The sequence below is a fragment of the Gossypium hirsutum genome, chromosome D10 (genome assembly GCF_007990345.1).
Source record: "Gossypium hirsutum isolate 1008001.06 chromosome D10, Gossypium_hirsutum_v2.1, whole genome shotgun sequence".
Taxonomy (NCBI): domain Eukaryota; kingdom Viridiplantae; phylum Streptophyta; class Magnoliopsida; order Malvales; family Malvaceae; genus Gossypium; species Gossypium hirsutum.
This window is the reverse complement of record NC_053446.1, coordinates 35497152-35569240: the sequence shown is the minus strand read 5'-3', so window position 1 is coordinate 35569240 and position 72089 is coordinate 35497152. Positions and strand designations below refer to the sequence as shown.

General features: G+C 34.3%; 3 protein-coding genes and 1 long non-coding RNA gene across 4 annotated transcripts; 3 read left to right on the top strand and 1 right to left on the bottom strand.

The window, feature by feature from the left end:
* The first annotated feature begins 3577 nt into the window (after window positions 1-3577).
* On the top strand, window positions 3578-7733 carry LOC107914859 (uncharacterized). Its single transcript, XR_001689037.2, has 2 exons — window positions 3578-4484; window positions 5911-7733. It is a non-coding gene; the product is annotated as an uncharacterized lncRNA (long non-coding RNA).
* Window positions 7734-14004: 6271 nt separating this feature from the next.
* On the top strand, window positions 14005-14940 carry LOC107915470 (nucleolar protein 58-like). The gene is made up of 3 exons (XM_016844628.1): window positions 14005-14139; window positions 14411-14691; window positions 14742-14940. The coding sequence occupies exons 1-3, from the start codon at window positions 14005-14007 to the stop codon at window positions 14938-14940; spliced, it is 615 nt and encodes a 204-aa protein (XP_016700117.1).
* Window positions 14941-26541: 11601 nt separating this feature from the next.
* Window positions 26542-27957, bottom strand: LOC107915937 (signal peptide peptidase 1). Its single transcript, XM_016845119.2, has 3 exons — window positions 27870-27957; window positions 26849-26964; window positions 26542-26754 (listed from the first exon to the last, which is right to left on the bottom strand). Exons 1-3 carry the CDS (start codon window positions 27907-27909, stop codon window positions 26560-26562), a joined length of 351 nt encoding a protein of 116 aa, XP_016700608.1. The 5' UTR covers window positions 27910-27957; the 3' UTR covers window positions 26542-26559.
* A 12618-nt stretch (window positions 27958-40575) lies between these two features.
* On the top strand, window positions 40576-42268 carry LOC107915815 (uncharacterized). The gene is made up of 4 exons (XM_041102576.1): window positions 40576-40699; window positions 41120-41155; window positions 41282-41655; window positions 41740-42268. The coding sequence occupies exons 3-4, from the start codon at window positions 41284-41286 to the stop codon at window positions 41947-41949; spliced, it is 582 nt and encodes a 193-aa protein (XP_040958510.1). The 5' UTR covers window positions 40576-40699; window positions 41120-41155; window positions 41282-41283; the 3' UTR covers window positions 41950-42268.
* Window positions 42269-72089: the final 29821 nt, after the last annotated feature.

The following is a 72089-nucleotide window of genomic DNA, read 5'->3' as shown; positions in this document are numbered from 1 at the left end:
GCTCCCGTTGGGTTCTTGCTCGATGGCTCCGTTCTTCAACATGAACCAATCGTTCTTGGAGGGGTTTTAATTTCTTATCATACAAGCGATCCATTTCTTTCATGAAGTCTTGAAGTTCAAATTCTAAAAATTCTCCTTGAGACATAATTTATAGCTGAAAAGAAGGAAATGTTAAAATAAAGACAAAATGAATTCCTCACCACAAAACCTCACTAATCACTCACAAGAAAATTTGAATGACCCTCACACTCGAGTTTGCACTCGAGATCAGCTTTTTCAACTCTAATGCTCTCACAACACTCGTGCCTTTCACTGCTCTTTCTTCTATAGTGACTTTGTAAGTAGACTTGCCAAGGCTTAATCGTAGGCTTAAGGGTCGGTCACAAATTTGGGAAACAAAGAAAATAATGAAGAGGAATAGGGTAGGCTGAACAAAAACATAAAATCGGATTGGGTGTGGCGTTGGGGTAGACGAAATGGGGGTAGAAAAATCAATCTTTAAGGATCGGGAATAGAAAAGATGATTACTAAAAAAAATTTCCAACACTTTTTTTTTCAATTTTCGTTTTTTTTCAATACTTCAAATTTCAATGAGAAACTTACGAATACAACTTGAATTTTTTTCGAATTTTTTTTGCACTTCACGAACCCATTTCGGCTTGTCTTCGTAAGTCCATACTTTTCGTTTTAATAGCTCTGATACCAAATAATACGATCTACCTCGGTGTTGAGTCGAGTCGTTTTTGTGTTGCCTGATCGTCTACGATGAAGTAAGGAACAAATCTATAGCTAACAAATAAAATTGATAAAATAGGCTCAATATTGTTTTATAACAACAAAGGTTCAGGAAAAATGGCTAAGAATGGATGTGTTCGGTTATGATAAAATGAAGGAAAGAAAAAAAACGGCTCAAGAAACAAGTAAGAACCAACACTAGTAAGTGTCGTCCCGACACTTATACGTTTAATGAGATGGACAGAAAATTCAATCAAAACCTCGACCCGCTATCTAGAAAGATAGGAACGTCGGTATAGGGTTCGAACGCCACACTTGCTAAAGTGATAAGTTCGGGATAAAACAAAGAATGGGTTGACGCCACTAGCTTTGTAGATAAGCCAACAAGTCTTTATACAAAATCGGAGAAAAGTAATTCTCACCAAATGAACAGAGTTTCATTTAAAATGATCAAAAGTTCCTTACAAAATCTAATTTCACCTATTTATAGTGCTAAAATAGGGTAGCCAAATAGTCACAAGCATTCATCTTAATGGACTAATTAAAAGCTGAATTAAGTTCAAGTCTCTTGGCATTCTTGAAACAAATAACTCCTTCATTGAATTCTCTTCAATTCAGCTGAATGAATGTCCATGAAGGCTTGAAAAATGACTCTTGAACTATCCCTTGGCTAGTCGAATAGACATCAGCTCGTTAATGATGATTTGAATGCTTAATTTATTCTTTTTGAAGAACAGAAACAGCTGGTAGTTGAAAAGGGTTGCTGTCAAAATTTAAAGAGAATATAATGCTCTTTAAAACTTCCTTAAATGATTTATTAAACCCCATTTGTAACAGCTCCTTCTTTTGTATTCAAATAGCACTTGAAAGGTCACATCAATTAAGCTGTACCAACTTTGAAATGTAATGGTTGTGAGCTGAAGAAACTCCTGCAATAAACACATTAAAATAACTTATTAAGCATATTAAACACTAATTAAACATATCAAGAATAAATACTAAACTTAAGTAAATAAACTAAACATATGCATTAACTATTCCAACAACTAGTTAATTAAAGATGCAAAAATAAATAAACTTTAAACTCATCCATCAATAAATAATCCTGGTAACTAGATTAATTAAGAGCAACACTTATTAAATAAAGTTTAACAAAAACACTTATTAATTAAACTAAGATGAGTTGAATAAATGTCCAACAACTCATTTATTAAACTAAGATGCTTAAATGCATGGTTTGAAATGCAAACTAAATGAACAAAAGAGTTACCTAATGCAAGACTTAATTAAATGTAAAACACACAAAGTGCAAGTCTAAAATTAAAAATATGTAAACTTATTAATTTAAATAAAATTATATTGCATTAAAAAGTCCTTAAAAACATTGGCCCAATAATCAATCAAGGCTAAGAGATGTTTCATCTTGCACTTGGGCCCTTCAAGTTTAGGCCAATTCTGATGTCGGCGAGTTGTGTCAAAACATGATGCGGCCACCCCAAAATAAAAAATTTTCATTTAAGCCCTTTATAATTTATAAAATTTTAAATTAGTAATGATAAAATTGCACTTTGTTCCCCAAAAACGATAAATATTTAATTTAATCATCTAAAAATTATAAATATATAAGCTATTAAAATGGTGAAATTATATTTTTACTATCATAAAAATATATAATTTAATTTTTCTCACCCCCCAAAAAATAATTTTCTGACTTTGCCTCTGCCTCCTAAGTCATATTTCTGGATCCGCCACTGGAAAAGGCCCTTTGACCATTACCGCCCTTAATTTTTTTCAATTAAAGCCATCACGTGGCACAACCACGGCGTGACATGTGACAAAAAATGATAAAAATAAAAATCAATGAAAGTTTTAAAAATTATTAAATTTTAATAAAAATATTTAAAGTTTATTAAAAATTAGAAAAAATTATAAAAATCGTAAAAAAATTATAAAATATATAGAAATATAGAAATAAATTATAAAATTTTATATAATCGTAAGAAAATTATAAAAAATATAAAGAAATATAAAATTCATAAAAAAATTATAAAAATTATGGTACCAAAAGAAGTATTTTATAATTTTTTTTAACTTTAATGTTCAACCGTTAAAGTTAACGGTCAAAAGGCATTTTTTAGTGGCAGATCCAGAAATATGATTTAGGGGGGCAGGGACAAAGTTGGAAATTTTTTTGGGAGTCGGAATTAAATTATATATTTTTATATAGTAAAAATATAATTTCGCCATTTTAATAACCTATAACTTTATAATTATTAGAGGATTAAATCAAATTTTTATCAATTTTGGAGGGGCCAAAGTGTAATTTTACTATTATTAATTTAAAATTTTATAAATTATAAAGGGCCTAAATGGAAAAGTTTTCATTTTAGGGGGGGTCGTGCCTCTGTCAGCACCCTTAGATCTGCCTTTGAACTTTGTGATGTGACAATTCAAGTATTCAATTGAATGAAAAAAAAGTAAGAACTTAATTGTTTTTTTGAAAAAATTTGAGAGTTTTTTTTTATACATTTTAACCGTTCAAATATGCAACGGAGTGCAAAAAAAATAGAAGCTTAATTGTTTTTTTTTTGAAAAAAAATTTAGAGTTTTTTACACCCATTTTTATGTCCTAAATCTTCAATTGTCAAATGGTGAGTTTGGATGGACGATTGGATGCGGTGTGGTGCGTTTAGCTTACTTTTATCTCACGCTACAGTATTGTTATAATATCTAATCTCACTGCCACTGCTGTTTTTACACAAACTGCAGATAAACTTACCGCCTATCCACACTCACCTAAAATCTTAAATAACCTTGCGGTACTACCTACTATGAAAAGTTTAACATCAAGTTTTCAATAATTGCCCCATCCCATAGCCTGCGGTGGAGATTGGGAGTAGGAAAGGCGACGACTTTGGGTTCTATTTTATGGAAATTAGGATGATTATAGAATAATCAAACCCGTTAGTTTGAAAGAGGATGAAGAGAGAAACATTTTGACGGTGAGATTGATTTGAGATAATGTCAGACAGCGGCAATGAAGGAGTACGATAATGTTTGGTATTTATTTAAAGAGAAAAATAAGTTTTATGTTTAAGAATAAATCCCTGAAGAAAAAAAAGGGAAAGAGAGAAAAAAAAAAGTAAAAAGTAAATTTAAATTTTAGTGATATTATTATATTTGTTATATAATTATAATTAAAATGGCTCGACCCGAAATTTAATTTGGGATCTGATCTTATATAATAAAATTCTACAGTCATCCAGGATTAGATCTTCTTCTTTCTTAACTGTTAGACCCAAGTTCTCTCTCCTGAATCTTCACATCCATTGATCCAAAGTATCAACAATGGTTTAGTGAGCGTGAATCGAACTCGCCAAAGGTTTTTCCATTCTCTGTGATGCTGAGGTTCCTATCATCATTTTCTCCAATACTGGCAAACTCTTTGGGTTCTCCAATTCTGGTTCAAAAGTAGCAGTACTCAATAGCGATGGGGGATGTTGAGAGGAAGTGAACGGCACCAACGGAAGAGACATGCACCCATTTCAGTTTCACGGTTTTATGGTTTTCTATTTCTAATCCCTTTGAAGCTCTCACATCCCTAATATATTTGTTTCCTTTTTGGTCACTCTATCGGTGGAGCTGTGGTTTTGAAGGCAGCTTCACATCCTTGTATTGAAGGAATCCTGGAGGGAGTTGTGCTGACCTCTCCAGCTTTGCGTGTTAAACCAGCCCATACAATTGTTGGGGTAAGTTGCTGCTTCTTATTCTACATTTGTACTGTGCTAAATCATGCTGTAGTTGCCTTCGAATTTTTTTTCTTTAAGTGTTAAAAGTTAAATGTGCTTCGATTAACTAATCACCCATTATTGGTTTAATAATTTAACTAAGGAATATTTTTAATTTCACTTTTATTTATGCGGGTTTCTTCTTGTGATCGATTTCTTAGTTATTTTTCAAACGTTTATATTCTGTCAAGCGAAAGATCTGTGCAGATAAAAGTATTTAGGAGGTGTTAATTCCTTTTAGAGACAGATCTTCTGGTCTTAATATAAATATTGTTTTCATGGTTTTGCCCTATAATGCCATCTAACTATTGTGGTTAAGTTACTTTGGTTTTGTATAACCATTTTTTCTTTTGTGTAATACCAATTACATATTATAAAGAATAAAATGGGTTGTGGTTTAACTCAATATTCATATGTATCCTCCTTGTATCCCGTCAAATTGGAATTTTAGTACTGGTTGAAACAGTAATGAATTGCCACTATTTCTACTGTGCTCATGATTTGTTCGATGATATGCCAAAGAAGGATGCTTAAGGGCGAGCCTCTAGTATTTTCCTTGGAAATATTGAGAAGCTATACAAAAATACATTTAGAATCAAGCCTGGTCTTGCCCAGTTGCATAGAAGTGCCCCCAAACCTTTTTCCTGCCATTAAACTTAGCTTTATGATTCGAAAGTAGGGAGTGATATTTTGGATATGATTCTTACAAAGGTATCCCCATGCTTCTTTCTCATTTATTTTTAAAAATAATCTAGACGTATTTAGGTGTTTATTTCTAGTTGTCTTAACATAACATAGCATCTCCATTTGGTTTCCTTCCAAGGTGTCAATATTTATTGTGCAAAATATAACTAGAATTGCTGATAAAAAATAATTACATGTGCTATCATTAAATGGTTTCCTTAGTTTATGTATTTAACAGGGCATATTTTGATGTATGACGTGCATATTATTTGCCTATTTTTGTTGTGTAGTTGAACCATCAATCATTTCAATCATATCATCTTTGTTATGTCCACATTAAGCAAGATGACACACATTTATACGGTGCTTGAAATAATTGGGAGGCAGATTTGTTATGCCCACCTATTCTATGTTTACAGCTCATAAGCTCAGCTGGATATCTCTTACTGTAATCTAAATTTCATTTATGGAGATTGTATGAGACTTGAGGAATCAATGTAGTAATGAATAAAGGTCTCTGTTTGCATTAAGAAATTGAAAGAAAAAAGGTGCTACCTTAGAGGCTCAACCTCACCGAGCTCTATCAACAAGCCAGTCTTTGTAAAGAAATAAACTCTTAGTCCATCATATTAAACAATGCCGGACTTTATTTGAGTCGCTGAATTCTGTTCTACTTCTTTGTTTGTACTTTGATTGAATGCAGGTTTCAACTCCACCCAAACATTGAGTTGCTAATAATACTAGAAACAACGTATGTTTTCTTCCTATTTATTTGTTAATTTGTTCCCTTTTAGTTATCTTAGCATATATTTTAGTATTTTCAATTCAGTAATTTATATTTTATGACTCAGTGGGTCTTAGTTTATTTACCTTCAATTTTATCATATTTTGGTACTAATGTCGCTGCATGAGCAATTTCAGATTGCACCTAGAATTGTTACCGCACTTGACAGCTGTCCGGATAGGAACAAAAATACGTGAGCTGTCCAGTCTGGTACAACTAACTTGTACATACAGAGGTAGCATGATTCTGATTAAAATGACACTTGAGCTATTTGGGAAAAATATATAAATATTCACATGAAAAGAAAAAAAGAGAGCTTTTTTGGATCATCTTTTTTAACTTATCCCTTGAAGCTTTCGGCTACGGCGGATTAAGCTCCGACAAGTGAACCGACGTGAAAAGGATGCAAACCAGCTCTTGACGTGAAGCCTTGAGTGCGACACACAGAGGAATAGACAGATTCAAGTCGAGTTGTCTAGGAATAGTAATCTCCACTTATTTCTTTTATTTTTCTTTTTTAAACGATGGTGATTACTTCCTATTTCATGTTAGTACGGAAATACATATGATTTCTAGGTTAAATGTTATTTTATTCAATCTTACTTTTACTGTCTAATCTTTGAGTTTGAATGTTTTTAGCATGGAAGTGTTATTGCGGTCACTGACATTGAAAGGTGCAGTGATAGTTCAAGCTAACAAGTATGACAACAGAAGTTGCTTGATGATTAAAGAAATTTAATCCACTTGTTTTTAATAGTGTTCCATTGCCATCATCAGAAGGCGTGGCTAATGTGCATGTTTAAGTTTTTGATTAAATATAGAAGTTAAGCTTGGTAAGATATTCATTGCAATTTAATGCATCGACAATCACCTATCCTTTTACAACTTTTGAGCACTTAGCATTTTGTTGAATATTCGCGTTGGGAATTCCAGTTTATCAGTATCATATTTTATCTTACTGTTTTCAAGTTATTACTTCGACAACTACATTCACAATTTATCTCTCTTATCTAATTATTGTTGTGATGTTAAACAGCTGATCAAGTTTTGGCGCCGTTACCGGGGATAGCGTTTGTTTGATATTTATTTTTGTTTGTTTTTATTTCATAATATTTAGTTGCTACTAACTTGTTTTCTTTTTATCGTTATTTTCACATTTTATTTTAGGTGTTGTATGACCTGAAGCAATTCAGAGTTTATTGTCGATTTTGATTCAGAAATTGAAAGAATTGTCCGGAGGAGACTTCGAGAACAAAAGAATATGGCTTTGCCAATAAACAATGCAATTATATCCCTGATACAGAACTAAAATGCTAATGACCCACCGTTGCATCAAGACGGTCAAATACAAAACAGGACTATACAAGATTTTGTAGTACTTGTCTTGGATGACTTACAACTGGGAGTTGTTAGGCCAGCAATCGAAGCTGGAAATTTTGAACTCATGCCATTAATGCTCCAAATGTTGAATTCTAATGGGAAATATGCTGGGCTGCCACATGAAGATGCACAAGAACATCTAAAATCATTTTTATTGATTTGTACTTCCTTTAGTCAACAAAGCGTTCCTGATGATACTTTGAAGATGCAGTTATTTTCTTATTCCTTGTAGGGAAGAGCTCGTACATGGTTTTTTGGGTTACCTGCCGGATCAATTACTTTTTAGAATGCACTAGCAACATAGTTTGTTTTGCAATTTAACCTGCCGACAATGAATGCTCGTCTCTGAAATGATATTACAACTTATCATTAGTTGGGCGATGAGAATTTAATGCACGACATTCAACAGGAAACACACTGATGATAAGTTGTCCCATGCACGACATTCAACAGGAAACACAAATTGAGACTTTTTATAATGGGTTAAATTCACACACGAGGAATCTTGTCGACGCATTAGCCAATAGACCTTTACTGGATTGTACTTATAATGATGGGATTCAAATTCTTGAGAGAATTGCTCAGAATGATTATCAATAACATATCTTTAGAGCTGCACAAGCAAAAACTACTCCGGGAGTTATTGAATTGGATGCAATATTTGCACTTAGTGCTCAAGTTTCTTCTCTTACAAATATGACAAAAAATTATGTAAGGGACTAGTGACGTTGCACCTATACAAGTCACCCAACAAGTTTATGTTCTTACCTTTTGTTGTGAGATTTGCAGTGACAACCACGGCTATGAAGATTGTCCACAACATGCAGAGAATGCCTTTTATGTCAGTAACATCCGCAACAATTCTTATGGCACCTCTTACAATAATTCTGCACGCAATCAATAGCCTTGGGGAACTCAAAATGCTAGACAAAAAATACTGCGACATTTCGATATGGGAATATATCCACTCAAGGCAATTATAATTCAAGACAAGGGAACTATAATTAGGAATAGTAGAACTACAATTAGCACACTCAAATGCATCTAGATGCATCCACACCAAACCTAGACGCAGCCACAACATTTTTCAATACCGAATCAGCATGGTCAAGAACATCGACGACAACAGTACAATTAGGCTTCTCCTTGTGACTCGTTAACAGATCTTGAAGCATTAATGCGGGAGCATATGAATCGCACAGAAACTATTGTGCAAGGGAATTCATCTTCCATTTGGGCGTTGGAGGCACAATTAGGACAACTTGCTTCGAATCTGAATACTCGGCCATCAAGCACACTGCCTAGTGGCACAGAAAATCCCAGCCTAAAGGGGAAGGAACACTGCAAGGCTATCATTCTCAAGAGTGGTAAACAGATTGTCAAGCCAACTACAGACTCTACTGTATCACCTCAAGATACTGTTGAAGTGATCCCTAGTGGGAAGGTTGAATCTGAATAGCCTGTCGATGTACTAGACAAAGACGTCCCATAAATTGTCACTCATATGCCGAATGTCTGACCCTCGAAACTATTGATGCAACCAAGGGTGTCGACACAATTAGACGTCTATCCACCCTTACCTTTTCCAAAAATATTCAAGGAGAATGAGAAAGATAAGCAGTACCAACAGTTCCTAAACACACTAAAGCAACTTGAGGTCAATATTCCTTTAGTAGACGCTCTTGTGCAAATTCTAAATTATGGGAATTTTATGAAGGAGCTCTTGTGTCTAAGAAGAAGAAACTTAGTGATATGGAAACTATTGCAGTCATAGAGGGTTGTAGTGCTCTTTTGACAAATAAGTTGCCCCCTAAAATGAAAGATCCTTGGAGCTTTACTTTATCTCATGTTCAATTGACAACCATTATTTGTGCAAGGCTTTATGCGACTTGGAAGCTAACATCAACCTAATGTCGCTATCAACTTTAAGAAAGTTTGGATTGGTCACATAAAACCTACTGCAGTGATATTGCAACTAGCTGATCGATCTTTGGCTCAACTTGAAGGGTAAATTAAAGATATCTTAGTTCGTGTGGATAAATTCATTTTTTGGCTAATTTTATCATACTTGACTGTGAGGCAGACAATGAGGTTCCCATAATCTTGGGACGACCATTTTTAGCCACTGGACGAACTCTTATTGATGTATACAAAAGTGAACTAACTGTGCGACTTAATGATGAACACATTACCTTTAGTGTTTTCGAATCTATTCGAGGCAATGAAAAAGAAGAATGGCATACTATCGATGTGCTAGATGATCTAATCGAAGCAGAATTCAATGACCAACACACAATACTTTCTGAAGAGTTTGCAGTGACATCTGACGATGAATTTGTATCTAATTATGACAGCATGGTTGAAGCTAATAATTTGAACTCAGGCATGGATGACAGATCGAATCCTTAAACTTAGCCAACAAAACAACTTCAATTTTCAAGCCATCTATTGACGAAGCTCCTACTTTGGAATTGGAACCATTACCTATTCACCTTAAATACGTCTGTCTTAGTGATAACAATACTCTCCCAATAATAGTCTACGCAACACTAGATGTAACTCTAGAAGATAAATTGATCCATATTTTTAAGCAACACAAACAAGCTATTGCTTGGAGTATTGCCAATATCTGAGACATTAGTCTATCTTTTTGCATACACAAGATCAAGTTGAAAGATGAAGACAAGCAATCGATTGAGCAACAAAGAAGATTAAATGATAAGATAAAGGAAGTTGTTAAGAAAGAAATTATAAAATGGCTTGATGTTGGAATTATTTATCCTATTACTGATAGCACTTGGGTAAGTCCAGTGCAATGTGTTCCTAAGAAGAGTGGCATCGCTGTGTTTAGCAATGACAAAGATGAATTAATTCCTACACGCATTCCTACGGGATGACGAGTCTGTATGGATTATCACAAACTAAATGCAGCCACAAGGAAGGACCACTTTCCACTTCCTTTCATTGGCCAAATATTGGATAGGCTTGCTGGAAAAGCCTATTACTGCTTCTTAGACGGCTATTTTGGATACAATCAGATTGCTATTGCATCGGAGGATCAAGAAAAAACTACCTTCACTTGTCCTTTCGGTACTTTTGCTATTCGTCGAATGTCTTTCGGTCTTTGCAACGTACCAACGACATTTCAAAGGTGCATGATGATAATATTCTCAGATATGATTGAATACTCTTTAGAGGTGTTTATGGATGATTTCTCAGTCTATAGGAATAAATTTAATCATTGCACTGACAATTTAGATAAAGTATTGTAGCGATATGAAAACTCACATCTTTTTTTAAATTGAGGAAAATGTCATTTCACGGCAACAGAAGGCATTGTGTTAGGCCATCGTATCTCTCGTCAAGGAATTGAAGTCAACAAAACTAAAGTGGAAATTATTGAAAAATTACCTCCAACAACAAATGTGAAAGGTATTCGCAGTTTTCTTGGGTATGCAGGGTTCTACCGAAGATTTATTAGAGATTTCTCGAAAATTGCAAAACTCTTATGCTCATTGCTGGAACAGAATCGAAAATTCTTCTTTGACAATGCATGTCTAGATGTATTCATTCAATTGAAGATGCAGCTAGTAAATGCACCCATTGTTGTTGCACCCGATTGGTCTCAACCTTTTGAAGTTATGTGTGATGCAAGCGACTTTGTTGTGGGTGCTGTTCTAGGACAACGTAAGGGAAAAATATTTCACACCATCTATTATACTAGCAAAATTCTTACAGATGCTCAAATCAACTATACCACTATAGAGAAAGAATGGTTGGCTATAGTTTTTGCTTTCGACAAGTTTCGTTCTTATCTTGTCGGCGCAAAGGTTACATAATTTACTGATCACTCGGTATTGAGATATCTTTTTACGAAGAAGGATACAAACCAAGATTGATAGCTGGATTTTACTGTTGCAAGAATTCGACATTGAGATAGAAGACCGTAAGGGTTCAGAAAATCAAGTTGCAGACCATCTATCTCGATTGGAAGTTGGGCAGCAAAGATGAAAACATACTTCAAATTGTCGACTCATTCCTAGATGAGAAGTTATTTGCTATAGATGCAACCCCTTGGTATGTAGATTTAGTTAATTATTTAGTATGTGGAAAACTCCCATTGGGTGTCACAGGCCATAAAAAAGAAAGATTTCTTCGTGAAGTAATGAAGTATCATTGGAACGAACCGTATTTATTCAAGGTATGCAATGACAACATTATTCAAAGATGCCCAAAATTCAATCCTGAAGCACAACCATGATACTCCTTATAGAGGTCATTTCGGTGGCATGCAAACTGCTGTTAAAGTTCTCCAATTAGGATTATGTTGGCCTTCATTATTCAAAGACGCTCAAAATTTTGTGAATCAATACGATAGGTGTCAACGTACTAGTTCTCTATCCCGATGTAATGAAATGTTACAGTAGCCTATTATGGAGGTTAAATTATTTGATGTTTGGGGTTTAGATTTTATGGGACCATTTCCAAGTTCATTTGGAAATCTTTATATATTAGTAGTTGTTGACTATGTCTCAAAGTGGGTTGAAGCTGTTGCAGTCCCAAAGAATGATGCAAAGACAGTGCTTAAATTTTTTCACAAGTATATACTCACCCGCTTTGGCACACCAAAGGCATTGATTAGTGATTAGGGTACACACCTTCATTGCAACTAAGTGGCAGATGGAGTCAATCATAGAATAATTACTACTTATCATCCGCAAACTAATGTACAAGCCAAAGTGTCGAATCAACAACTTAAAAACATTCTTGAGAAGGTTGTGAACCCTTTGAGGAAAGATTGCTCTTCTAGACTGGATGACACTTTATGGGATTTGCGCACAGCATACAAAACTCCATTAGGGATGTCGCCATATCAATTGGTTTTTTGGAAAGGCATGTCACTTGCCAGTTGAAATGGAACACAAAGAAATGTGGGCAATTAAACAAGTGAACATGAACTATGAAGTTGTTGGAAAGAAAAGGTTGTTGGATATCACTGAACTAGAGGAGATTAGGTGAAATGCCTATAAAAATGCTGCAATTTACAAGGAAAAGGCCAAACAATGGCATGACAGAATATTTTGAAGCGACAATTTATTGCGGGTCAACAAGTTTTATTATTCAATTCTAGACTGAAATTGCACTCGTGTAAATTGTGCTCTCGTTGATCTGGACTGTCCGAAGTTGTTGAAGTATTTTCTCATGGTGCAGTCACAATCAGAGATTTAAATGATGGACACTAATTCAAAGTGAATGACCAACGATTGAAACATTATCATCGGAATGTTGATCACAAGCAGGCAGAGACCATTAAATTGGTTGAAAAATTTTAATTCTTATGAAATTTATTATGTAATTTTATTTTTATTTTATTTTTGTTTCTATTCAAGTTTTTTTTTTCTATTTTTTTAGAATAATTAGGTACCATTTTCGACGCACTTGGGCTCTATTGTTAACACAGTTCATACTATTGTACTGTCACTTCTAACTCAGCACGAATGAAGGCAAATAAAAAATTCCAAATCCCACTATTTGATCAAAAGTCACCTAGAGGTCTGATCTGTCTGAGCGGGCACAATTCTCATTGGACGTAATTATTCCCGCCAGCTTTATTTCCTTTCAAAAAAATCAGTCTTTCCATCTTCTTCTTTCACTCACTATAAACCCCTTTTCACTGTACCGACTATGAAACACCCAAGCAATAATTTTTATTCACTTTTTCTTCCCCAAGTTCATACATTTACACTTTTAAACCATCTTCACTCCATAAAACAAGCAAAATATGGCAAGAATGAGAAGATCAGTCAAGAAAGCGACCAAGCCTGTTGAAGAACACTCATCCTCTGCAACTGCAATTCGTGAGTCGGAATCCTCCATGCCAACGAAGAAAAAGGAGTTGATGATCTTTTTAACGAAAGTGGCCAAATTCCAATTTCAAAACAACTTCTTAAAGCAAAACTTCCACCCAAAACAGGGTATTCTCTTTTTGCAACAACAAGATTTGGGCAAACAAGTCTCCAAAACCATCTCTAAGTTGAAATGGGTGACTTTCTGCATGCATCCTGAAAGCTATTCTCCTTCATTGGTACATGAGTTTAACGCTAACGTTTATGACCATGAGTTGGAGTTTATCTTTGTTCGAGAAGGTTTAATCCCATGGGATGCTACAAAAATCAATGAGCTGTACAACACTAAGGTGGATGTCAATAAACACTCCAAGTTTATTGAAGATATCACGGACTAAAAAAGGGACCTGTTGGTGAAGGATTTATATGTCGAAGGAGCATTGTGGACGGGTTCACATCAAAAGAATTATATGATGCACCTCTTCTTTATGACAATACAAAGCAAAATTTGGTTTCATTTTGTCAACTACAAGTTACTACCTTCTACTCACAGCACCACAGTCAACCTTGATAGAATTTACCTAATATATTCAATTATTAAGGGCAGAAAGATTGATGCCGGTGCAATACTCCGCCAGGAAATTGCTGACTACGCTGCAAGACAAAATGGAATTTTGGTTTTCTCATCATTGGTGATGCTACTGTGCCAGCAGAAAGGGATCGTGCCCCGTGATGATGAAGAGATCTTGGAAAATGAGGGCCCGATCAATGAATGTTTATTGAAAGAATGACTCGTGGTAAAGATACACTGACAATGAAGGAGGCAGAGACCAGGAAGATAAGGAAGGGCCAAAGTAGAAAGCCAGGGAACAAACTTAACTACAGAGACATCATTGTTGTGCAAAATGAAGGATATCGAGAAGTTGGCCAATTACATTAGCAATAAGCAGATCAGGCTTGTCACTATAATAGATGATATGGACAGGTCACAAAATTTGTTCTATGCTTATACCAAGGCCTATAACAACTATATTGTAGCCACATTACGTTAGTTAAGCCCGATCCCACTCCTAGAATTTCTAGTGTTCCCACCGATTATCTGAGAGTATGAACCCTCCTCCGAGGAAGATGATCTAGAGGATTGAGACAGATCGGTGGAATCCTCTCCTATTATGCACGTCTTTGATGTTCAGAAAGAAGAGGAATCAGGGGACATTGAGGAGTGCATGCGAAGGATTGATAGCCTGGTCGAGGGTGAAGTCATTGCTGGTAAAGAAGCGCCTACTGTTGAGGAAAAAGTTGCTATGAAAGAGGAGGACGTCGTCCATGTTGATGTTGTGAACGAGATGGCCGAGGAAAAAAATACTAAGATAGAAGCTACTGAGAAAGAATCTGTTGAGGATATTGTCAATGCATTCGAGCTTATGGATACAACTAAAGATGATTTGGAGTTAGACCGGAGGAAGCTGCAGAGGTAACAAGTGAAGAGCACCACAATTCGTTGGCTATAGTGGTCTATATTAGACCACTCAAGGTGACCCCTCCTACACAAAAAGTAGTCGATGATACCGAGGCAGAAGAACTTGAGGAGGAATCTGAGGACCGTGCAAATCCTAAAGAAAGGAAGAGAAATCACTTTAAAGATAAAAAGCGCAAGAAGGACGAGAAAAAGAGGAGGAAGAAGAAACATCGTGCAGCCACATTGATGGCCGAGGAAAACTGAGTTAACTTATTTTAAGTTTTAGTTGTAGTATTCATGCATTGCATGTAGCTGTAATTTTCATTTTTGTTAGTGAACATTGCCGTTGCATTGTTCTTGTCATCACATTTAAATCTTAGTGCATTGAGGACAATGTGAACTTTAAGTTTGGGAGAATGCATATGGAGATTGGAAATACACCCACATTTTAATTTTTTTTAATGAAGCATACAAGGTTTATTTGTGGTTAATACAAATGTGTTGAAAGCTTTTTTTGTTACATTCGATGTTTAATTCTTGAGTCAAGTCAACTATCAATGAATGAGTTGGATAAATTTGACTGAATGTTGTATCTTCAATTCTTGGATGAATGATTTAGGCTGCATTAGTAATGGATGACTAGTAGCATTCCTTGAATCTTGAATGAATCTACCTTTTACATCTACTCATATGTATATATAGTTATAAATAAGTGACACTCCAAAGTGGATGTATTGTGAAATGTTAAACAGGGAACACTCCAATGCAAGCGTTAGAAAAATGAATCTAGCCAAAGGTTGTCACTGCATGAGTGTGTGTCGAGCAATTATGTACTTTCTAGGGGTTTGTTGCTCTCCATCGTTACTTCTCAGGAAAAAGGGTGCAGTAATTAAATGATATCCCTTATTCACACACAAAAATATATATACAATAAATGTTGTATTGGTATATAGAATTTAAGATTTGAAGCATGAGGCTAGTTTTGATGAAGATGCAATCTTAGTCATTCATACTTATGTTTTGTCGATGCAATATTCTGTCATCTAAATGTGAATCATTCATTGGAATTTTAGGTGATTAAAGTTGCTAGAATGATCATTTACCTTAGTGAAATCTTGTATAGCCTTGTCAGTTTCTGTTTTACTTGAGGACAAGTAAAAACTCAAGTTTAGGGGTGTGATAGTACTAAAAAGAACAAATGTTTTCTCCCTACTTATTGGTTAATTTGTTCCATTTTAGTTATCTTTAGGAAATATTTTAGTATTTTCCGTTTAGTAATTTACATTTTATGACTCAGTGGACCTTGGCCTATTTACCCTCAATTTTATCATATTTTGGTATTGATGTCGCTGCATGAGCAATTTCAAATTGAGCCTAGAATTGTTGTTGCACCTGACAACTGTTCGGATAGGAACAAAAATGAGTGAGCTGTCCAGCCTGGTACAACTAACTTGTACGTATAGAGGTAGCATGATTCTGATGAAAATAACACCTGGCCTATTTGGGAAAAATATATAAATATTCACATAAAAAAAGAGCTTTTTTGGATCATCTTCTTCAACTTATCCCTTTAAGCTTTCGGTTATGGCGGCTTAAGCTCCGATGGGTGAACCGATGTTAAAAGGATGCAAACTAGCTCTTGACGAGAAGCCTTGAGTGTGACACAAGGAGGAATAGACAGATTCAAGTCGAGTTGTCCCGGAATAGTATTATCTAGTTGTTTCTTTTATTTTTCTTTTTTAAACGCTGGTGATTACTTCCTATATCATGTTAGTACGAAAGTAGACATGATTTCTATGTTAAATGTTATTTTATTCAATCCTACTTCTGCTGTTTAATCTTTGGGTTTGAATGTTTTTAGCATGGAAGTGTTATTGCGGTCACTGACACTGAGAGGTGCAGTGACAGTTCAAGCTAACAAGCATGACAACGAAAGTTGCTTGAGGATTAGAGGAATTTAATCCAATTTTTCTTAATAGTGTTCCATTGCCATCATCGGAAGGTGTGGCTAATGTGCATGTTTAAGTTTTTGATTAAATATATAAGTTAAGCTTGGTATGATATTCATTACAATTTAATGCATTGACAATCACCTATCCTTTTGCACCTTGTGAGCACTTAGCATTTTGTTGAATATTCACGTTGGGAATCCCAGTTAATCAATATCATATTTTATCTTACTGTTTTCAAGTTATTGCTTCAACAACTACATTCACAATTTATCTCACTCCTATCTAATTATTGCACTGACATTGATAGACAAAAGACAACCATCCTTGTGAGATCGATATCCGACGGACTCATATCTGTCTACTATACTTGCATCGACAGTGTACAGTTCGACATTATTGCTATGACATTAAGCAGCCAATCAGTTGCATCTGGAAAAGAAAAAGATAAATCAGACAATCATAGTAGCAAGGAACCCTTGTGATCACAATCTAAGCTAAGAATGAGATCACAAGTAGAAATAATCAAAGTGGAATATTCACCTCCAAACAGGTTAGAGCAAACCTTTTGCTTCTTTTTACTTTACACTCTCCTAACACTTCCCCATCCAAACTTGTTGTAAACAAAAGTGTTTTTCACAGATATTGATCTCATTTTCTTTAACTTGTGATTGAAATTTATTATGATAGTGATGCAGTGGAGCCTAAGATACTCCATTAATTGTGTATATATTTGGAAAACACCATTAGATTCTTTCCCTACCAACATGCAGTTTAGGATAATTGGTATTTGACTTCATAATGTGCTATACATGCATGATGCTGAAAGTGATTTTATATGCATGCAGTTTAGTTTATCTACTCTATAGTGTTACCCATATTGACACGACCTATGACTCTAATCTAGTGCTTGTTAAATTAGACCCTCAAAATACTTGCAAAAAATTGTAAAAACCTTTTAATATCAGACAAGCATAAACTTTGTTTACTTACCACAAGAAGAAATTCAGCGCATCCAATTTGCAATCATTACCCCACCCAACTTGTAAAACAAAATTAAATGGAGTAACCAAACATCGAGTAAGGTATTTGATTCTACTATGTTTCTTTAGTTATATAACAATGCTTGATTGTTTTGAATTTTTTAATCGCTATAAAGCATGACTTAGTGAGATAAATCCTTCACATTGTATGTCTGCAAATGCTTTGTCTTTCAATTTATTGATTATTTGGTGAAATCATTTCATGCAAAAATATATAACCACATCTTATTTGACATTGTTATCCTATGCTATGGGGAACTAATTATTCTGCTACTATTTTATTTGACTCTCGTAATGTAGTATCAAACTTCACGGACTACAGTTCTACTTAAAGACAAAAGCAATTGGGGTTAGTTTCCATTATTAAGGCTCGCTGATTTAAGATAGCAACCTTCGATTATTTGAGTTAGCTGATTTAATACCCCAACTCCTAACAGCTCACTGACGTACGTTCACAACGAATATTACTAAGGCTCGCTAATTTAAGATCGCAACCTCCGATTATTTGAGTTAGCTGATCTAAGATCGCAACTCCTAACAACTCGCTGACCTACATTCACAGCTAATGTTATTAAGGCTCATTGACCTACATTCACAACTGATTTTACTAAGGCTCGTTGATTTAAGATCGCAACTCCTAACAGCTCGCTAACTTACATTCATAGATAATTTTACTAAGGTTCGCTGATTTAAGATCGCAGCCTTCAGACAGCTTGTAACACCCCTAACCCATCTTTGTCGTCAGATTAGGGTTAAGAGTATTAGCGTACAATCAGAAAACATTTAACATCATAACATTTAAATAAATTAAACATATTATAAACTATTCAATCATATGGATTTTGTCCCTAAATCGAGCCTTCAAGGCCCTAAAAATAGCTTAGAAGTGATTCAGGACTAATTTGAAACAAAATAGGAATTTTAAGAAAAATATGCAAAAATACATAGCCAGGCCATGTAATATACATAGCCAGGCCATATAACATTCAAACAAGGGACACACGGTCGTGTCCCAGTCCGTGTCCTCACCCATGTAACTCACTGAGAAGGGTCACGCGACCGTGTCACATGCCGTGTGCTAGGCCGTAAAACTCTCTAAGTTGCCATAAACAGCCCTATGTCAGGCCATGTAACTCACTGACTTGAAACACTAAGAAAATTCAAATGACACACGGTCGTGCGTGTCACATGGCTGTGTGACAGCCCGTGTCTCAAGCCATGTGAACCCAAAATTTAACCTAAAAATCAAGCTAATTCAAGTCCAATTCATGACTAACCATTCAAACCATTTAGGCACATATTAAAGAGATTTAAAAATCATTCAAATACACATAAACATGTCATTTCAAACACCCTAATTCATCTAACAAATATGCCATTCAAAGGGGCCACAAATATATCAAAACATCACTTACCTAACCAAGTCAATATTGTATATTCCCAAGCATAATAACCTAGTTCCAAAACTACCACACATGACCATTTGCAAGCCATCAAAACATACCAAAAAACCTTATTTACAAGCACTTAAAAGTGACTAATATGACATAACTTAGTAAGGCATTAAAGTGCACCAAACCAATATAACCTTAAAAGCTTAAACATACCAAAACAAACATTACAAAGATCCTATACATGCCATTATTAACCTTGGCCAAAATACACAAAATCTATCGAAATGGTTGTTGGATAGTGTGATAGGTCTCCGATGAGCTTCCAACCGATCGAGCTTCTGATAATCTATAACACAAAGGAAAGTAACTACGTAAGCAACGAGTGCTTAATAAGCTCGTAAAAACTTTAAATATAACTTACCATTTCATTTATACAATTCATAGATTAGGCTTAAATCATTACCAATACCATAAGCTTAGTATAAGCCTATACAACATCATTAAAACTCACAAGTTAGTACACTTGTTCATGATACAAATGAATTCAACCATAAGATAAGTATATTTCCATATGTAAATACATCATTTAGCTTATAAATATTTTCATAAGATCATGATTCATTCCATTTGCATACTTACCATTTCATTTCCTTTTCTTACCCATTGAACCATCTAGAATTACACTGGATACTAGGGAAAGCTCACACATAGTGTGTCTTTACATATAATAGTAACCTTTATTTTGTATCAATGCTCACACGAGCTGTAGGTTGGAATGTAAGCTACATGATACTGCTCACACAAGCTGTGGAGAATCCGCAACAAATGCAAGACCTCATCCATCAGTAGGACATTCAAGACCAGCACCCGAAACATGAAATCCCTAATGACATGTCATTCGTATCCTAAGAATTCTTAAGGTTTAACCGGGACTCGTTATCCCTCAATTCATCATAACATGGATGTCTTTATATATAGATTCATTTATATTAAAAAAACATAGCAAATAGTTAATTTAGCTAACATTAAAATGATCATAGTTCATACGAACTTACCTCGATAACTAGGGCATAGAAGTGGAATCGAACACTAATCCGAAGCTTTAGTTTTTCCTTGATTTAAGTTTGAATGTAGTTTATCTTGAGCTAAATAGATAATTTCAATAAATTAAGTACTTCTAGTATTCAACTTAATCCATAGTTCATATTTATGCAAAAATTACAATTTTCCCCTAACATTTTAACTTTTCACAATTTACTCTTTAAGCTCATAGCTTGAATATAACTCATTTTAGCCTAAATCCAACTTAACCGATGTTGCAAGGGACCTTGAAACAACCCATAATTACCAAAAATTTGCAACAAAACCCATGGATTTATACTTTTAACAATTTAATTCTTATTTCCAAAATTCAACAAAAATCACTTAACAAAACATGTTTATTTTGCAACAAAGATTAATAATCCATCAAATAAATTCAAAACCTATCCAAAAACATCCATGGCAAGTACCTCAACCTTTAATAGTTTTGCAAATTAACCCCCAGGTTAGCTAGATTAAGCTAAAACGAACTCAAAAACATAAAAATCATTAAAAATGGGACACGAAACCATACCATGCAAGGAATTTTGACCTAGCCAAACTTCAAGCTTCTCCTTCCATGGAGAATTCGGTTGAAACAAAAATAATAGGAGGAAGATGATGATTTTAGCCTATTTGATTTTAAGTTTATTTATCATTTTAACCTTTAAAAACTATCAAAATTTCATTAAAACCTTGTCCATGCACATCCACTAACACTTTAAATGGTATAATTACCATTAAATTCATTTAGTTTAAGATTTCATAGCCATTGGACTCCTTTAACTAATAGAGCTCAACTTTTACACTTTTTACGATTTAGTCCTTTTTACCTAATTAACCATTTAAACATCAAAATTTCTTAACGAAACTTTAATACGACCTTAATATAAATTCGTAGACATTAAATAAATATTAAAATAATAATTTACTCATCGAAATTATGGTTTCAAAACCACTATTTTTGACACCACTGAAAACGGGTTGTTACACAGCTCGCTGATTTAAGATCGCAGATGATACCGAACAAATTTCTCTGAGCCCGCTGATTTACAAATTTTTTCTTACGGGAAATAAAATTCGTAGTATTCTGCAATACAATTCTTGACTCCTGTACCACACTATTAGACAACAAAATTTGCTCAATAAAATTTCAAATGAAAACCTATACAATAAGCCCCAAATTACACACATCATAAGTGTAAGCTTTTCTTAGAAGAGTCACTTTATAACTCTTCTTCGACAAGATAGGGGAAAATTTTTTATATAATTATAAATAAAATGACTGGACTCAAAATCTGACCCAAGGTCCAACCCTATACAATAAAATTCTATAGACATCCCAAGGGGATAGATCTTCTTCTTCTTCTCGACTGTTGGACCAGAGTTCTCTCCCCGAATTTCCACATCCGTTATCCAAAGTATCAATAATATTATATACTTTTGAAGTAATTTTATAATTTTTGAAAATTTTATAATATTTTTGTATTTTTTTATAAATTTTAATAAATTTTTAATTTTTATATTTATATTTTGAAATTTTTAATTATATATTGATAAATTATTTGAATTTTTAGAATCAAAATCGAATTTATAAAATTATATACGTTGAGGGTTAAATTTATTTTTAAAATAAATACTAAATTAACAAATGTGTAAACATTGGAGGCTAAATTTATTATTATATCAATATTATATCTAGTGACTAAATGTATTTTAACGGTTAGTTACTAGAATTCAAAATTGATTTAACGGAAGCAATTAAAATAATAAAAAGAATTTGAGGATACCTTTAAATTTAGGCAACTATCTGTATAACTTACAATTTTATTGGTTTAAATTTCAGTCCGTTCGTTTAAAATTGTTTGAGGATGTTAAACCATGACTAAGCAACATGACGCAAAAATTACCAGAGTTGAAAAGAAGGGTTGGAAATAAACAAAACGATGTAAAAAAAAACCAATTGAAGTTCTAATTAAACTTTTGTTTTTGGTTTAATTTATTGAAAATTTTTAATGGATTAATTTTTATATTTAAATAGGTAGAGAATGGGTCGTTTCTTTTGACAAAATTTTTTAAAATGATGTTTATTGAATAACGGATAGAAGAAAATATAACTATTAATCTGAAGTTTATATAAGTTACTTGCAGCCACGATCTGCTCAATCTAATTTTTATTCAATGATTGATCATCGTTATTAAGAAAATGACAAAGATTGAGCAAATAGGATAATAATAGTTAGTCTACAATAGTATAATTAGATTTGATCATTTGTATCTGCATCAGAATTAAGTTAAAAGCATTATATTTATTGTTTTATATAAAATGATTAATTTTTTTACTCGTGCTGTGAATTAATTAAAATATTTTAAAATATTTTTTAAAATTGAAACGTTTTGCTTACAATTTTATATATATAAAAAATACAATAACATAAATTGTTTTTTATTTTTTTGGATATATAATATAAAAATTATTTTAAAAATAAAATATAAATTTAAAAGTATTATTGCAACATGAAATTAATAGATAAAAAAACTTATAATTTAAATAAATAAAGGTGATGTTATCTTTATTCCATAAATTCATAAATTTGATTGAATTAATTTAATTAAAATAAATATGAAAAGTAACTAAAAGTGAATGTATATTAAATAATGAATTTTGATTGATTTAATTAAAGGAAATGTAAAAAAATTAAAAGGGATATTAAATATGTATCAATTTTTTTCTCGACTTGGCTCGATCAAAATTTCATTTAAATAATTTTTTAAATATTTTTATTTAAATTTAATTATAAAATAAATATTTTATTATTTTGATATTGTAAATTATTAAAAAATGAAATACAGGTGCAACAAATTCAATTTCCAAAAAGTACATTATTTTCTTCTTAGCTAAAATGAGAAAATAATATATTTGTTTGTTTTAAAAAATGGGAATGGTAACCCACATTGCACTTCTAAAAGGAGATGCAGCTTCAAACCTTAAAGACGACATTGTTAGGAGGGACAACCACAAACTTTGAACATAGACGGTAAAACAGACATGGATAATTCAAAAGAAGTGAACCCGATTATGAGTTTGAAACTTGATTCATGGTTTGAATTGCCCGATTGTGCGTTCACGAGAAAAAAAGATAAAATTAAGTGTAGAACTTGAAATGGTATAAGGATTAATGAAATAAGAGGAAATCGTATCCATCGCCGGACTAGAGTTATGGAGTATTACCGTACAATCGGAACATTTAACATACATTTAATATATAATCATAAACATATTATAGTCCAATCATTTACATGCATATCATCCCTAAATAGAGCCTTTGAGGCCCTAAAAATACCTTAGAAACAATTCGGGACCAATTTGAAATTATTTGAAAATTTTAAGAAAAAGTTACAAAATTTTGACTACAGGGGTCACATGGCCGAGACACGCGCTCGTGTCGTAGGCTGTGTAACCCTCGAACTTGACCCACACGCACGTGTGCTAGGCCGTGTAACTCCTTGACTTGCATGCAAATGAAACCTATAAGGGACAAACGGCTGTGTCGCCATGCCCGTGTCTCAAGCCATGTGGAAAAAAATTTACCTAAAAACAAATCATTTCAAAACCATTATAAGCATACCATTTAACCTATCTAAGTACACTTTAAACGGGACCTAAAACAACATCAAAACACATTAAAACATGCTCAAAATATATCAAAACACACATCTTAAGTGCCTAACCAATATGCCCTCATTGACACCACATTTAAATCATCCATTCACATCCAATATACCATTCATAGGTACCTCAAATAAATTTCAAGCAAACAAATAATTGAATATGGTAAAAACATAACCTATACTCATCTTTCTCAAGTAACTAATTTCATTGAAATTATCACATGAAATAAATATATACATAAATCCAATCATCACCAAAACATGCTACATAACATATATCTATATATACAAACTTATAATCACATATTCAAAAGATTCAACTTCAAAGACATAATCACACCCTAGGTACATGCCAAAATTACAAAAGAAAACATCACCAACTTTGAGTACGGGATTCTTCTAAGATGTCATGTTCGAGTCTACTATTTATCTAACATGCAAACATGGAAATCAATTCACATTTAATAGATTTCATTTATATAATTAACCATAAGAATAACCAAATCATATGAGTCTATTCCTCAACCAAATAAAAATTATAATTCTTCTTTTATAATACCTATAACCAACTCTTTTCGATGAATCATAATACCTTGTCGTATGGTCCATTAGCTACATGGCACTCGGTGCCTAGTGGATAAATTACAGAAGAGTTTACGCCCAGCGCTAGTCAGATTAACTGACAATATTAGATGTGAGCCTAGCTCTAGTTGGATAAACCAAAGATATTTACGCCTAGTGCTAGTCGGTTGTACCGACAATTGTGTGCTCAGCACTAGTCAGACAAGCTGACAAAAGTTGATCCCAGTGCTAGTCGGATATACCGAAAAAATCAATAGTGAGCCTAGCTCTAGTTGGATAACCCAACGATATTTGCGCCCAGCACTAGTCGATTATACCGACGATAGTGTAATTATTTATTTCCACAATTTTCTCATTCATCACTTAACATCTTTATTCGATAATACACGTAACATTGTATTTCAAATATCAAAATAACATTGATTAATTAAATAATTAATAGAAAAATTAAGTTCAAGTATACAAACTTACCGAAACTACACTTGTAGACAATTATTCCCTAATCTTCTCTTTTCCATGACTAGCAACGGGATCTCTCGTATCTCGATCTAGAATTAATAATTTAATTTAATCAATTACTCAATAACTAAGCTTACACATTTAACCATTAACATTTGATATTCACTCAACTTAGTCCTTATCATAAAATACAACCAATCAATCCCATGTTTATACTAATTTCCTCAACCCACCAAATGTATACGTATAATTATCTATATAATTCCAAAACAGTCCTTATACTCTTGAATTTCTTCACTTAATATCATTCCATTTTAGTTTTGAAATAAGCTACATCCCTAACAATTAATTTCACCTAAACCCTTAACACAATTTAACCAAAATGACTAATGAAAGAAATTTATAACTTATCATACTTTCTTAACAAATCATTCTATAAAATAACCATATATAAAGGGTCACCACTAGATCCCAAAACCTTAAAACATCAACAATGGCATTGTCCACTACTTCCAAACAATTTATACTTTAGCTCATGAATTAGTTAAATTAAACCATTTCCAGTACAAAAATATAATTAACATGAAAAATCAGTTTGAGTAACACTTACATGCAAGTCCTTCAAACCAAATACTTAAGCTTTATCAATGGCTTCCTTTCCCCTTTACTTTTCTTTATTTTCGGCAAGAAAGAAATAATAGAAATTTCTTTTAACGGTCTCTTTTGGTGTTTTATTAAATTTGTTTTTATTATTTATTTACTTTTATAATTCCTTTAATGATTATTATAATAACTTTATATATATATATATTTATAATACTATAACTTAATTAAAACCGTCCACCATCACCCTCCACTTATAATTATTGGCTTATTTAGTTAATAAGTCCCTTAAGCTAGTTCCATCTTAAAATTTAGTAGTAATTCCTACTTTTATCCCTTATTTGATTTAGTCCCTTTTACTTTAATTAAACACATAATACTTTAAAAATATTTAACTATTATTCATTTCCCTTCTAACACTACACCAAAATAGGCTTTTAGTGGCGCTTTTTTAGGCAAAGCGTCGCTAAAAGTATTTGCGGCGCATTGAGAAGCGCCGAAAAAAACGCGTCGCTAACTTTAGTGGCGTTTTTTCCCAAAAACGCCGCTATAGACCATGACCTTTAGCGGTGCTTTTTCCGAAAACGCCGCTAAAGACCATGACTTTTAGCGACGCTTTTTTCACAAATGCCGCTAAAGATCATGAAGCTTTAGCGGCGCTGTTATCACAAACGCCACTAAAGGTTTGTCCTTTAGCGGCGCTTCTCACAAAAACGCCGCTAAAAATATAACCTTTAAAAAAATTATTTTAATCAAATAATATTTATTTTTATGATAAATATTATATTATGTTTTATTTTTTAAATTTGAACTTTAAATATACTTTTTAAGGATAAATAAAAAAATATTATTTAAATTAAATTTTCTATGAAAATTTTAACTTTAAAACTAAATATAAAAATTAATGAATTTAATTTTAGAATTTAAAATAAGAAATTAATAACACAATTAAAATCCAAAAGTTAGAACTCAAGTTGTCATAAATATTAAAGTAAAAATAAAAATTTAGAATAAAAACTAAAATAAATAATACATATGAAAAATTAAAACACAGGCAGTAACGAAAAATTAAACACCACGCATAAAAATTTATCAAACTAGTTAAGAAATACATGGTGCAGCCATGCAGTATAAATACAATAGAATCATAGGGTAATTTTCCATAAATATCTTCAGAGTACCAAGAACAATTTTAACCAAGTCTTTCGATAAGAACTTGAACAGCAAGAAAAGTGATAACAACATTGCACTCCCAACAAATGGAAAACGCATAACATGCTCCTTAGACATTGTCTCCTGTATGACAGACAAATTGTCAGCCAATTTTAATCTATAGAACTGAATGACAAACAAGAAGGCGAAGAGTTATTTTAAATGCTATCATACTCACTGATGGGGGAGTTGGCTTGACAGAACGATAGCAGCCCACATATACTGCAAGGCATGCGGTCAAAATAACATTCAAATTAGGATCTACCTTCACGACAAGTGGTGCCAATGTCAACCCTGCATTTAGCAAATCAAGGATGCCACATTAGAAAGAGTCCAGCTTCTTAAGCGCACATGTGGTACCTGAGAGATCTCACATCTAACAGTGACTCATAATAAGAGCATCCTTAGTTCCACATATTCTCTAAAAAAATCAGCCATACGCCAAGTATGTATTCATTCACAAGTATATTAAGCAAGATTCATGAGGTCTAAAATTAATATATTTAAAGATACGTAACAATGCATCTGAACTGAGAAAGGTGGGGATATGCAACGCAAAGTGCATTCACTGATTTCTGCTTTTGCCTATTAGTTTTTGGTTCATAAAAAGTTGCTAAAAGGAAATGAAAGTGTAAAGAAAAAAAAATCCTATTTGATTAAAAAAAGCAGATGATAAAATGTAACACAAGTTATAACATGATTGTTTCATAATAAAATCAAACACAACAATTTTGTTTACTAATTATTAAAAACAAACAGATTTTGTGTCCAAGGCAGCAATCAAACAGAACATAAGATTTCAGTTCTTTTTAAAGTTTTTCTTTTCCTTTTTTCAGAACTGCAAAGATTTGGGTGAAACGAAATCTAATCCCTTTAAATTCTCCACATATAATGCATAACTTTATAAATAAACCAACTATCATTCATGCCAAATAACAAAGCTACCCCGTCCTACCCTTACACACTCCCAAATTTCACACTCAAATCATTCTTTCCTATCAGTTCTCATATTTTCTTTGCAACTAGAACCAGAAGATACATTAACTAACTAAATCCTCCCAGCTAGTACAAAACTAAATTAAACAACTGAATAAACTGAGCAGAAATTATCCTAAAAAGACAAGAATTCTTTCAAATGCAAACCCAAAATGTAAATAATAAACTAAAATTAATCAAGAGTACATAAAAAAAAGGCAAACCTGCTAAAGCCAAATTGGCGAGTCTTTCAGTGTTCTTCATCCTCGTCGTTTATTTTTAAATATAACAGCAACGAAGAATCGACTCTCTTTCTACCTACAACAAGAAGGAAAAAAATTATAATAAAATCAATCAGTAATTATTATTTTGCAGTACTACTAGTTAATTATATTCTTACAAAAGTAGCTAATTCATTATTTATGATTTCTGCTTCACTGATTGATAATTTTTTTTTAGTTTGTTATGAATCAATCATGGCTTGGTTGGTTGCTTTTTTGTTTAAATTTTGATTAATTGAATCTGTTTCTGTGAGTGAGTCTACAAAGATTCTGTTGACACCATTTTTTTGGATGAAAACGGGGTCGACTTGGATTTTGAAAATGAAACGAAATTGGGAGTCGCCACCAATCTTTTTTGATGAGGTGTGATCGGGTCACCTAGAAATTTGGGTTGTTTTAATAGAACATTTTGGTTTATTAAAACAATGATTTTGGTCTAGGAAAATATGAGAAAATAGGCTCGGGAGTCGGTTACGTATGAGGAAGGATTAGCACCCTCATTACGCCCAAAATTGGTACCAAATTGATTAAATACTGTCCTTTTGTCTAAAATTAAAAATGTTTTTGAAATGTGGTTCTTGTTAATAACATTTGAATAACCCGAGTCCATTGCCAAAAATCTTCTTGTTTCGACGTTCGAAAATTTGTAATTCAAAAATAACAAAAGGATGCCCAACTATTTGGTCTAACGAAAAATCGATACCCAGCACAGTAGGGCACGATTCCTCGAATTTCCAAACATTGACCATTGCCTCACCTTGGAAGATACGAGTGAAATTCCAGAGAGATATTCGATTATTTTGAGCAAATAGGAAATTGTAACCCAGCACGATAGGGTACTATTCCCCGAACTGCTAAATACCGAACATTTCCTTTATAAGTTTTTTTTTTTAGAAAACATGAATGAAATTCTAAAGAGACATTTGATTATTTTGAGCAAACGAGAAATTGCACCCAACACGTTAGGGCACGATTCCATGAATTGCTAAATATCGAACATTTCTTTCGTTTTAATAAAATTTTTTAAAAGACATGAGTGGAACACCGAAGGAATATTCGATTGTTTCGAACAAATAGGAAATTGCAACCCAGCACGATAGGGTACGATTTCCCGAATTGCCAAACATCTAATATTGCCTTTACTTACGAAAAATCTTATTTCGAGGTAACAAAATGTCATATCCAGTGAGTTAGGACACAACTATTTCCCGAATTTCCAAACACGAAACATTGTCTTGATTTGTGAAGTTTCAAATACAATTGCAAAAAAATGAGTCAATATACTTGTTTGATTATTTAGAGATAAAAACAATTGACGTTGAGAAAGAAGTTGGAATTAAAAAAACATGATGCAATAAAGAGCATGCAAGCTTAGTATTGAGCCAGAAATAAAAATTTGGGACAATAACATTACATGAATAATCCAGAATGATACAAAAACATGAAGGAACAAATATATAAATACAAATGTTAATAATTATAAGCTAATGAATTAAAAGCCAACTTAAAAGAAGTTCTAAGCAAATTACTCAAATAAAATATCAAGTTTTAAAATAAAATGAACAATAAGGAAGAAAGGAAATTTTAAAAGAACACTACTATAAAACTAATACAAAGACTTTAAAACAAATAATGGATATAAAACTTTTAAAATAAATAGAAAAATATAAATAAGTAATAAATTAAATAATATCATACGAATGAATTTTAAAATAAATGCTATAAAATAATTTACATGGAAATTTGAGATGCATCAAATATATATATAATACATAAATGAAGTTTCAAAAAGATTTAGCAATATGCAAAGTGATATATGTACAACATTTAAGTAAATAATATATAAAATTAATAAACCTAATATAATATATATATATAAAAGAGATAATGATAATATACGAAAGTATTTGAAAAAGGAAAAGAAAAAAATATGCACATAAAAAAACAACGAAATCATCAAAACAATACAAGATTATATGCTAAAATAATATGCTCTTATTTCTTAAGGAAAAAACTTCATTGTAAGCACAACAAAACCAAAGGGATAATTTATAAACAAAATTGTGGGCCGAAATAAAACGCGCACAAATGCTCGGGGATCAAAATTGAAAATGACCCAAATCACCAAAAACACTGCTTAGGCACGGACCAAACTGAAACAGCGTGCAAACTTTTGGAGAAAAATGAAAGAAACATTATAGGGACAAATAAAGCTAACGCAAAATAGGAAGGACTGGCCGCGCAAATTACCCATTTAAGGGGAACATGCGCAGAACCAATTGTCCATGCGCAGGCCACCTTTCTCCTTTCCCCAAAAACAATTAAAATTAAAGAACAGTGGCCCCCTTTTAAAAAAAAACTTTTAGAACACCCAAATCCCTTTTTTTTTAAAAAAAACCTTTTTTTTTCTTAAAATATTCACCCTCCATTTTATTCATCAGTAGAAATAAATAAAGAGAGCAGCCCCTTCTCCTCAACTTCTTTGCTCTGCTAGGTTTTCTACCTTCCCCCTTTTGAATTGTCACCAAACCATCGTGAACCCGCCGTGGCTTCCATCGTAAACGGTGGTTTAAAGCCTCATGGAACCGGGTTTTTGGCACTTTTAAAGGGAGATTCAATGGTGAGGCCTCTCTATACCGAAGAAAACAAAGGAGAAAGAACCCTTCACATTCTCCTTGCGTCGATTCTGACAACGGAAAAGAAAATTCCAGCGACACAACCCCGGGGTGGATCCGGTAAGACTCTCTTCTCCTCTCTTTTTTTTATATTTTTTATGCCCACTTTCATTTAATAGATTTGTAAACAAAAATAAAAAAGAAACTAAAGAACAAAATGAAAACCAAGAGAATACGATCGGAAATCCACCTTTTCTTTGTATTTTTTTTATTTCTCAAATCCTGCGTACAAGAATGGGGATCCCCCTCTTTTACGATTTATTTTCGACTTCTATTTTTAGCTGAAAAAAATGAGATAGAATCCAAAATCCCCCCTCTAAAATACAATCGATTCTCCTCTCCCCTTCTCCCCAAAAAAAAATCCCATCCATCCCCCCTTTTTAACCAGCATATTGATATGGCTTTTACAACATAATAATAATTTTTCACTATTTGCTACAGTAACTCGTGCGTGGCCCCTGTTGCTTTTCCATAATTGCAGGTGGCAGTGGCAGACAGCTGGTAGTGGAGGGCCCAGGTGCGGCGGCTAGGGTTTTTGTTTCCTTTTTTGGCTGAGAATTGTTTACGTGTTGGGCCATTGGGCTTTTAGCTTTTTTTTGGGGGGGTTTGGTTTGATTGTTTGTTTTTTATTATTATTTGGTAGGTATGGGCCCGGGCAAAATGGGCTCGTACAGCTGCCCCTCTTTGCTTGTTGTCGTGTAACGAGAACAGAGCAAAGACTAAGAAGGCCAATTTTGCCCGGTCTCACCGAGGCTTGATTTTATGGTGCTTATCTTCTTCAAGTAACCTCATTTCAGTCCACTGCGTCTTCTTGCTTTGATCCACTTCACGGCAACTTCAGATACGCCTTGTAGCTTCAATCTACTTTGTTACGACTCCATGGGGATGAGATTTGTGTTTTTAGTCTTCTCCACTACTACTTAAGGAGATAAGACTTGATGCGATCTGCTCCACTATTGCTTAGGGAGATAAGATTGTAATCTTCGATCTATTCCACTGTTTCTCAGGGAAGTAGAACTACCAGCTTCAATGTACTCCACTGTAATCAGGGAGGTAAAATCCGTCGTCTTCAACCTGCTCCACTATTGCTTAGGGAGATAAGATCTGTAATCTTCAATCTATTCCACTGCCAAATACAGGGAGATAGAGTTATCGGCTTCAATGTACTCCACTGTAGTCAGGGAGGTAAAATCTGCCATATTTGATCTGCTTCGCTGCCAAATACAGGAAGGCAAGATCTGCAATCTTCAATCTATTCCACTACCAAATACAGGGAGATAGAATTATCGGCTTCAATGTACTCCACTGTAGTCAGGGAGGTAAAATCTGCCATCTTTGATCTGCTTCGCTGCCAAATACAGGAAGGCAAGATCTGCAATCTTCAATCTATTCCACTGCCAAATACAGGGAGATAGAATTATCGGCTTCAATGAACTCCACTGTAGTCAGGGAGGTAAAATCTGCCATCTTTGATCTGCTTCGCTGCCAAATACAGGAAGGCAAGATCTGCAATCTTCAATCTATTCCACTGCCAAATACAGGGAGATAGAATTATCGGCTTCAATGTACTCCACTGTAGTCAGGGAGGTAAAATCTGCCATCTTTGATCTGCTTCGCTGCCAAATACAGGAAGGCAAGATCTGCAATCTTCAATCTATTCTACTGCCAAATACAGGGAGATAGAATTATCGGCTTCAATGTACTCCACTGTAGTCAGGGAGGTAAAATTTGCCATCTTCGATCTGCTTCGCTGCCAAATACAGGAAGGCAAGATCTGCAATCTTCAATCTATTCCACTGCCAAATACAGGGAGATAGAGTTATCGGCTTCAATGTACTCCACTATAGTCAGGGAGGTAAAATCTGCCATCTTTGATCTGCTTCGCTGCCAAATACAGGAAGGCAAGATCTGCAATCTTCAATCTATTCCACTGCCAAATACAGGGAGATAGAATTATCGGCTTCAATGTACTCCACTGTAGTCAGGGAGGTAAAATCTGCCATCTTTGATCTTCAATCTATTCCACTGGCAAATGCAGGGAGATAGAATTATCGGCTTCAATGTACTCCACTGTAGTCAGGGAGGTAAAATCTGCCATCTTTGATCTGCTTCACTGCCAAATACAGGAAGGCAAGATCTGCAATCTTCAATCTATTCCACTGCCAAATACAGGGAGATAGAATTATCGGCTTCAATGTATTCCACTGTAGTCAGGGAGGTAAAACCTGCCATCTTTGATCTGCTTCGCTGCCAAATACAGGAAGGCAAGATCTGCAATCTTCAATCTATTCCACTGCTAAATACAGGGAGATAGAATTATCAGCTTCAATGTACTCCACTGTAGTCAGGGAGGTAAAATCTTCTATCTTTGATCTGCTTCGCTGCCAAATACAGGAAGGCAAGATCTATTATCTTCAACCAGCTCTGCTACAAACAAGAGAGGCAAGGTTTGTCTTCGATTTTTACTGATCTGTTCTCTAGGGAACATGACCTGTATAATGAACCTAATTATGCCTAATGATTAGGATGGCATGATCAGAATGGATCAAATGTTCCTAACTAGATGTGCGTGAATGACATTTGAATGAATGCAGAATGTCATGAAAATGATTCCTTAATGCTTAGGTTATCATCGCTCAAAAGCTTATTAAGGCTTTATCACTAACATGTCGCAACGCCTTCTTGACCAGTCGGCATTTCCAAAGAAACACGTAATCTGATTGTCCCCCACTGTGAACATCGTAGTTCAATCCATTGTGACATAAAATTTGTACTATCAATCTCCTACTGTAACCCAAGGGTAGAAAGATATGGCTTTTTTCAATCTTCTCCTATCGCCATTCAAGGGTATAAGATTTAAATCCTCCTGGTCCCTTACATCATTCCCAATGTGTCGTACCAAAGACTCATGCGCAAACGAGGGTTCTCCTTCCCGAGGTAACCTCTTCTTATTGCCTGAAGATCATCACTTTCTTGTTTATTCAAGCTTTGTCACCAACATGGCGTCTTGTCAATCAACGCATTTGACAACAAAAATCCAAAGAGAAAGTCTAAATTTAGACTATTCCTTCCCAAATTTCCAACCTTTAAATTTGGAGTGTTCTAAACAATTGTCCTACTTGAGGCTCCTATATTATTTAGAAACTTTTGAGAGTAATATGCAAAACTTCCTTCGTGAAAGTTTTATTAGTCCATTAATCATTATTCCAATGCAACATGCTTGCAAAAGATCATAACGATAGATAAAATAGAATTGATTTGAGAGCATAGCTCAAAATGAATAAACTATCAATGATAGCAAGAATAAAATGGGAATTGATTGGGAACACGTATCTTGAAAAAGAATGAAGTATTCCAAGAAAAAAAAGTATGAGGACAAGATGCCCCAGATATCGTAGCTTGAACTTTTCTGTACCAACTCTTTGAAAGACCATTTTGAGTTTGACATGTGTTTAGGAGATCTACAAGACTTTGTCGATGCCCCAAGATGCTACCTACCCTTTCCTGTTGAATCAGGTATAGTAAGATCATCACATGCCCCGATTTGATCAAAATTTGAGCTGCTCTGATCGCCTCATACCCCAATTTGATCTAAAATTTGAGTCACCCTTTTTCGGGTTTTCAACTCAAGCCCCTTTGGTTTCAAGGTGCCCTTTGCGGGTTTTCACCTTGGCCTCTCATTTTTCACTCATTTTCTTTTCTTTTCTTTTTCATTAATTTTTTTTAAGTGAAGTATTTATTCCTTGAATCAAAATTCTCAAGATTGGGCAAGTTCTTGCCATCCATCTTGGTCAATCCCAGATAAAGCCTTCCACACAAGGTTCTTCTGGCTTGGCATCCACTTTCTTCTGAAGTCCCCTTTGTAGGGGAAGGATCTTTTTTAATATCAGGTCCCCCTTGTGGAATTCTCTAGAGCAAACCTTGTTTTGGTGAACTCATACCATTTGCTTTTGGTACATTTGACCATGATGAATATTTTGAACATTGCTCTTCAACTAGGATTGGATCCAAAACTCAAAGAGAAAGAAATCTCGACCTCAATAGGTAAAACCGCGATAAGCCCAAAAAGAGCGCGTTGCCCTGGCAGAGTTTTTTTTTGCGATATGGTGTTAATCTTGAACAGACTGCAAACTTTTGATATTGTGCTCATGTTCAAATTTAGTGCATTGTCAAATATGATCCTTTTCGACTTTTCAAGCTGACGTGATTTTTTCAAAAAATTTGCTGTCGACTTCGTGACATTGGCATATGAAGCAGCTTCTTCCCGTGAAAATAAACTGATGACCGCCAGACTTTTTAGGCGAGATCGACCTAACAACCTTCATGCCCCACATGGACTCCATTGATTTTTCGTAAGGTGGAATCTGTTTTCACCTTGTTCTACCCTCCTCAATTAGTACGGAGATAGGCCACAATCTATGTCATTTTTGAAGTCATGATATTCCTCTAAACACATGTCTCCCTCAAAAGGAGATTCTGAGTCTGTAGCAGTGTCATTCATGTCGTTGATATTCAGGGACCTGTTGTTGGTGCAAAAGAATATACAAAGAATGTATGAATTTAAGAATAATTATCTGTACAGTATAATTATGAATGAATGAATGATTTTGGAGAAAGAATGAAAGATTAAAAATAATTATTCATAAAGAATGAAAGAATATTAGCTCAAAAATGATCGCAAAGATGCATTATTAAAATAACGACGTTCAGACATGAGCCTATTTCACAAAAAATTCATATTGCTTCAGGCTAAAAGCAACAAGTGTGTTCTGAATATTACTCTAAGTAGGCTCTAAATACTACAGAGACTTCTTTTACAGTCTGATTTATTTAGAACACTTCCAAGTTTATGAGGGCAGACATCTAACAAAGTTCCCTCTTCAGTTGTGTCTTCATGCATGTCATTGATGTGAACACTTCCCAATATCTCTTCATACATCGTATTCACCTTATTGTCAATCATGATTGGGTAGCAGATTTTCTGCAGTAGATGAGTCACCCAACTTGACAATACCCATGTTGATGAGTTTTTCAACTAGTTTTTTTGAAGGTGATGCAATTCTCTATTGAGTGCCCTGTAATTCCTGCATGGTAGTCACATTGTGTGTTCGCATCATACCACTTTGGATATGGAGGTTGTGGGGGTTTTGAATAGGAAGGGGAAACAACATGCGCATTGAATAAATTTTGATATAGCTCTTCATATGACATCGGAATTGGCGTGAAGTAGAGCTTCTCAGTACCTGGTTTCACTCTAGGTTCTTGTCTCAATGAGCCTTGTTGGTTAGCGACCATTTTTCTTGGCTGATTCGCCGTAATTGGTTTTGAATAACCCTTGCTATATGTACTCGTGTTGTTCACCTCATTGTCTTTATTCTTTGGGGTTGATCTCTTGATGCCTTCTTCCGCATCTATCTTCCCACTTCTTATTGCATTTTCAATCATTTCACCAGACATCACTACATCTGAGAAGCTCATGGTAGCACTTCCTAACATGTGGTTAATGAACGGTGCTTTCAGAGTGTTGATGAAAAGCATCGTGGTTTCTTTCTCTAAAAGAGGTGGCTGGACCTGTGTCGCGACCTCTCTCCATCTTTGAGCATATTGCCTAAAGCTCTCACTTTGCTTCTTTTCCATGTTCTGCAATGTGATTCTATCGGGTGTCATATCTGTCACATGGTTGTACTGCTTTATGAAAGCCTGTGCTAAGTCCTTCCATGAATGGATGTTGACGCGGCTTAACTGGTTGTACCACTTAGCTGCAGACCCGATCAGACTGTCCTGAAAGTAGTGGATCAACAGTTGATCATTGTTGATGTATCCCGTCATCCTTCGGCAGAACATAGTGATATGAGCTTCAGGACAACTAGTCCCGTTATGCTTTTCAAATTCTGGCATTTTGAATTTGGGAGGGAGTACTAGATCAGGTACCAAACTCAAGTCCTTGGCGTCGATTTCGCAACGATAGTCGATGTTCTCCATGGCCTTGAATTTTTCCTCTAGCCATCTACATCGATCCTCAAGTTGTTTTGGCAGGTCCATTCTTGCCTTTTCTATTTTCGCCATATCATCGAGATCAGAGACCACCGGATTGGTGGGGTTGTCCCCGGGATTAGAACCCGAGCCTACTTGAAAGTGCATTGGTACCAAGGTGCCAGCCCGATATTGAGGTCCAATAGTGACAGGTGCTCCTTGAGGGCACATATCTAGTCGTGCCTGGGTGCTTGTCAGGGTAAAACCTGGAGGATAAACAGGGTTCTCCTGATCAACTCCCGAATTAATTACAGGGCTCTTTTCTTTATCAGCCAATAATTGTGCCAGTTGGCTCATAATTCTTTGGGATTCCCGCGCGTCCTGTTGGATTTTATCCAATTGTTCTTGCATCTTATCCTGCATTTCTTTTTGCATTTGTTCCAGCCTTTCTAACCTCTGATCCATTGCTTTTGTTTGGCAACGGGTACCGTAATGATATGTGGTTGGTGGATTCTTGTTGGTTTCCAGGGTAACTGAAATAATTTTACTTAATTAGGGTCATTTCGTGAAAATCTAATGCATATGATGCAATGTAATGCAAGTGTATGAAATGAATGCAAAAAGAGACGTTGATTCTTGGTTCAATTCTATTAGAACAACCTTATTAGAAAACAAATCTCTTTACATAAAGCGGATATATATATATACAGTTTCGCCCTCATAGGCGGAGTCCTTCGATCCTCTTCTTCATTCGAGTGTTAAGATAAGTCTCACAAACTATTCAAAAGGGACGTCTCTTCTATCTCCTTTTACTTGATCCGGGCCGTGACTCGTTGCTCACTCAACCTCGTGATGCTCGTTGGCTTCTTTTTAAAAAAAAATTGAGCAGCTCTCGAATAATCCTTGTCACTTTGAATTCTCGGGCAACGGAGCAATGGTTGTGTAGTCCTCCATTAAACTAACATCCCTCTCTTATCACGTTTCCTTAGACCATATTCGGACAACCGTATTATTATCCACTTTATCAAGAAACTCATTTCCTTATGACAAGCTCTCTATTTAACAACCGAACGTGAATCAACACCTCTTTTTATGATGAAAATGCAATGCAATCATAACAAAAAGAAAACATGTTAGTACAAAGCAAAAGCAAGCAAGAATAAATAGAACACCTATTTGGGTGAATACTAGGGGTTCGAGGTGGTTCTACCTAGGGTGGGCTCCTAAGGTTCACTACATGAGGTTTGGTTCTAAAGTAAGGGTACCCGAACCAGCAGATTTCTCGATCCTCACCCATTATAGGCTCATGCGGACCGAGTTCAGTTCAGGGGAATACATTTCCCTATGGCCATGCGGAGATGAAAATCTCACGAAGACATAGGTACGGATGTATCCCGGAAGCGATTCACTATCCCATGCGGAGGTGAAAACCTCACGAAGGCGTAGTTTCTCACTCCCACTTAAAAGGGTATGACCAGCGGTAATGCAATGCAATGTGCAGAGGTATAAAATAAAATACAGAACACGATAAAAATATAACTCAAAACAAAAGAGATGCAATGAGAGGATCGTAAATTTAAATCGAATTTTCAACTTTCGACAAAAAGACAAGAAATAATCAACACGTGGCTTGACTCTCTTATTCTCCCCAGCGGAGTCGCCAAGCTGTTGACACCATTTTTTGGATGAAAACGGGGTCGACTTGGATTTTGAAAATGAAACGAAATTGGGAGTCGCCACCAATCTTTTTTGATGAGGTGTGATCGGGTCACCTAGAAATTTGGGTTGTTTTAATAGAACATTTTGGTTTATTAAAACAATGATTTTGGTCTAGGAAAATATGAGAAAATAGGCTCGGGAGTCGGTTACGTATGAGGAAGGATTAGCACCCTCATTACGCCCAAAATTGGTACCAAATTGATTAAATACTGTCCTTTTGTCTAAAATTAAAAATGTTTTTGAAATGTGGTTCTTGTTAATAACATTTGAATAACCCGAGTCCATTGCCAAAAATCTTCTTGTTTCGACGTTCGAAAATTTGTAATTCAAAAATAACAAAAGGATGCCCAACTATTTGGTCTAACGAAAAATCGATACCCAGCACAGTAGGGCACGATTCCTCGAATTTCCAAACATTGACCATTGCCTCACCTTGGAAGATACGAGTGAAATTCCGGAGAGATATTCGATTATTTTGAGCAAATAGGAAATTGTAACCCAGCACGATAGGGTACTATTCCCCGAACTGCTAAATACCGAACATTTCCTTTATAAGTTTTTTTTTAGAAAACATGAATGAAATTCTAAAGAGACATTTGATTATTTTGAGCAAACGAGAAATTGCACCCAACACGTTAGGGCACGATTCCATGAATTGCTAAATATCGAACATTTCTTTCGTTTTAATAAAATTTTTTAAAAGACATGAGTGGAACACCGAAGGAATATTCGATTGTTTCGAACAAATAGGAAATTGCAACCCAGCACGATAGGGTACGATTTCCCGAATTGCCAAACATCTAATATTGCCTTTACTTACGAAAAATCTTATTTCGAGGTAACAAAATGTCATATCCAGTGAGTTAGGACACAACTATTTCCCGAATTTCCAAACACGAAACATTGTCTTGATTTGTGAAGTTTCAAATGCAATTGCAAAAAAATGAGTCAATATACTTGTTTGATTATTTAGAGATAAAAACAATTGACGTTGAGAAAGAAGTTGGAATTAAAAAAACATGATGCAATAAAGAGCATGCAAGCTTAGTATTGAGCCAGAAATAAAAATTTGGGACAATAACATTACATGAATAATCCAGAATGATACAAAAACATGAAGGAACAAATATATAAATACTAATGTTAATAATTATAAGCTAATGAATTAAAAGCCAACTTAAAAGAAGTTCTAAGCAAATTACTCAAATAAAATATCAAGTTTTAAAATAAAATGAACAATAAGGAAGAAAGGAAATTTTAAAAGAACACTACTATAAAAGTAATACAAAGACTTTAAAACAAATAATGGATATAAAACTTTTAAAATAAATAGAAAAATATAAATAAGTAATAATTTAAATAATATCATACGAATGAATTTTAAAATAAATGCTATAAAATAATTTACATGGAAATTTGAGATGCATCAAATATATATATAATACATAAATGAAGTTTCAAAAAGATTTAGCAATATGCAAAGTGATATATGTACAACATTTAAGTAAATAATATATAAAATTAATAAACCTAATATAATATATATATAAAAGAGATAATGATAATATACGAAAGTATTTGAAAAAGGAAAAGAAAAAAATATGCACATAAAAAAACAACGAAATCATCAAAACAATACAAGATTATATGCTAAAATAATATGCTCTTATTTCTTAAGGATAAAACTTCATTGTAAGCACAACAAAACCAAAGGGATAATTTATAAACAAAATTGTGGGCCGAAATAAAACGCGCACAAATGCTCGGGGATCAAAATTGAAAATGACCCAAATCACCAAAAACACTGCTTAGGCACGGACCAAACTGAAACAGCGTGCAAACTTTTGGAGAAAAATGAAAGAAACATAATAGGGACAAATAAAGCTAACGCAAAATAGGAAGGACTGGCCGCGCAAATTACCCATTTAAGGGGAACATGCGCAGAACCAATTGTCCATGCGCAGGCCACCTTTCTCCTTTCCCCAAAAACAATTAAAATTAAAGAACAGTGGCCCCCTTTTAAAAAAAAACTTTTAGAACACCCAAATCCCTTTTTTTAAAAAAAAACCTTTTTTTTTTCTTAAAACATTCACCCTCCATTTTATTCATCAGTAGAAATAAATAAAGAGAGCAGCCCCTTCTCCTCAACTTCTTTGCTCTACTAGGTTTTCTACCTTCCCCCTTTTGAACTGTCACCAAACCATCGTGAACCCGCCGTGGCTTCCATCGTAAACGGTGGTTTAAAGCCTCATGGAACCGGGTTTTTGGCACTTTTAAAGTGAGATTCAACGGTGAGGCCTCTCTATACCGAAGAAAACAAAGGAGAAAGAACCCCTCACATTCTCCTTGCGTCGATTCTGACAACGGAAAAGAAAATTCCAGCGACACAACCCCGGGGTGGATCCGGTAAGACTCTCTTCTGCTCTCTTTTTTTTATATTTTTTATGCCCACTTTCGTTTAATAGATTTGTAAACAAAAATAAAAAAGAAACTAAAGAACAAAATGAAAACCAAGAGAATACGATCGAAAATCCACCTTTTCTTTGTATTTTTTTATTTCTCAAATCCTGCGTACAAGAATGGGGATCCCCCTCTTTTACGATTTCTTTTCGACTTCTATTTTTAGCTGAAAAAAATGAGATAGAATCCAAAATCCCCCCTCTAAAATACAATCGATTCTCCTCTCCCCTTCTCCCCCAAAAAAAATCCCATCCATCCCCCCTTTTTAACCAGCATATTGATATGGCTTTTGCAACATAATAATAATTTTTCACTATTTGCTACAGTAACTCGTGCGTAGCCCTTGTTGCTTTTCCATAATTGCAGGTGGCAGTGGCAGACAGCTGGTAGTGGAGGGCCCAGGTGCGGCGGCTAGGGTTTTTGTTTCCTTTTTTGGCTGAGAATTGTTTACGTGTTGGGCCATTGGGCTTTTAGCTTTTTTTTGGGGGGGTTTGGTTTGATTGTTTGTTTTTTTTTATTATTTGGTAGGTATGGGCCCGGGCAAAATGGGCTCGTACAGATTCAAACTGGTGATTGAAGCTGGGTTGGTAAAATGGTGTTCAATCTGGCTGTTTTTGTTTTTAAATTTGTGTTATGATTTATTTTTGGCAACAATAGATATGGTGAGATCTGGCTGTGCTGCGGCAGATAATAGAAGAATGACGGAAGAAAATCTAAATCATAAAGAAAAGAAAGCAAAATTGGAAGCAAAACAGAGAAGAAGAATGAGAGAAGAATATGAAAAGCTTACAGTGACTGAACAACCCAAAAAACAGATGAAGGCAGGCAAGTCGAACACAAAGAATACAATAATAATGGAAGAAGGAAACGCAAATATATCTTCTGCTTCAAAACATGGAAAGGTTTTGTTCAAATCTCTTTTCATGCTTCTTCTTGGTGGGTTTAGACCTTAGAATTGATGTGCATCTCCATGACTTAAACTGCAGGTTGATGATGAGTGCGTAGAAAGTTTTATGGAGCAACTTAAAGCCAAAGTGAAGAGTGAAGTAGATTTTTCAGACTTCCAAATCTTAGAAGAGGATTTAGGGAAGGATTTGAGAATGGTTGGGAGATTTAGTGTTCCGCTACACCTGGCTCTTATTGCAAACAGAATCAAAGATGGGTTTGGCTTCACTTGGGAAGAAACACAGAGTTGAATAACCTTCTGGGTTTCTTTCTTGGATGTGGGAAATTAGGGATTTTAGGGGGGAAAGTTGGGGATTTCGGGGGGAGGGGGGAGGGAATTTAAAAAAATGGCGCTATTTTTTTAAATTAAATTTTATTTTGTGGCGTTTTTTATAAAAACGCCACTATTGCTTATCTATTGCGCCGCAAAAAATTATTTTATTTAGAATAAAATGATACTGTTTTGTTACATAAAATGGCGCTATTTTTAAAATTAAATTATTTTTTGTGGCGTTTTTTAAAAAAATGCCGCTATTGCTTACCTTTTGCTATGAAAAACGCTGCAAAAAATTATTTCATTTGGAATAAAACGACACTGTTTTGCTATGCTAAAAATCTTTTATTTTGTCTGTTAAAAATTATTAGTTAAGTGATTTTATAAAATATTTATTATTTTTTTATAAATTAAATTTTTATAAAAAAATCAAGTACTCTCAAAATAAATTCGTATATTTTAATAAGAAAAAAATGATTAAATGGCTGTAATTAATTATTAAGTTAGAATTATTCAATGTAAGCAATTAATCTCTCATATATCAAGTTTCTATCAAAGATTGAGACGTTAATCATGATTTTATATTATTCATTTCTGATCTAATCTTTATTTTATTAGAGATATTTCTTCCTAACTAAAATATAAATATTTTGCTAGATGTTCGATGTGGAATGATTTTAGTTTTTGTATTTTATTTTTATTTGCTATAATTTGGTCCTATATATCCAAAATAGATAGTTACCTATCTGTATCAATTTGTTACATTTTTTTATTAATTTTTTAAATCTAATATTTAAATATATCAAATGGTTTAGATTGAATATTTTTTAGCCATAAACACCGCTAATGTTACCTTTTCCGGCGTTTACAGAAGAAACGCCACTAATAAATTAAATTCTTGTAATGAAACGACACTGTTTTGAAAAATTCTAATACATATTAGCGGCGTTTTTGCTATAAACGCCGCCAAAGCTCGCATATTTTATAATTTTTTATATTCAATTATTGTATATTGCATATCAATTTTAAATTAATAATCTTTACAATTTATTGTTATCTCTTTTACAATTATATAAGAACTTAATTAGTATATAAATTAAAAAATACTAATTAATCTAAACCTTAAACCCTAACTCGACCCCGAATCTCTAAACCCTAAATCACTAACTCTTAACCCCAAACTCCTAACCACTAACCCTTAAACCTTATTTAATATATAAATTAAAAAACACTAATTAATCTAAATCATAAATCCTAAACCCTAACTCAACCCTAAATCCCTAATCTTTAAACCCTAAACCCTAAACTCTAAACTCTAACCCAACCCCAAATCCCTAACCCCTAAACATTATTTAATATATAAATTAAAACACACTAATTAATCTAAACTATAACATGACACCGAATCCATAAACCCTAAATCCCTAACTAATCTTAACCTCTAACCCCTAACCCCTAACTCATAAACCTTAAATCAGAATCCCTAATCCCATAAACATTCGGCTCTAGACTTGAGAATCAGCTAACACTTTTTGTTATCAAGAAAAAACAAGCAGCTTTTTCTTTTTGAGAGCAAATCGTCCAACTAACCCCACCGACTCTACTAGCTAAATTGAATCCCAACTTCACTTAATTATTTTCTAAAATTCAATATTTAATAAATTTTATTCGAATTTCAATATTTATAATATTTTCCTATAACCCTTTCTCAACCTAAAAAACCTAGCTAGTATTAATTTCTAGTGGGTTTTAGACCAAGTAACAACCTCATTTGTCCCCTTTCATTCATTTTCAGTTCTTACTCTTGAGTAGATACTATTAGGTCATTGTTGTGTTCATGTTTGATTAACTAAATATAAAATTATTTTTGGTAATAAAATTATCAATATATAATATTATTTATCAAGATATTTGGTGTTTTATATTGCTTTTTTTGATTTATTTAATCGAACTATCAAAATTTATTATTCTTATAAAAATTTATTCTATTTTTTATTCTTTACAACACAACAATTTAAGTTTTATGATATTTTATTTTACTCATAATTTAATATATTTTTCTAGTAAAGTAGTTTAAATAAACTGTGATTGGAAAATAATAATAGATAGTTAGGAGTTAGGACGACTTCTCTTTAATAAAAACATTTTGTATTAAACAATATTATTTGTTACCATTTAAATGTAAATTTGACCAATATATAATAAATACAACGAAATATCAATTTTTTAACTTATAAAAAATATATATCAAAGAATGAGATAATTCGATTTTATTATTATTAGCGGCGCTTTTTCAAAAACGCCGCTAAAGGCCCGAGCATTACGGCGCTTTTTCAAAAATGCCGCTAAAGGCCAGAGCATTAGCGACACTTTTTCAAAAACGCCGCTAAAGGCTAGAGCATTAGCGGCGCTTTTTCAAAAACGCCACTAAAGGCCCGAGCACTAGTGGCGCTTTTTCAAAAACCTCGCTAAATGCCCCCAAAACTCAGAAAACGGTGTCGTTGGGCTTAGGCTTTTTGCGGCGCTTTAAAAAAAACGCCGGTAATGCTTATTTTTAGCAGCGTTTTCCAAAAAGCACCGCTAATTCTCGACCTTTAGCGGTGTTTTTATAGAAGCGCCGCTAATGCTTGATTTTTTAGTGGCGTTTTTTATCCAAACGCCGCTATAACACTACACCAAAATATGCTTTTAGCGGCATATTTTGTGGCGTTTGCATGACAAATGCCGCTAAAATTCGAGTATTAGCGGCGCAGTGAACTAAACGCCGTAAAAGAACATCATTAGCGGTGTTTACAACCACACGCCGCAAAATCTCCTATCCAAAACACAACGTTTTCGTCTTTATGTATGCAAGAATTAGTGGCGCTTCAAAAAACACGCCGCTAAAGTGTCTTAGCGGTGTTTTACAACAACGCGTCATAATTTCTCCTAACCAAAACGCATCGTTTTTAGTGTTGATGTATCCTAGAATTAGTGGCGCTTCTCAAAAAACACCGCAAAAGCGTCTTAGCGGCGTTTTGTGATATGCACCGCTAAGGCACCGTATTAGCGGCGTTTCGTAAAAAGCGCCGCAAAATATCTTTACTAAAACGCGTAGTTTTAATTTTGATGTATACTTATATTAGTGGCGCTTACTAGAAAACACCGTTAAAGAATAGATTTAGCGGCGCTTGAGCCAAAGCGCCGCAACGTATCTTAACAAAACGCAGTGTTTGGTCTTAAGCTATGTTACATTTAGTGGCGCTTATAGGAAAATGCCGTAAAAAATCTGAACCAAAACGCACCGTTTTGGTCTCGATGTATACTTTCAATTAGTGGCGCTGACGTTAAAACGCCGCAAAAATATCTTAACTAAAACACATAGTTTTAATTTTGATTATATTAGTGGCGCTTACTAGAAAACGCCGTTAAAGAATAGCATTAGCGGCGCTTGAGCCAAAGTGCCGCAAAGTATCTTAACAAAACACAGTGTTTGGTCTTAAGCTATGTTACATTTAGTGGCGTGTATAGGAAAACGCCGCAAAATATCTGAAGCAAAACGCACCGTTTTGGTCTCGATGTATATTTCAATTAGTGGCGCTGACGTTGAAACGCCGCAAAAATATCTTAACTAAAGCGCGTAGTTTTAATTTTGATGTATACTTATATTAGTGGCGCTTACTAGAAAACGCCGTTAAAGAATAGCTTTAGCGGCGCTTTGGATCAAGCGCCGCAACGTATCTTAACAAAACGCAGTGTTTTGTCTTAAGCTATGCTACATTTAGTGGCGCTTATAGGAAAACGCCGCAAAATATCTGAACCAAAATGCACCGTTTTGGTCTCGATGTATACTTCAATTAGTGGCGCTGACGTTAAAACGCCGTAAAAAAGCAAAATACCTTAAACAAAACGCAGCGTTTTTGTCGTTATGTATACTAAAATTAGTGGCACTTTCCTGAAAACGCCGCAAAATATGTTAACAATAATTTGGTCTTAACCATGCATTATATAATGTAGGTTATTATATATTTAGTTTATCATATTTGGTTTAGGTTTAGGTTATTAGAGTTCATTATATAATGTTTAGTATTTTTAGATTATAGTTTAGGGTTTAAGGTCTACGTTGTAGGTTTAGTGTTTTCAGTTTAGGGTTTGAGAGTTTGATGATTAAGGTTCAGTGATTATTATAAGTTAAAAATTTTATCGTATATAGTTTAGGGTTTTAAGGTCAATCATTGTATAAAGTTTATTATTTTGTGAATATTAGAGTTTTGAGTTTAGGGTTTATGATGTAGGTTTTGGTGTCTTGGGTTTAGGGTTAGTAGTTTGGGGTTTAAGTTTTGGGGTTTGGGATTAATTAGTATTTTAGGGCTTGATGCTTCTGGTTAACGGTTTGTAGTTTATAATTTAAGGCTTACAATGCATGGTTTTGAGTGTAAGGTTACAGGTTTAGAGTGTAAGGTTTGTAGTTTAGGGTTTAAGAGTTTAAAGTTTAAAGGTTACGGGTTTAAAGTTTAAAGGTTACGGGTTAAAGTTAGGGGCCTATGGTTTAGGGTTTAAATTTCTTTTTTCCACATTCAAGGGATATGCTAAAAACATTGGAAAATATATGTTAAAAATAGAAAAAAGTGAAATAGTATTATTTTAAATAATTTGAAAAATAAGTTTAACTAGTAGTGGCGTTTTGCGTGAAAACGCCACAAATATTTATTGAAATATAGCAAAACTGTGTCGTTTTGTCTGATTTTTTAGTGGCGTTTTAGTAAAAATGCCGCAAAAGGAGTTATGTTAGTGGCGTTTTTTCAGAGAATGCCACAATTTTGGTATTAGCCTCTATTAAATGTTGTCGTTTTTATGTAATATTTCAGTGGCGTTTTATTATAAACGCCGCAATTATGCTATAAGTGTTTCCTAAATGTTGTCGTTTTGTATCTTTGAAATTTTAATGCGTTAGTGGCGCTATTTATAAACGCCGCAAATTTGGTACTGAACTATCGTAAACGGCGTCGTTTTTGTCGCGCAGAATTTCCTTAGTTCACCCCTTCTTTGATTTCCCCAAATTCATTCCCTAATTTCCCATTTCGTATTCCCCCAATTCCCCGATTTCATTTCCCCCCAATTCCTATTTGCCCAGTTTCCCCGATTTAATTTCCCTAAATCCCCAAATTCCCAAATCCCCCCTGTCATTGCAGTCGGCTCCACTCCGGCGGTCGCTCTATAACCCGCTTTCGCAGTCGTCTACTTCTTCTATTCAGTGTTTCTTCTATTCGGTTAAGGTTATATTTCTTCGCATTAAAGCCCATTATTCCATAATATTTGTTACCTTGTTGAATCGGGTGCATGTTTTCGATATTAATATTTTGGATTATTTTGTTCAAGGTCACAAAGCAACTATTCTAGTGGAGGATTAAGTCTTGGGGAGTTGTTCATCTGCTGCAAGGGTAAGTTATTGATTTGGGGGTTCAAAATTTGATTTGCGTTAAACTATTGAATTCATAGACAAGAAGATTAGGGGATTTTTAATTTTGCTTTAAAAATTTTGTATTAGGCTAGATGTCGGGGGTTTTCCGAGCTTATTCTGCTTAATTTAGGCCGAACATTTCCTAGTGCTTGCCTTGCATGGTTTGATTAAAAAAAATACCCGAGTGTGAAAATGCAAAAATAAAAAAATCCCTTTAACAAAGCACTCCTTTGAAACGTGGTGGGTAAAGAGGATTCTCAGTGTCATGTAAGGTGCGGTGATAAAGTTTGGTTGGACTTGGATTGATGCTAAAATGGAATTAAGCTTGTTTTGAAGGGACGGTTTCAGTTAAGCTAAGGAACTTTTACCAAAGGTTTTTCCTGTATCTGTTTTATAATTTATAAACATTAATTTTTATAGAGTCGGCCTTATTCCTTCCAGCAATGTTATTTTTAGTATTTAAACTTGAGTTTTCTGTAAAATCTGCTTTACCACTATAGCCACACTTGTGGTTCAAAGGGTATTGATGCATGGAAATGGTGGATATGTTCTAAAGTGGAAGAACATAAACGGTCCTTAGTGTTCTTCAGCTTCCACCATTAGAATTCTTAAAAGCAACCATGGAGCAACACTGTAAAAAGAAACAGTTGCTTGAAAATCACGAAGATAAAAAGCCACCTTTATGGTAGCTCCGTTACTTCCACATGGGTCCGGTTTTGTGGACCCTGGATTCTGAAACGCATGAGCTAATCGCATGCATAACGTTTGATTGTTTAATTTGAGTAGGTCATCAAAATTTAAAACTTTTGAACTATTTTGGGTTTTAATTATTTTGGATTCTGAGTGCTTGGGTTTTTTAATTTTCGGAAAACCCCCAACATGTGGCCTAAGGCAATCAGCAATTGCATCTGGGTATTTAAATCAATGCTGCGTATTTTATAGATTGGGTGTTCTCGTATTTGTTAGATTTTTTTTATTTTATATTGGTTGGTGATAATATAACTGTTCTCGTAATTTATAATTTTGCTTTAAACATGTCCAGGTAATGAAGATGATTTTTAAGTTGAAATTTATTAGGCCATGTTTTTTAGTCAGATTTTAACTCGAAAATATATCATCTTTGTTTGTTTGTTAAAATTGTTTTTCCGGCAGATTCTTATTGCAATTTGTGATTATATAAGTGATACATTAGTAAAAAACCTAAAATTTAATTAGCCGATTGAAAATGGGTCAATGTGTTCTAGAATCCGTGTTACCAATTACTATCTATTCGGTTTGTAGTTTTTAAACTATGAATTTGGTTTATAAACTACTCATTTATGGTTTGTAATCTGATTCATTTATGAATTCATTTTTAATTATTTGAAATGAAATATTTTAATTAATTGGTAACAATTTGCAATGCTTAGAAAATGAACACATAATTGTCATAGTCCATCTAGCATGTTAATATTTTCCAGCAGCAACTTTGAAAGGAATATGATTTGGACCGTTCGTGCAAAAAACGAAATCATTCGTGCCAAAAACGCAGTAAATTTAGATTTTTTTTATATATTACATATATTAATATGGATATATAACCTATATTTCAATTTTTTGTAATGATAACATTTTCTAAATAATTATAAATATTGTTTTAATATCTATATAAGTTTTCTAAATTTATAAGGTTTCTATATTAGTATTAAATTTATTACTATTAAATTTATAAAATTTTATAAATATTGTTTTAATATCTATATTAGTATTATAAATATTGTTTTAATATAACCTATAAAATTTAAAAGTTTTCTAAATAATTACAAATATTGTTTTAATATCTATATAAGTTTTCTAAATTTATAAGGTTTCTATATTAGTATTAAATTTATTACTATTAAATTTATAAAATTTTATAAATATTGTTTTAATATCTATATTAGTATTATAAATATGGTTTTAATATAACCTATAAAATTTAAAAGTTTTCAAAATAATTATAAATATTGTTTTAATATTAAATTTATTAGTATTAAATTTTTAAGTTTTCTAAATAATTATATATAAGCTTATATATCTTACATAATACATAACTATATAACAAACATAATAAATAACTTACATAATAACACATACCGTACATAAATTAAATAAGTTACATGATACACAAAAAAAAAACTTACATAACTTAGATAATATCCTACATAATAAATTAGTGAATAATACATACTTACATAAATTAAATAAGTTACATAATACACAAATTACATAACTTACATAATACATAATTTACATAATACACACCTGACATAACTTACATAATACATATTTTACATCACTTACATAAGACATAACTTACATAAGTTTCATAATACACAACTGACGTAACTTACATAATACACAACTTACATAAGTTTGATAATACACAACTTACACAGCTTACATAACTTACACAAGTTACATAACTTACATAATAAATAACTTATTCCTAAATCCTAAACCCGTGCAATTTATTGTCAATGTCAGACTTCAAGAATTAAGAAATGGACCGTTCTTGGATGAATTTGTCAAGGGTTAGCAACGGTTATCGAAATGGGGTGCAGAGTTTTCTAAATTTTGCATTTCAATATGCAAGCCAAGAGAACATGATTCTTTGCCCATGTAAGATGTGTGTCAACATAAACTAGCATTACCGTGAGGTTGTATACGAGCATCTAATTGTTGATGGGTTTGTTAAGGGTTATAAGCAATGGCTTTTTCATGGAGAATGCCCTAGAAGTACTTCCTCTTCAACGATGGATGTATCTTATCCTGGTACTGCTTACCATCAGTCTGATAGAGGGGATGATATGGAAGGTATGTTGCGGGATGCATTTAATATGCACAATCATGGTGTGCAATCATTCCCAGGGGATTTTATGGCATCTGATGATTGTAATATTGGTGGAACTGCTTTTACCGAATCGGGAAGTAGTGTACCTCTTGAAGAGCCAAATGGAGAAGCGGCAAAGTTCTACGCTCTACTTAATGACATGAACGAAGAACTGTATGAGGGATCAAAATTTTCAAAAATGGTCTTCTGTGTTCGTCTTTTTCATTTAAAATATTTGGGAGGGTGGACTGAAAACTCGTTGACAATGCTATTAGAGTTTTTGAGAGAGATGTTTCCGTTTGCAAAAATCCCTCAGTCATGCAAGGATATGAAGAAAATGATAAAATATTTAGGCCTTGGGTACAACAAAATCCATAGTTGCCCAAATGACTGCATGTTGTATTGGGGCGATCGGAAAAACCAACAGTGCTGTCATGTATGCGGCCAATCCCGTTGGATAAATAGAAACACAAAAGATGGGAACGACGATGAAAATGATGCACAGTCGAGGAAGAAGCCAGTTAAGATTTTACGGTATTTTTCGTTGATACTAAGGCTTCAAAGGCTTTTCATGTCGTCGAAGACGGCGGATTCAATGACGTGGCACCATGATGGACGAACCGATGATGGATTACTAAGGCATCCGGCAGATTCTTTAGCTTGGAAAGCATTTGACAATAAATTTCCAAGCTTTGCAAACGATCCTAGAAGTGTGAGGCTTGGGCTAGCATATGATGGATTTAATCATTTCAAGATCATGAGCACTGCCTACAGTACTTGGCCAGTAGTGCTTGTTCCTTACAATCTGCCTCCGTGGATTCGCATGAAGCAATCTTCCCTTATCTTATCTATGATTATCCCTGGAGAGAAAGGGCCCGGGAATGATATCGACATTTATTTACAGCCACTTATTGAAGAGTTAAAACAATTATGGGCTGGTGTCAAGACATACGATGTGCTGAGAAAGGAGAACTTTAATTTACGTACAGCTTTGATGTGGACCATTAATGACTTTCCCGCTTATGCCAATTTATCCGGTTGGAGTACTAAGGGTCGTTATGCGTGTCCTTGTTGTGCTGCACAAACATGCTCGCAATGGTTGTACAATGGGAAGAAGTTCTCTTACATGGGGCATCGTCGGTGGTTACCGGAAAATCATAGATTTAGATTTCAGAGTTCTGTATTTGACGGCACTGAAGAGTTCAGAGAAGCTCCTTCCCAGACCAGTGGCTCTGAAATCTTGTTCATGTTGGAAGATATGAATTTTATTTATGGGAAAATGAACCAACTGGCAAACACGCAGAGAAACAAAATATCAAATGATGAAGCCGATGAAAGCTCCGACGAAGAGGACGATCCTAATGAGGCGCATTTGTGGAAAAAAAGAAGTATTTTTTTTAGTTGCCTTATTGGGAGCATCACCTTTTACGACACAATCTTGATGTTATGCATATTGAGAAAAATGTCTGCGAGAACATTGTGGGTACAATTTTGAACGTCGACGGAAAATCAAAAAACAATCTTCAGAGTCGACTTGATTTAGTCCAAATGGGAATTCGGCCTGATCTTCATCCCAATCCACTTCCGAATAAGAAATAACGGTTGTCGCCTTCTATTTTCCCAATGTCCAAGACGGAGAAAGAACTGTTTTGCATGGTGTTGAAGGATATAAAGGTTCCGGATGCGTATGCATCAAATATATCTCAATGTGTTAGTGTTAAAGATCAAAGATTATATTCGCTAAAATCACATGACTATTACATCTTGATGCAAGATTTAATGCCAGTTGCTCTACGATGTTGTATGTCCAAGAAGGTGACGTCTTGTATCATTGAACTATCCAACATAATGAAAGCCATTTGTGGCAAAGTTTTGGATGTTCAAGAACTTCAAAAGGTATAGGATCGAGCCGTTTTGACTTTATGCAACATGGAGAAAATCTTCCCACCTTCCTTCTTCACCATTATGGTTCACTTGATAATTCATCTTCCATTCGAAGCAATTCTTGGCAGACCCGTTTTCTATCGATGGATGTATCCCATAGAAAGGTCTTAAAGAATTATTTTTAAAATTTTCCTTCATTCACCTCTATGCCTTTAGTTACAACTTTTGATAATGTTGTATATTGTGTTTAGGTTCCTATCCAAATTAAAGTCTTACTGCCGCAACAACCGATATCCAGAAGGATCGATTGCTGAAGGCTACTTGGCAGAGGAATGTATGACATTCTGCTCGAGATATTTGGAAGATGTCGAAACAAGGTTGAACAGACCAAATAGGAATGCTGGACTTACAGACTATGACTTAGCCGATACTTATTTGTTCCAAAGTTTTGGACAACCAATCGGCAAAGTTGAAATTGCGGAATTAGATCATTTATCGTGGGTACAAGCACATCGATATGTTCTGTTTCACCACGAATCATTGGAACCTTTACGGAAGTAAGTTCCCCAAATTTTATAAATATTTATCAAACTAAAAATTGTTTATCTTCTAACAAAGATCACATTTTTTTAAACATAGTGAGTACAAAAAAATATTGAGATCTCGTTCGCGCTCCCGAAGAACACAACATCGAGATATCAATAAGTTGTTTACAGAATCTTTTTATGAATGGTTAAGCCAAACGGTATGTGGTTGGAGCTTTCGCTTACAAATTGTAATTCTTTCTCATAACATTTTTAATTACTTAGTTTACTTTCCATTCAATAGGTTTGGAATGGGAAGAGCGTAAACGACGAAGTTAAATGGCTCTCCCAAGGTCCAAATCGAGTGGTTAAAAGATATAGTGCGTTCCTCATCAACGGATTCAGATTTCATACAAAATATCGCGAGAGGTTGAGGAGAACGCAAAATTGTGGAATAGTTGTTAATTCTACAATTACAAGTTATGCTAGCGCTAGGGACAATATTCCTGTCGAGGGAAATGTGGAATATTTCAGACAGCTTACTGACATAATTGAGTTGGATTACTACGGCAAATGGAAAGTTGTCTTATTTCGAGCTGATTGGGCCGATGTTAATACAGCTCGTGGAATCAAGCAAGATCAATTTGGTTTTACAATGGTGAACTTTGACCGATTGATTCACACAGGACAACAACTGATAGATGAGCCGTATTATTCTCAAGTCAAGTCAAACAAGTTTTTTACTCAAAAGATCCAACTGATGAGGGTTGATACGTTGTACTCCGTAACATCCCTAAGACTTGTTTGACATGGGCAGTGGAAGTAGAGATAACATCGACGACAGATCAGAAACTTTGCCATTTCCAGAACAAAACTTAAACGATAATATCCCTAGTACTAGTGCACAACTTCAATGGGTTCGTCAGGATACGAATGAAGATATTTACGAATAATGATGTAGTAAGATTTTACGATTGTTTAATTATATGTAACTTACATTAGTATTAAATCTTGGTCTTATTATATAACTCAACTATTTTATATGTGTTGTTATTGCTGTAATTAGTTATTAAGTTTAATTACATTTTATGTGTATTGCAGATAAAATGCCTAGACGAAAAATTATAAGGGAAAGCATTGTTCAAAATGATCCAAACTCGACAAAAACAAATAGTACTGAACAACAGACAGCAATTGGATCTTCGAATGTTCTGATTACACACGAGGATCCTACGGAAGTTCAAAGTAACTTACATTAATTCCATGCGTGTTGACTTATAATTGATTTATTTTTCAAATTCTTATATTATAATATACCATTTTTAGCTGAAAATGGTGGGACGCGTAGAGGTCGAGGACGTACGATACTTAGAGAGTTATACGAGTTAGATCCAATCGAGCGTGTCAAGGTATGCAGAAACAGTTTTGGTCAGCCTGTTGGATCAGAAGCTCGACTTTTAGCAGGATACATGGGCATTTTAGCACGAAATGGGAATATGTTGCCTATCAACTACGAGTCATGGCGTAAAATGCCCGATAGCAACAAAACCAAGCCCTCGATAATATTAAGGTAACAAAATGTTAATGTCATCTGTAATGCTTGGGAAATAGTTTCATTTATATTTACTTTATTAACTTGTGTTTTTTGTAGGCGAGGTTTGCTTTAGAGGTCTCCGATGCTTATGTAAAGAAGGCATTGGGAAAAAGATGGAGAGACAATAAAAGTACTTTGAAGAAAAATTATTATAAGACAAAAACAACCCTCGATGAGAAATTGCAAAATGCCCCGCCGGGTATTTTTAGATACTAATGGGAAGATGCGGTTAGATTTTGGCATTCTCAGAAAGGCGAGGTACGACGTACTTCCAAACTATTTTAATTATTTTGGTTTATAGTATTTACTATTTACGTACTAAAAATTTTATAACGTAGGATCGTGAACGAGTTGGAAAAAGCAGCCGGCAGCAACAAAAATTCACTCACACAGCCGGGTCGAGAAGTTTTGTATGTGTAGCTGAGGCGGAGGTATTTTTAATTTTTTAATATTCTCAAATATGTATAACTTTCTATTAAATAATATTTTACTACTATATTGTAGGAACGGTCGTCCGGTCAAAAAGTTGGACGCCTACAACTTTTTGAAATTACACATAAGAAGAAAGATGGATCTGCTATGACTCCTGAAGCTGGTGAAATTATGGTAATTTAATTAATACGATTTCACTTGTTTTAGTTATTTATAGTGTTTATTTTCTAATGGTTTAATTCATTGCATGTAATGCGACTATTGTTATATTGCATTTGTTTTTTTTAATATATATTGCGTTCCTAACCATGTGATTTATTTATTAGGAAAAACTAAAGGAAAAAAAGACGGAGTACGAAGCGATTGCTTCTAGTGATAGTTCGGTTCATCTTGAAGACATTGATAACCGGATTATTACTGAAGTTTTGGGTCCTGAAAAGTATGGTCGGGTTCGATTTCAAGGATCTTTTATCAGCCCAACCCAATATTTTGGATCCAGCTCGCACCAATACATGGCTTTGGGGAGTCAATCTCAAGCTGAAGTTCAGAGGTTAAAAGACCAGATGGCTCAGATGCAAGCGACCACATTTGAGGTTCAAAGGAAATATGAAGAACTTCAGCAACAACTTAAAACAGATGCGGCAACGAGGGAAGCAGAAGCTACAGCGAGAGAAGCAGAGGCCGCAGTGAGAAAAGTAGCGAGAGAAGCAGCAATAGAAGCAGAGGTTCAAAAGAAATATGAAGAACTACAGCTACGACTTCAAAAAGATGCGGCATCGAGAGAAGCAGAGCAGAGCAAAAAGTACGACGACCTTCAACAGCAGCTTCAGATTATGATGAAGATGTTTTAGCAGTCGCAACTTCCGCCGTCATAGTGTATGTTGCATAAATACTTTTAACGCTTTTGTAAAGAAAATTATGATTTCACTTTTATTTATCAATTAATATTATTTTAGTCATTTAATTTGAAATATTATATAAATTTATTGTTTTTGGTTAGTTTAGATTTGGTTGCTTTTGATTTGTTGTTGCAGGAGGGCTGAAAAAAACAAAAAAATTTATTTAAAAAAAATCCCAAAATTAGTGGCGTTTTTTAAAAAAGCGCCACTAAAAGTCATATCAAAACAGTGGCATTTGTGAAATAAGCGCCGCTAAAGAACACTACTTTTAGTGGCGTTTTTGAACAAGCGCCGCTATAGAGCATTACTTTTAGAGGCGTTTTCCTCCGAAGCGCCGCTAAAGAACATGATCTTTAGCGGCGTTTTTTTCTAAGCGCCGCTAAAGAACATGATTTTTAGCGGCGTTTTTTTATGTAAGCGCCGCAAAAGTTAGCGACGTTGTCGTTAGCGGCATTTTTTGTGGCGCTTCTACAAGCATAGAAAATGGAGTTAGTGGCGTTAAAAAGCGCCGCTAAAGACCTAAAAAACGCCGCTAAAAACCTGTTCTGTTGTAGTGTAAATGCCGCTAAAAGCCTGTTTTGGTGTAGTGTAAGGTAACTCTATATATTTAATGATGATATTTATAAACCATATTCACGAAAACGGAGTCTCAAAAGTATGTTTTTCAATACTCCTGAATTTCAGGTCGTTACAATAATAATAAGATTACTTCTTTTTTTCTCATTTCTTACCCGATAAATTCGATAAAAAAATAAATATTATATTTATATTTGATTCCTAAATTAATTTAAAGTAAATTAAAATATGATGTGATTAATGATGAAGTACATAATATGGTAATTTAATTTAATTAATTATCATATAATGTGATTACATTAAAATGTTATATAATGTAATTAAATTAAGTTAATAATGGATTCCATAATTATAGGTTAATAACTAAAGAAATATTTTGAAACTCAAAGAATTATCCCAATATTCAATGTTTCCATATATTCTCTTTTACCTTTTTTCATAAAATATATATAACTAATTTTTTATGCCGTGCAATGCACAACTTAATTTTGTGTTTATAAATTAAAATATATTTAATAATTTTTTAAAAATTTTAATTTGTATACATGTTTAATTAACAAATGATAATGTGTTTTAACATATTTTTCCCATTTTTCAAACATTTATGTAAAGTTTTATAAAATTTTAAAAATTAAACAATTTATTTTAAAATATGCATGTTAAACCATTTTAAAATTTTAATTTTTATATTTTTAAATTTTTTAAAAATAATTATGTAATTTCATAAAAACATGATATTAGAAAGTAGAAATGACAATGACTTGTTTAAAATTTTTTATTATTGAAAACATTATTATATAATTATTTTTCCAAATTGTTCACAACTGGAGGGGTTAGTGATATGGGTCATATCTTATTAGGGGTGAATCAGTGTATTACAGAGGAGATATATCAAAGCCTCATGGAAAAATATTCGACTGTGGAGGTGTTTGAAGCTTTAAAAGGGATGCGTCCCACTAAAGTTTCTAGAAGTGATGGTTTTCTGGCCATTCTCTACCAATAATTTTGGGATATCATTGGGTAGGATGTGAGCAATTTCTATTTGAATGTCTTAAAAAAATGTATGTTTTTAGAATCTTGCAATGTTACGAATATTGTTCTCGTACCAAAAATTCTTCAGCCAATAAATCTATCAAATTTTAAACCAATTAGCCTATGTAAGGTTCTTTATAAAATCATATCTAAAACTGTAGCGAATTGTTTCCAAAGAGTTTTAGATTGTTGTGTTGATGAGGCTCAGAGGCTTTCATCCCTGGCAGATTAATTTCTGATAATAACTTGCTTGCTTATGAAACATTTCATTCGTTTAAGTGAAAGAGGACAGACAGAAAAGGCTGTATAGCTCGAAAATTGGACATGAGTAAAGCTTATGATCGGGTGGAATGAACTTTTTTAATGGAGATGATGTTGAGAATGGGTTTTGATAGACAATGGGTGAATTTCATTCTACATTGCTTGTCAACGGTTACTTAATTACAATGAATGGGAAAGGAGGACCAAAATTCTGAGATTCTAGAGGTTTGAGACAAGGGAAGCCGTTAAGCCCTTATCTTTTTTTGATATGTAGTGAGGGCTTTTCCTATCTGATTTGTATGACTGAAAGGGAGGATTTAATAGTTGAGGCTAAGGTCAGTAGAAGGAGCCCACGAATTTCTCATATTTTATTTGCTGATGATAATATTCTGTTTGGGGAAGCAACTGAAGGAGGAGCTCAAGTATTAAAGGGGGTTTTGAAGGAGTACGAAACAGTATCTGGTTAGTGTGTTAACTTTGAAAATTCTACAGTCTTTTATATTTCAAACACATCTGATTAGATTATAAATGTTGTGTCACAAATATTGAAAGTTAGAATTTCTGTGAATGCGGAGAAATACCCTGGGTTGCCCAACTTGGTTGCAAAGGAAAAAAGTGGGCTTTTCAAAAGTTAAAAGATCGTATGTGCCAGAAAATTAAAAATTGGAGTTCTCGTTATTTATCGCAATGTGGGAATGAAGTGTTTATTAAGTCAGTTCTTCAAGCCATTCTGAACTATTCAAGGCCTATTTCTTATTGCCAAAATCTCTTTGTTCTGAACTGGAAGGAATTTGCGCAAAGTATTGGTGGGGGAAGGGTCCGGGAAAGAAAAGAATGCATAGGTGTGAATGGAAACATTTGTGTGTTCCAAAGGAAAGCAAGGGATTGGGTTTTCGTAGTTTGGCACATTTTAATTTAGCTTTACTTGCCAAACAACTTTGACATTTGTTAAATTATCCAAATTCGTTACTTGTGCGTACTTTGAAGGTGAAATATTATTTGGAAACTGACTTTTTAAGAGAAAAGTTGGGACATATACCTTCGTTTACCTGGAGGAGTATATGGGCTTCAAAAGGGGTGCTTGAAGATGGACTATGCTGGCGGGTAGTAACTTGTACTAAAATCTCTGTTGTTGATTCCTCGTGGGTTCCAAGAGCTGAAAATGGAAGAATACAAGATGGTGAAAGGTGTAATGAATCATTAAAAGTTTGTGATTTAATTTGATAGTACAAATAGAATCTTGAAAAATGATATCATTTGAGATACCTCTGGTGATGTTGATGCTCAAATGATTTTTGACATTCCTTTGTCCAGATTTCTGCATGATCATTATCAAGCTTGGGTTGGGAAGGCGTATGGGGAGTTTACAGCTCGAATTGTTTACAGAATTATTCTTCAAAAATCTCCTACGGCTAATCTTTTACAAAATCAAATTGATTACAAAAGCTTTTATAGGAAATTATGGGGCCTGGAGCTTCCTTCCAAACAAAAAATTATATCTGGCAGTTTACAAATAATTACATTCCTACCCTTTGCAACCTACATATTAAGAAAATCTCAAATACAAGCCTTTGTCCATGATGCGTTCGTGAAGTTAAAACTACTTTACATGCACTGAGAGATTGTCCTGTATCAAATGAAATATGGCAACACATGAGTTGGGTTTGGTCAGATAAGGTTTTACAAATGGGATTTATGAAGTGGATTACCTGGTTTTTTGAGCATAACTCCAGCTCTCCGTGTAAGGTGTTTGTGAGTACGATGTGGATCATTTTGATAGAGGGTTGCGCGCTGACCAAGATCGAGTTGCCAAGTCACGAAAAACTCCTATGAAAATGCTAGACGCTTGGATCTGAAACGAAATAGAAAATTAAACTTAGAATCAACAGATCTGAAACGAAACACCCAAAACAATAAAGAATCAGCCAAGAATTGAAACACTTATTAATAGGGATTCTTGGAAACCAAGAACACGAAATTGAACTTCAAGAAAAGTCTCCAATCAGCCGAATCTGACAAGTAAACACAAAACAGAAAAATTAGACTCAACAGATCATGAAACCCCAAATTGAAGTAGAACTAGGTTTTGTGTGACAAGAAAAGGAAGAATTATGAATCAAGAACGATTCTTGATGCCCAAGAATGGTGCCGAACATATTCTTGAAGATTAAAAGGGCTAGAACTCAACAAGAGAGATTAAGACAATTTAATCAATGAATCGGCACAAGCTGAAAAATTAAAGAGGAATAAACAGCAAGAAAATAAAGAAAAGTCTTAAAAAGCCTTGAAATCAAGAAAGATTTCACAACTCTCTTCAAACGGCTCTAATCTCCCATCCAATGTAGGACAATGGCAAGAAGAATGCTGAAGATGGCTCCCACAATAAAAAAGATTGTTAAATCTACTTCCAAAGAAAACTCAAGAGAAAATTCTTGGAGAAACTCAAAGAGAATTTTCACTCAACAAAAATCTGATTTCAATGTGTAATTCAATGTATCAAAAGGGTGGCCGGCCAAGCCATATATATAGGCCTTCTAACTACTTTCCTAGTACTACTAGGAAAATTAAAAAACACCTAATTGTTTACTTTTAAAGGGAAATTTGGCCAAGGCCTTTAAATGGGCCTCTTGGACTGAATGTTTACATAAAAATTTATTCATAAAGTCTAAAAATTAAAAAATAAGTATTTAAAGAATTAAAACTTAACAAATTGGGCCACTTTGACAATTTGGCCTGATTTTGGTACATGAGTAGAGCATATGTTTGATGTTTAATATCTAGTTAATAACATCTTTTGTACTTAGTTGTATGGTATACATGTATTAAATCGAATCGCTAAATTGATAAGTTATTTAATAGAATCTACTTGTTGAATCAAGCTCAAGAGCCAAGAGGGTCAAAATCTGATAAAGGAAAGGAAAAAGTGATCGAGTAGTCTATCCACAACTATTCAAAGTATTCGAGGTAAGTTTTAAGTATTAAAGCCTATAATGTGATTGAGTATGATATGTTAAGCACATATTAAAAGAATCATAACTCTATTGTAAATCTTTATGCATATAGCCTAATGGTTATTATGAAGTATAGGTAAGTTATTGATATGATATGTTGCCAAATGGATATGATGTTATGAAGTGCTGAAAGGATATGTCAGAAGAGTAAAATTGTGATAAACCTGCTCAGGACAGCAGCAGTAACATGAATTTAGAAAATCACCATAAATTCATGGATTTGAATTAGAGGCTGAATGAGACATGAAATTAAAGCTTAATGAGTCTAGTTTCTTATAAAAGAAACCGTGTAAGCAAAGGAATTTCTGATAATGAGAAATTTGATTCGTAGTAAAGAGTGGTCAGATTAGTCAAGCAGTGAAACAGGGGAAACTTTAAGAAAAATCTGGTATTGATTGGCCAAACCTAAAATTCTGGAAATTTTATGGATGGAAGACATACGAGTCTATATTCAGGAAAAATTTACGGAAAGTGATTTGGAGTTTTGTAGCTCCAGTTATAAATAATTTAGTGACTATTGCTCAGGAAAAATAGCTTGTGCTGAATTTGAGATTGTGTTGTAAACCTTGATAAACTTGTTTTAGTTGGTTATAAGCTATTGATTAAACCCATATGTGAATTCTAAATTATGATAAGGCCTAATGGCCGATGTGATGAATGTGAAAGTGTATATATATGATAAGACCTAATGGCCGATGTGATGAATGTGAAAGTGTATATATATGTGATAAGGCCTAATGGCCGATGTGATGAATGTGAAAGTGTATATATGTGACGGGGCCGAGTGGCCAACGTGATGGATGTGAAAGTGCATAAATGTGATAAGTCCCGAAGGGCATTTGTGTCAGTACTATATCCGGGTTAAAACCCCGCAGGCTTTATGCGAGAATATTATCACTGATTTATGTCCGTAAGCTTCGTGCTCGTACTATATCTGAGCTCTAAAGACCCGATGACTACGTGTGGGAATTTTTGTCCGGGTAAGACCCGATAACTTCGTGTGGAGATTATGTCCGGGTAAGATTTCGTAATAAGAATTGCTTATAAATATATTCAATGCGAAAGGTTAAACAGGTATGTACTCCAAGTTTATATGTGAGCTTGATTTGCACTAAATCATAAGGTAGTTATGTGATGCATACGAGAGCAATCTATGAGACTATTCTTGTGATTATGTGACATGGATCAGTGTGAGGGGTGATGTGAAATCATACGATATATCTATGTCACATGAGCTCACTTTTATGTGAAAGTTTATCTGCCTATTGTATATGATGAGATGTGCGTATTCGGAAAAGGGATGGTATGCCCGAAGGAAGAGTGAAATAAAAATACGAACAACTATGTTATAATTTGATTGTTATCTATTGCCACTGCTTAAAACTTACTAAGCATTGTAATGCTTACTCTGTTTACTCTGTTTCCTCTGTCTTATAGATCTCATTGCGAAGCTACAGGCTCGGGGATCGTCAGCAACTAGTCACACTATCACTATCCACTGTTGGTACTGCTATGTTTTGGATTATCTTATGGCATGTATAAAATAGACTAGTGGCGGAGGAATATTTTGGTTAATGTATATAGCCATGCGAAAATGGCTTATATATGTTTGAGCATAATGTTATAATCATTTGGTATGGAATGGTTAATCACCATCATAATTTGTGCTATTTATGCTGAAAGGGCTAGTTGAATCATGGAAACTATGAAGTAGGTAAAGTCTACCTTAAAGGCAGATGCTGGTAGCAGCAGTGAAGTAGATTTGGAAAATCACTAAAAATAGTAGGATTGGAATTAAATAGTGAATAAATTATGTAATCTAACCTTGATGAATCTATTTTCATATGAAAGTAACGAAACAATCATATGAACAGTATATTAAGAGATATTAAAGTTCTCGTGAAACAGGGCCAGAACGGTTTCTGGATCTCCTGTTTCAAATTTGAAAATTTACCATAAATTAACCAGAGATAATTAGGAGTCATACCATATATTTGTAGATTCCTCTCTGAGTCTAGTTTCTATAGAAACAAACGGCATCAGTATTGAAGCTCTGTGTAGGGAGATATCCAAGTCGTAATGCGCAAGGGTCAGTGTAGTCGATCCCTGTAACATGGGAGACTTTGACTAATAAACTGTACTAATTGGCCCGACGAAAAATTCTAGAAAAAAAATACGTAGATGGGAATATGAGTCTAGTTTCAGAGAAAAATTACGAAACTGATTTTTGAGTTGTGAAACTCAAGATATGATTTTTAAAGCGACTAGTACGCAGATTGGGCAGTGTCTGGAAAATTATTTTTATAAGGGGTTTAAAGTCTGTGAACCCCTCGTGTCCGACTCCGGCAACGGTCTCGGGTACGGGGTGTTACAACTTCACTGCCAATACAGGAAGACAAGATCTACTATCTTCAGTCTACTTCGCTGTCAATACAGGAAGACTAGACTTGCTATCTTCGATCTACTTCACAGCCAATACAGGAAGATAAGATCTGCTATCTTCAGTCTACTTCACTGTCAATACAGGAAGACTAGACTTGCTATCTTCAATCTACTTCACTGCCAATACAGGAAGACAAGACTTGCTATCTTCGATCTACTTCACTGCCAATACAGGAAGACAAGATCTACTATCTTCATCTACTTTGCTGCCAATACAGGAAGACAAGACTTGCTATCTTCGATCTACTTCACTGCCAATACAGGAAGATAAGATCTGCTATCTTCAGTCTAATTAATTACAGTGTCGGGGAACAAGATTCGCCATTGTAGCTTCAATCTGTTCCACTGTACCACTAGGGAAGTAGGATTTACCGTTGCAGCTTCGATCTTTTTAATTGCAATGTCAGGGAAGCAAGATTCATCGTTGTAGCTTTAATCTGTTCCACTGCACCGCTTGGAAAGTAAGATTCATTGTCTTCGATATGCTCCACCACTGCTTAGGGAGATAAGATCTGTAATCTTCAACCTACTCCACTGCCGTTCAAGGAGATAAGGCTGGTGCTTTCGATCTGCTTCACTGCCAGTATAGGAAGACAAGATCTGCTATCTTCTGTCTACTTCGCTGCCAATATAGGAAGACAAGACTTACTATGTTTGATCTACTTCGCTGCCAATACAGGAAGACAAGATCTGCTATCTTCAATCCACTTTGCTGCCAATACAGGAAGACAAGGTCTGCTATCTTCGATCTACTTCGCTGCCAATACAAGAAGACAAGATCTACTATCTTCAGTCTACTTTGCTGCCAATATAGAAAGACAAGACTTGCTATCTTCGATCTATTTCGCTGTCAAACAGGAAGACAAGATCTGTTATCTTCAGTCTACTTTGCTGCCAATACAGGAAGACAAGACTTACTATCTTCGATCTACTTCGCTGCCAAATACAGGAAGATAAGATCTGTAATGTATAGCTTTAAAATTTTTAAATTACGATGTCGGGGAAGCAAGATCCGCTATTGTAGCTTCAATCTGCCCCATTACACCACCAGAGAAGTAAGATTCGTCGTTGCAGCCTCAATCTTTTAATTTGCAATGTCAGGGAAGCAAGATTCGTCATTGTAGCTTTAATCTGCTCCACTGCATCGGCATGGAAGTAAGATTCACCGTTGCGGCTTCAATCTTTTAAATTGCAATGTCGGGGAAGTAAGATTTGCCGTTGTAGTTTTAATCTGCTCCACTGTATCGCCATGGAAGTAAGATTCGCTGTTGCGGCTTCAATCTTTTAAATTGCAATGTTGGAAAAGTAAGATTCACCGTTGTAGCTTTAATCTGTTCCACTGCATTGCCAGGGAAGGTAACTTCATTGATCTGTTCTCTGGGGAACATGGCCTGTAGAATCCATTACATGGACCTACTTATGCCTAGTGATTAGGATGCCATGATCAAGATGAATCAAATGCTCCTAACTAGATGTGTATGAATAATAATTGCATGAATGCAGAAATGTCATGAGAAATGATCCCTTAATGTTTGAGTTGTGATTGCTCATTATTCACTAAGGCTCTATTACCAACATGTCAGAACACCATCTTGTTCGGCTGGTAACACTCATCTCTTACTTAACCCGATTGCCCTTACTGTAATCTTCAAAGTACAATCCGTTGTAATCTTCAAGGTTAAGTCCTCTGTAAATCTGGGACATAAAATTCGAGCCATCTTCCTCTCACTGAGTATAAGATCTGGCTCATTCTCAATCCCTTTGGTCTCCTACACCATTCTCAGGGTATCGTACCAAATATTTATGCACAATTGTAGTACTTTCTCTTCTGAGAAACCATTTTTTATTACCCGGTGGTCATTGCTCGTTTGTTCATTGAAGTTTTGTCACCAACATGATTTTTTTTCATTTTTGTTTAATCCATGCTTGAACAACAAAATCCGAAAGGATAGTCTTAATTTAGACTTTTCCTCCTTGGATATTTCGACCTTTAGACTTGGTGTGTTCCAAACAATAATCCTGTTTCAGGTTTTGTATTATTTAGAAACTTTCAGAGTAATATGAAAAACTCCTTTTGCTTGAATATTAACAGCCCATTAATCGTTATTTCAATGAAAAATTCTTGAAAAATATTATCAAAATGGACAAGATGAAGTTTTGTTGAGAACAAAACTCAAAATGAATCAATCAATCAAGATAAAAAATTTTTGCTAGAATGAGAATAAATTAATCAAGATGGCATATTTTGTTAAAAATAAAAAAAAAATGAATAAAATGGAAATAGGTGCCCCAGACATCGTAGCATGAGCTTCTCTGCCCCAAACTCCTTGAGGACCTTTTTGAACCTGATGTGTGTTTAAAAGTCCTAGAAGACTTTGTTGATGCCCCAAGATGTAGCATCTCTCCTTCTTATTAATTCAGAGAGGGCAAGACTACCGTATGCCCCGCCTTTGATCGAAATTTGAACTACCCATTTCTGGGTTTTCAATTCAAAACCCCTTTGGTCTCAAGGTGCCCTTTGCGGGTTTTCACCTTGGCCTCTCCTTTTTCTTTTTTCGTTCTTCTTTTTTTTTCGTTTGTTTTTTTCAAGTGAAGTATTTATTGCTTGAATCAGAAATCTCAAGATTAGGCAAGTTCTTGCCATCCATCCTGGTCAATATTGACGCTTCTTCAGATAAGGCCTTCCACATAAGGTCCTTTCTAGTTTAGCATCCACTTTCTTCTGAAGTCCTTTTGTATGGGAAGGATATTCTTCGATATCAGGTCCTCCTCATGGAATTCTCTAGAGCAAACCTTTTTTTGATGAACTTGTATCATTCACTTTTGGTACATCCGACCATGACGGATAGCTTTCAACCCTTACTCTTCAATCAAATTTAACTGATCATATCGGGCTTGGATCCATTCTGCTTCATCCAACTTCAACTCTGACAAGACTCGAAGGGAAGAAATATCACCTTCAATGGGTAAGACTGCCTCTACTCCATATACCAATGAGAAATGAGGTGCCCCAGTAGAGGTTTTTTATTTTTTTGTCTCTTTTGTTCTTTTTTTTGTGTTTTTGGTTTTTTTTGCCTCCACTGAACCGTTCATTTTGGGGCGACATGGTGTTAATCTTGAATAGACTGCAAACTTCTGATGTCGTGCAGTTGTTCAAATTCAATGCATTGTCTAATATGATCATTTTTGGCATTCTATATTGACATATGATTCTTCAAGAAATTTGCTGATTTTCAGCTTTGTGATATTGGCATATGAAACAACCTCTACCCACTTTATGAAGTAATTGACGACCACAAAGATGAATCGATAACCGCCAGAAGCTTTTGGCGAGGTCGGCCCAATGACATCTATGCCCCTCATAGAGAAAGTCCATGGAAAAGTCATAACATGAAGAGATAAAGGAAGCACATAAATCTTGTCTCCGCAAATTTGGCCCTTGTGGTGTTTCTTGGTATAACTGATGCAATCCCCTTCCATGGTGGACCAGCGGCACCTAAATCTCATGATTTACTTGGCCATTACAAAATCAATGCATGTGTTCCTCAAACACCCTTATGGACATTTTCTAATACTTTCTTAGCCTTAACAGCATCCACACGTCTTGGTAGCTCAGGCATATCTTGATAATGCGAAAACATCTTTGAATTCTCAGAGTAACTCAATGACGTCCTGCTTTGTCTCTGTGGTGATACAGGCTCTGATTTTCACCTTTTTCTCTTCTTCTAAGCTCACAATTTCCAACTGATTTTTTCTGTAAGGTAGGATCTGTTTTTCAACTTGCTCTACCATCCTTAACAAATCAGGAGATAAGCTACAGTCTCGATCATCTTCGAAGTTTTGAGGTTCCTCTAGACACATATATTGCTCAAAAGAAAGTTCTGAGTCAATAGCAGTGTCGCTCATATCATTGATATCTGGAGACTTGTTCTAGGGAATGAAAGAAGACTCAAAGAACCAATGAATCAAAGGGGAATTATTTGTGTGGTATAAGTATGAATAAAATGGAAGGAACAAAAGAATGTTTGCCAAAACAAGACACAAAGATGCATTTCGTTGAAATAAAGAATAGTGGACATGTGCCTTTTTCACAAAAGGATTTTCTATTGCTCCCAGGCTTAGAGCAAGAAGAGTGTTCCAAATATTACTCTGACATGGTCCTAAAAATTACAAGAATCTCCTTCATAGTCTGGTTGTTTAGAACGCCTCTAGGGATGTAGAAACAAATTACTGATAATTTTTTAGTTCCTTCTTCAAAGGCACGAACATCATTCCTTTCCATACCATAGATATCTCCAAAGAATTCCAATTATTTATCCTCCATCTGGCTCTGTACTAGAGTTCTGAACTCAATGCACTTTTGGATTTTAGGAAAATTATTGTATGCAATGAAATATAATGTTAATGAATGAAAAGATGCATGCAATGAAATGTAATGCACACGCATGAATGAAAAAAGATACGTTGATTTTGGTTCAATTCCATTAGAACAACTTTACTAGAAAATAGATCTCTTTACATAAAGCAGATATATATACGGCTTTGCCCTCATATGCAGGGACATTCGATCCTCTTCTTCATTCGAGCGTTAAGATAAATCTCACGAACTTTTCAAAAGGGATGTCTCTTCTATCTCCTTTTTGCTTGATCCGGGCCGCGACTCGTTGCTCACTCATCCTCGTGATACTCGTTGGCTTCTCTTTATGAAAGTTCAGCGGCTCTCGAATAATCTTTGTCATCTTGAATCCTCGGACAACGGAGCAATAGTCGTGTAGTCCTCCATTAAACTATCATCCATCTCTTATCACGTTTTCTTAGACTATACTCGGACAACCGTATTGTCATCCACTTAATCAAAAAACCCATTTTCTTATGACAAGCTCTCTATTTAGCAACTGAACGTGAATCAACACCTCTTTTTTATGATGAAAATGCAATGCAATCATAACCAAAAAGACAACAGGTTAGTACAAAGCAAAAGCAAGAAAGAATAAATAGAACACCTATTCGGGTGACCACTAGGGGTTAGAAGTGGTTCTACCTAGGGTGGCTCTTAAGGTCTTCTACATGTCGTTTAGTTCTAAAGTAAGGGTACACGAACCAGCAGATTTCTCGATCCTCACCCATTATAGGCTCATACGGACTGAGTTCGATTCAGGGGAATACATTTCCCTATGGCTGCACGGAGATGAAAATTTCACGAAGACATAGGTACGGATGTATCCCAAAAGCGATCCACTATCCTACACGAAGGTGAAAACGTCACGAAGGACTAGTTTCTCACTCCCACTTAAAAGAGTGTGACCAGTGGCAATGCAATGCAATGTGCAGAGATATAAAAATAAAATACAGAACATGATGAAAAATATAACTCAAAACAAAAGAGATGAAATGAGAGGATCGTAAATTTAAATCGAATTTTCAACTTTCAACAAAAAGACAAGAAATAATCAACACGTGGCTTGACTCTCTTATTTTGTCCCCAGCAGAGTCGCCAAGCTGTTGACACCATTTTTTGATAAAACGGGGTCGACTTAGATTTGAAAATAAAAACGGGAGTTGCCACCAATCCTTTTTATCTAGGTGTGATCGGATCACCTCATCATTTTAATAAAAGTTTAAATTTGCTAAAATGATAATTTTTTTGGTCTACAAAATTCAGAAAACGGGTTCGGGAGTCGGTTACGCACGAGGAAGGATTAGCACCCTCGATACGCCCAAAATTGGTACCTAGTTGATTAATTAATGTCTTGGTGTCGAAAATTAAAAACTCAAAAAGAATTTAAAAATACGATCATTCTTTATATTGTGCTATTTTAAAATTATTTGAATAAATCAAGATGGAAAATGCCTCCTTATCTCGAAGTAACAAGATGTCACGTCCAGTAAGTGAGGACACGACACCTCATATTTTTGAGAGTAAGCTTGCCTTTTATTTTTTATTTAAACCTCATTTAATTCAATTTTAAAAGGATATTCGGTTATTTAGGTTTAACGCGAGAAAAATCAGAACCTAGTAAGTTAGGGCACGACTTCTCGAGTTTCTAAATACAAAATATTGCCTTTATTGTTTCTTTGAAAAATCCTCGTCTTGAGAAAACAACGTGTCACATCCAATGCGTTAGGACACAACGTATTGAATTCCCGATAATGAGCTTTTTATTTATGTTTTTTTATTAAAGAGGATTCTCGATTATTTAGATTCGACGAAGAAAATTGGAACCCAACACGTTTGGGCTCAATCCTCTCGAAGATCCCAAATACTGAGTATTACTTTTATTTTCGAAATCTTCCTTTTTTACAAATATGAGTAAAAATGGGTGTAATGGAATAACAATGATGATGATGTAAGTAAAATAATAATACGAGCAATAGCATCAAAGATAAGATAAATAAAAAAGGGACAAATCAATGACATACAAGAAAACAAGCATATAAGCAAGTGAGATTAAAATATTTTAAAATAATGATAAAAACGTAAATAGATAAAATTATAAAGAATATAAGAAGATATATATGTAAGTACACATCAAAGTTTGAAAATAATAAAAATATAAGTAAGTAAATAATGATAATTTATATATTAAAAAAATGTCAAAAGTGTGTACGTATATATGTATTTTAAAATTATAAAACCTAAAAACTATATATGTATTTAAAAGAAATATATATATGTACATAAAAAATATATATAAGTATGTATATATTCGTGAAAATAGAAAGATGTATATAGACAAAAATATATGAGTACGTATGTATATATATATATATGAAAATAAAAAATGTATATAGATTATAGAATATAAAGAATATATGTATAAGTATGTATACATATAAATTGGGAAAAATATGTACGTGTATTATAAAAATGCATGCATGTATTTATATTGACTTAAATCAAATAATACAAATAATAAGAAAATATTAGGTAAATAATATATATATAACTTAAAATAAATAATAAAGGAACTCTCTTTCTTTTTTTAAAAAGTAAATAAATGAACTAAAGGATGAAATTAAAATCAAACCAAAATCTGGGGGGGTCCAAATTGTAAATAAATAAGAGGTGTGACTCAGGACTGAAATGAAATAAGCGCAAAAACATGGAGCAAATTAAGAAACGCAAAATAAGGAACAGAAAAGGGTCAAATTGAAAGCGCACAACAAAGCGAAAGGACCCGTAGCTCAAATATCCCTTTGAGTTTGAAAACGCGCGGATCCCTTGCCAATCGGGTCGGGTTGAACCGGGTCCCCCCAAAACGACTCCATTTTGGCATCTGGGGGGCCAAATCGAAACGTCGTTGTTTCGCTTTCATTACTTAAACCCCCCAAAAATTTTTTTACTTTCATTTGCACCCCTTTTCACCCAAAAAAAAATCTAAAAATGCTTTAAACCTCCCATTTTCTCAACACACACATCCGGCCAAGACTCCGGCGAGCACTCGCGGCGGCTCTGCTGCATCTCTGCCGCATCTCCGCCTTGCCAGAAAGCCAAAAGCGACCAAAACCCAAGTTTTTAAAAGATCTCCTTTTTAAAACAAAATAAACTCGATTTGGGTGTTTTAAAACTAGAAAATGAAGAGAGAAAATAGAAAAGGGCCTTTCGACTTCACTGCTTCCCTTCTCGGCGAAGTCCTGAATGAAACCCTAGGGGTTTCCACGACTCGGCCGAACGGATAGAGGCCTCCAACGGCGGCGCACCGCGAGGGACAGGTACTTCAAAACCCTTTTCTTTTATTTCATTTTTGTTTTTTTATTTAGTATGCGAAAACCAAAATAAAAAATAAAAATAAATGATAAGAGAATCGGACAAAAAGAACAGAAATATAAGTTTCACTTCCGAAAATCGGTATTTTGTTTCTTTTTATTAATATTTGCCGAAGCCGAAGCCGAAGAAGCCGATATATTGATATTTCATGGCTTTTTTATAGCCGATTTACACAACTTTTTGATATCTATTTTTTGTTGTTTTGTGATTTATTTTTCTGCTTCTTTTTGTTGCGTGTGATGCTTTCTTCTGCAGGTGTCAGACTGACGGCGGTGGCAGACGTATGGAAGCGTGCGGTGCTGGAGGCGTGGCATAGGCCTGGGGGTAGGAGCGGCAGCTAGCTTGAGGCTAGGGTTTTTTTGCTGAAAAATTTTTTAAGTTAGTGGGCTTTGGGCTACTAGGGTTAGGTTTGGGCTTGGTTTTTTGTAATTGGATTGTTTTGAGTGTGTTGGGCCCGGGCAGATTTTGGGCTTTACATATGGAATATGATATGATTTTATATTTTATTAATTTTGATATATTCATGTTGTTGTTAGGTTATTTTCTCAAATATTTTAATTATTTTTCATTGTATGTAATAATACACAATTAATGATATAACCTCCAAAAAGGAGCTAATGAAGCGCATAGAGCCAAAGGCTTTCCCTTCTTCAAATAAATAATAATGGCAGATGAGTGAAGAGAAGCGAGGAGTGTCGTCAAAGAGAATAGAAAATAGGCCTTGGGTCCCATTGTACCCTTTAACTTCACACAATAAAACTCCTCTTATGACCAATCCCTGTAAGCTACAAATTACACTCGGTAAAAAATAAACCCAAAGATTTAATATAATATTTAGTACCTAAATTTGATAATTTTTTCTTTATTTGGTACTTAATCTTTTTTTCGATTTGGTACTTGTTAAATTTTTTACAAATTACTCCAATATATTAAAAATGTTTCTTTATGAGGTAGCAAAAATAATCAATGTATGATCAATATGTGACAGATGATATTTTTTTATATTTTACATGTTCAAATACTTTTACTTTTATTTATTTTATTAATTGAAAACAATGAATTTCTTTTAATTTGGGGTTTTTAAAAAATTCTTATTTAATATTAATTTACTAAGCATAGCTCAATACCTTTTTCTAACATGAATTTCCTCTAATACTGACTATACTTTTGTAGAATAACAAAAAAAATTTAACACCGTTAGTATTTTGCATAATTTGTATAAGATTTAATAAATTTAGGTATCAATTTGAACTTAAAAAAAAAGCTTAAGTACTAAAATAGAAAAAAATGTCAAGTTCAAGTACTAAATTAGGCGCAAAAAAATTTAAATATTAAATTAGAAAAAAAATTAAGTTGAGGTATCAAATGTTGTATTAAACCTAAAACAAAATATTTTCATTTCT

Coding starts and splice junctions, on each gene's coding strand:
- LOC107915470 (XM_016844628.1), top strand. CDS start 14,005: ATGACTCGTGGTAAAGATACACTGACAATGAAGGAGGCAGAGACCAGG. Junction 14,140..14,410: donor AAAATGAAGGATATCGAGAA/GTTGGCCAATTA, acceptor TTTGATGTTCAG/AAAGAAGAGGAATCAGGGGA. Junction 14,692..14,741: donor GACCGGAGGAAGCTGCAGAG/GTAACAAGTGAA, acceptor GGTCTATATTAG/ACCACTCAAGGTGACCCCTC.
- LOC107915937 (XM_016845119.2), bottom strand. CDS start 27,909: ATGAAGAACACTGAAAGACTCGCCAATTTGGCTTTAGCAG. Junction 26,965..27,869: donor CGCCAATTTGGCTTTAGCAG/GTTTGCCTTTTT, acceptor TGCTAAATGCAG/GGTTGACATTGGCACCACTT. Junction 26,755..26,848: donor TCAAGCCAACTCCCCCATCA/GTGAGTATGATA, acceptor TCTGTCATACAG/GAGACAATGTCTAAGGAGCA.
- LOC107915815 (XM_041102576.1), top strand. CDS start 41,284: ATGGGCCCGGGCAAAATGGGCTCGTACAGATTCAAACTGGTGATTGAA. Junction 41,656..41,739: donor CTGCTTCAAAACATGGAAAG/GTTTTGTTCAAA, acceptor CTTAAACTGCAG/GTTGATGATGAGTGCGTAGA.